Consider the following 72,089-nt stretch of genomic DNA (forward strand, 5'->3'; position numbering starts at 1 on the left):
GGCCTTAGCCTAAATCTATCCCAGTTATCCGAGGCCTCAAGGACACATCCCGTTAGGGGTCAGATTTTGTATGGTCCTAGAAAATTGCCTATTTTACCACATTTCCTCATATCCTGTATAAACTGAAGCCTATCATTGGCTATATGATTTATTAGATGTATAGAAAAAAGAGAAGTAGGGCGGGCACTCGCCAGTCAATGAAAATCTTCTTAAAATCAAACCTTTATTTAGGTATATTTAAAAACATCCTTGGGAGGGAGGAAAAACATTACAGGTGAAAAAGAGGCAACAGCTTTTTCTAGCCTTAAATGCATGATTTATTAGGTGGCTTTTACAACATTAAACATTATTATTATAACTTTATTATTATTGTGCATAGAGTACTAATTAAGAAGAGTAATAATATAAGATAGAATTTTTTAATAAAATCATCACACCTATCTGATAGCATTAATGTATGTAAGAGACTATGACTCCTCTCATCTAGAAGAAAGCAAATGACTTCCAGTTGTGATTAAACGTTCCTCAGTCACATAGTGAATCTTTAGACTGTGCAGGTTTTCTTAGCTCACTTGACAATTTTAACTGCTATGTCCATCTGATAGTAAGGTCAGTTGTCTCATCTCTACACCCTACTGTATGGAGCAGATGTCAGTGTGAGAATAACTGCATGTAGGACTTATTTTCCTAGAAACTTTTCCTAGATAGTAGGGGGGCTCGGGAAAGTGCCAGAGGGAGATATATATTATGCAAGTATATATATATATATATATATATATATATATATATATATATGTAACTGTGGGTCTGCTACGGTAATACTGAATAGCCCTCAGAAGGAGGGAGGGGGAGTAAAAGAAGCAGCAGCTTGTTATTGTCCTCCTGGTCTATAGCAATTGTATGTGTATACAGAAGTAGGATTGGCTGCCTGCACAGGCCATTGTTGTATAATTATCCCAGGCCGCCTGTGATTGGAGCTGACAAGGCCTGGGCTAGACTCCTTGTCACATAAGCTTTTGGTACTTGCTGTAACTTTTCAGGAATGAAGTAACTTCTGACTTGAGCTGTGGATCCCGGGATAAAGATAACAAGCCAAGATGACGTTGTGTGAAACTTTTCTAGGTCAGTCAATTCTTGACAAACGTTGTGTGTCTGCTTATAGGGGGGTCCATGACACTTGGGTTAAGTTTGGACTTTGTGACCAGGTCTTGTTCTGGGCCATCTGCTTTGGATGCAGTTCAATGATATTCTGTGTTTTTGATATATTGTTTTTTCTCATATAAATATGACTTATTCTTATTTATGGTAGTAATAATAATAAGCACCAACCCACTTCTCTAAGTAGTAGGCATAATAATTTATTTTTTATAGGTAAACATACATCTATGTGTGTGCATGTGTGTATATGTCTGTGGAAAATGTGCGTAAGTGTATATATTGTATATATTCATTTCTTTGTACAGTCAGATATTGTTTTTAATCATGTATGGATCCAATTGTTAATCTACATAAAACAATACAATATATAAATCTGATTATTTTGGCTTTGTACATATATATATATATATATATATATATATATATATATATATACACACTCATCATATATATTCATGATTTTTATTGCATGAAAGCTCGTGAATTGAATCTAAGGCCAGTTCCATAATAAAGCAGAAATAAACCAGAGTTTAACTTCAAAAGGAAACTTTTATTAACTTTTCTAAGTAGTTTTTTTTTATTGCTATATATATGCCTAGAACACAAAGAAGAGAGTATACAGGCTGAGTAGCAGAAGTGATACTAGTGATACTATACACTGCACTAACAGCTTCAGCATTTGCCTAAAGTAAAAAAAAAGTTGAATGCAAATCTGTCGTCCCATTGAGAAAGAAAACTTTAGACTTGTACTTTCTTTACAGACAAAGCAATTGTATGTCCTGAGGGGTGGGATATAGGGAGGGGGAGGGGTGTCATTATGACAATGTTAGCCTCAGGCCTTATTAAAACTTTTTTTTGTTTCCTCCATCTGCCAGGGGTCTCCCCTTGCCGGTATATCCAGCCCTTCAGCTGTTCTATATACAATATTAATGCAGGCCCATTTAAATTCATCAAATACAACAGCATTAATTGTAGTCTGTGGTATTAAGGACGTCCATCTGCATAGGAACATAGAATAAGGGGTAGGGAAATCTTCACCCAGCTGCTAACCGGGAAGACTGGTGCCAATTAGACAAAGTGTAGCCTGAAGTTGGCTGCATTATAGGGTCTTTTTTTTTTTTACATTTTTTCTGCAAGCTCAAGTCATTGAGTCTATTCAGAAAATGCTGTCTCAGCTTTACAATCAGTGAATCTCAATCATTTATATTGAATGCATCAACTCAAATAAGTTCTATCTAGATACATTATTATTATTATTATTATTATTATTATTATTTATTTTTTATATTTAGCTAAATAATATTATAATACTAACTTTTCATACATGCTCAACAACAGATATATACACACAAACAGAAAAGTATGCACACATAAAAACATACATATAAACAGTATACACACATTACACTAGCAAATATGTATACATGCAGATAAGTACACACATTCATATACAGAAATACCGATATGTACATACAAGCATATATATACAGGCACAGATATACAAACACTAACATACAGAAGCAAATATGTATAGAGTCGCACATAGGAACATACAAATAGATATGTGAGCACACAGTAGAATATACACACAGATATGTACACACACATGTATATACACAGATGGAAAAGCAACAGAAAGAGATATCTACACAGGTACACACAAATAATTATGCACACATAGATATAAATATATACACAGCCATGCTCACACACAGACATAGGACAGGATACTGAAGACTAGTGATGTTCATAACTTACCATCTCTGACCAGTCATTTCTGTATATACATATACATAGCTCAGAAGAGCAGGAGGCCACAGTGAGGAGGAGATAAGCGGGGCCTGGGGGAGCTGGCCAGATCAGGGGAGCTGTCCGGAGCCTGTAGTGCTGAAGCTGCCCAGATTCCAGGAGAGCTCAGGCTGCAGAGTTATACTATACTTATTGCAGAGTTATACTATACTTATTACAGGGTTATACTATACTTATTCATCATTTTATGGATCCTGCTTGTAGAATTCACTTCTTACCTGTGACCAAAGTGGCACTAGACCTAATAAAATCTCTATATTACTGCTTGTCCTACCATCATAACACTTGTCCCAGCTTCCTTGACTGTACTATAAGTGCCTTATATATATTAAGTCGTATTAGAATAAGCCCTGCAGGTCCATGCTTGTGGTAGTGGTCTCTATATGCTATATAGTAATATTCTGTTACTATTGTTAGATAGGCTTAGTATATGTCTGTGTAGTAAGCTGAATTTGTCATAAAACTTCAGTCAGGATGCTTATGGTAGTGGTATCTCTATGATATAGAGCTATTGTGAATAAATAGTATATAGTATCATATGTCTGTGTGTAGCAAGAGCTGAATTTGTGTTGAAACTCCAGTAAAGTTATCCTGCTTATGGTAGGGGTATCTCTATGATGTACAATAATATTCTTACTTAGCAGAGTTGAATTTGACATAAAACTTCGGTAAAGTTATTGTGCTTGTGGTAATGGGATATATATATATATATATATATATATATATATATATATATATATATTAATTATATAGTAGTATATACCTGTATGCCGTAGAGCTGAATTTGTCAACAAGCTGTTCCTAGCATGCATCATAATAAGTCATTGCTTTAAGATTGTGCAGTACCTGTAGTCTTACATGGCAGGGCCATACAATACACATGTATGTGAGGATGTGACCTTACTTGCAGCAGAAGGTGACACACAATGATTCCTTGCATATGTCTCTGGGTTGGGTGTATTATTGATTTTTATTGAGCAGCCTCTTCACCTTCTGTGCTTTCCCATGAATATGTTTTGGTTGATGTGTTTGTGATGCTTTTATTACTACCTCCCTGCCTGGTGTAATATTGAGGATTTCACTATATTAGGACAGGGTGGAATGATACTTGCTGATCTGGGCAGGAATCCTGCTGCATTTGCTTGTACATTACGCATAAATGACTATTAAAGTGCAGCCTGCAGGATTATAGCAGCATTTCTGCAGGGAAATAGTCGCTGTTAGACGATCCATTGATCCCAATGACTTTTTATCAGAGATGTCACCCTCTTATGTGCTGAAAGTGATGCACAAAGTCCTCAGCACGGTGCACTATCCCTGGAGAAAGGTTGGTTGCAGGGGTGTGGCCATGGAGGAGTTAAATACTCCATTTTCTTGCTGCTGGTGACATGTGTAGTTGTTTACTGTACTGCTAGGACTTTAAGGAGCCGATGAGGAGGCTGTGGGGGTCATTGAGGAGCAGAGCAGACTTGTCTATTGGTCTGATAGGGGAAGGTGACCTGCTTGTCAGATATGGACCCGGGCTACAACTTTCCCTCAGCCCTGGGTACACACAAGGCATATATCATCCGCTGAGTCTTTCTATTAGAAATTATTGGACTATACCAAAAGCTGTCATTGCATAGGGGTGGTGACAATGACAGTTGTAATGTGCACACCCCCATGTGTGCCCTCCCCACTGAAGATCTTGCATATTAATTATTAATCAGCTTGCTTGAGCCAGGCACCTTCTGTTGACTGGAGCTAGGGCAATAATAGGTGGATGTGAAGAGCAGGGCCTGCCCACTGCTTCCCGGAGGAAGTGAGCTGCTCCATCTTTTTTGATGCTGTACTGTAAATTTCCTTCACCTCGGAGAGTAAACAGATACATAGCAAGGCTGGAGTTCTGGAGACCCCCACCCCACCTGAGCCTGGTCTGCTCATGAGCCCGCTCAATAAAGGAATGAGCCCCCAGCCTCCAGAACTGCTGAGTGGAAGGGCTAGGAAGCTGTAAGTCTTCTATCAGAGTAAGGACTGGTCTCCATCGCAGCCCTTTAACCATGCACATGCCATGATGTCATTGTGAGAAGGTAAGTCACATTGTAGTGTGTGCACTACACAATGAGCTCCAGCATTCAGCACTATGGACAGCTCCGGGGGTGCCGACCTCCTCCATCACCTAGCCGTAGTCGGGCTTGATGGGAAGCAGTCCCTTATTTTGGTAGGGATCCCCTCCACACCCCTCAGTAAGGACTTTCACTGGAGTTCACTCTATTGAGGAGTTGCAGGTCAGGGCTTGCTATTGTCTTGGGGCCCTAAGTGGTTTCTGGGTCAGCCAAATCCTGATGGAACTAATGGAGATGTTTAGAGCAACAACACAAATGGAGAAACACTTCCAGGGAGACAAAGCCACCTCCCAAGCCTCTCACATCCCTGCTTTGCAGCTCCATGTATGTGCTATGGACTTTGTTACATGAATTCTGCCCATCTGCTGTTCCTCTCACCCAGCAGGACATAGCTGTACTTATCTTTCTAATATAAAGTTTATGGAACATGGAATGATTTTATCAGGGCAATGTTACTGAGGTTGTATTGGAGGTGCTGGGATAACAGTTGAAGAGTGAAAGTGATATACACTGTTATATTTGTTGTTGTAAATGTAGAAAGTTGGTGAAAATCTGGAATCTTGAGATGTAGGGGGAAGTTAGGTTGTATTTAGATTCTTGTGCGTATAGGTCTATTATGGAGTCTATTATAGGTAAATTTCATTTTGTAAGCAAAACTGTATCCGCCAGTAGTAGTATTTAACCAGCTAGGCTCCGGAGAGCTCCTGCGTGTTGTCATTTGTGTGATCTCTGCTAGTACAATATCTGACATCTATTGTCAAGCCCCCTCCCCCCCATGCTCATATTTAAATCTGCATAGAGCTCCAAAATCCTTTTCAGGCCAGTTTTACAGCTCCAAATTCATTTTTCCCCTCTCTTCTGGATCATCTGCTGCCATTATCAGCTTGCTCCATATGGTCACTTTAATTAATGGCAAACAAAGAACCTGGAATCTGAGAATCAGAGGTTTGCACTCTGAGCCTTCTATGCTGTCATAGAAACCAAAGCTGGGAGCAGCCTCCCTGCCCCATAATGCTTTGTATCCTGTGATTATTGTGGGATGAGAGGCAAGCACTACAAGCAACAACGCCACCATTTGCCTGTGTGTGTGGGTAAAGGATACAATGGCTTGTCCCCTGCAGTACTACATCCTATCAAGTTCAACAGACTTTACAACAATGCACTACATTATTATAGGTCACAACATCACATGACACAATTCTATATGATTTCCTACTGTATGCAACAAGGAGATCTGCATTTATGTCATTACAACATGTCTTGTAAGTGTAACAGATCATTTCAAGTAACCTCATTTTATATTGAGCCCAATTCCTTTGTGTTACACACATTTTATCACTTTTTTGTTGTATATTTTAGACAAAATGTTTACATGAACTTTTTGATTATATATATATATATATATATATATATATATATAATAAAGTTTGACGATACAGGGATTCAATGAGATAAAATACAGTTGGTCTTCTATAACAGAACTATAAGCTTCAGCAGCTGTGCCTACTTTTTAGCATTGCCATAGTGTCAAGGCTGTAACATTTCTTTAATAAAAGGTAACCTTTGTTATCTTTCATGTGGGGCATTCCATAAATGCTATGTATGTATTATCCACGCCACACCGCCCAGGGCAAAAGAAGGGTCCTGTCACCCTCCCACCTACATGTACAGAGCCCCAGGCTAAGCCTTTAACTTTGCCTGACCAATCAGAGCACCTCCCTTGGGACCACTGAATCGCAGCTTTATAGGGATTGCAAACCTCATTAAAATACTATAAACTGTTTAGCGATATTGTCAGTGGAATCCCATATCACATACAAGTAAATAATGAGCCCATAATAATGGAGGCATGGATATTGTAATGTATGTATATAATCCAATGGTGCCCTCTCTGTGTCAGTAAATTCTATTACTCATTCATGGGAACCTTTTACAAAATTAATATTGATGATTTGGTTGATTTTACTTTGTTTTTGAACACTATTTATGTTGTTGGAGAATGTTTAATAATCTAAGACTTGGAGGTGTGGCTTTTTGACAGGGTGAAAGTTTTGTACTGTAGTTTCACCTTGTGATACAGTATTATAGTCAGTGTGTCGGCTGTAGGGATGTGGGTCAGCTGTACCCACCAAGTTCAACAGGACTGGCAATCTTATGTGTAAGGGGGCTTCCTACCCTACCCTGGGGCATAAGTATCCATCAGCTGGAATTCAACTGCTAGAACCTTTTGTTCTCTGGAAGATAATTCATTGTGAGAAGTGTCAGCAGCAGCAATCACCCCTCTCTGTGTTCAGGACACATGCATTGCTTGGTCAAGCACAACAAGCAAGTGTATGGGGGAATCGGCCGAGATAGCTGTAGGCCAATAGTTATTTCATGTGTATGACTGTCTTTACTCATATAATGAATTTTAATTTTATGTTTTAAGCTCCACTTTTATTAGGTACACTATATGACTGATACGATCTGACAGTATTTTCTTAAGAAATCTCAACTTTTAAGACTTTATTAGAGACAACTCTTCTAGATAGATCAGGGCACTTTAAATGCGACACCTTATTAGCAGCTACTTATAGGCCAATACTTTATTGAATGTTTATTGCTGTGAAGTATAGTTCTCACAACTTGCAGTGAACTAATGTTGCACACATGGTGTTGACATAAAAAGTGTATTTCTAAGGATATAAGTAGAAAATATCCCTTTGACAAGATCCATTGTATGTAGCTTTTCCATGCAGAATTAGAATAATTCCATTCAGTTATGTTCTCATCTGCTTGTATCACACTTCATTCTTCAATGATGAAGATGTCACTAGTAACTGATGGGTAAAATATTAGTTGACACCACAAAATTGCTCTCATCATTTCATGTGGAGAATAGCACAACCCTAATATGTTATTTAGTGGTTTTCCATTATAGGCATGTTTTTCATTTCACTACGTTTTGCCTTTACTTGAAGGAGTTAGAAACCTCATCTGATGCTCTAAAAAAAATGAAGTAACTTTGATTTTGTGTTTAGTGTTTATGGACACTCCAGGATATCTTTATTGATGGGCAGTGAGTGAGAGGGTTCTTGTTAGCTCCTTCCATCCAGGTAGGAGATGCCCTTTGGCTTCACTTCTGACCCTGGAGAAGACTTATAGGGACACTCATTTGAAGTTTTCATGGTTCATGTATGGGAATATTCCTATGCCATAGAAAACGCATACATTTCATTTTCTATTCTTACTAATTGTGTGTTACATATGAAATTTGGAAGAATATGAGCTCAGTGTGAAGTAATCTTTCTTTCAGCTTGTTCATATCGCTAATATACAACAGAGTACATGAAAACTCTGAAGCACCGCTGTGGGTTAAGTGTCTTTCTTTGGAGCTCTACTTGTGTCTTCATTATGTTGGCGTAAAGGACAAATGCCTGACAATCTCAATCTCTCTTTGTTGCCTGATACATTCATAAGCTTTTTATAGTTGTTCCAGGCTCTGCTTTCCATTGTTTTACAAATGAACTCGCCAGGAGCTGATTTTCACAGCTCATCACTGGGAGCGAGGTTACAGGGGGCTGGGAGGTGGCTTGTAGGACCAGGTGACTTTTCACCAGACGTTTCAGGCTATCCATAATTACTGGGAATTAAACAGCTGAGACTTCATCAGAGACCAATAAACTGAAAGCGGCAAGGGAAGAGGAAGGCTGGAATTTCAGAGAAAGAACAATCTTTGATGGAACCATGAGGCTTGAGCCTCCATGGAAAGGAGAAACCATTGAGATCTGTTCAATGAAAACCCTGCAAGAAAAAGGCCCTTTCAGCATTAACCATTTATTTTATTGAATTGGAAACAAGTGAAAGTTTTAATGGCTCCTAAGTGAAATTAGAAGTTAGAAGTTTTGGGCACTTTCTGTCCTCTGGGTTGTAAAATGTTAAGTCATATTAAGTCATGATGACAAGTAAAAAATTACTGAAACTCATTGTTATCACTCTTATCAAAGAGAGTCCTGAGAGGTGATATTGCCTATCTGTACAGTCAGCAATGACCCTCAAAGTGCATCATGTTCTATTCCTGTAAAGTAGGATGCAGAATGTATCATCCATTATTCTGGCATTGGCACACTATTATAAACATTAAATTGAAATTGGCATTAAACTGTATAAGGAGATGACTGTAAACTGAATGTACTGGAAACAGTAATCTGAATGGTGTTTTCTATAATCTTCATATTCACATTATGGTAAACCTTATGATGTTCTGACTTATGCAGTCTTTGTATGAGTGCATAGCAATAAATAATTGTTGTGCCATCTCTTGTTAAACTACAACTCAATGCTCTGCCATCTGCAGGAATTAAATCTATGTGAACCTTCTTGTTATATATCATATTATTATCACTGGTGACAGACAAGGCCTTACAGAGCTAAGAGCTATATGCCGAAAACAGAGCTGAATCAGCTACAATGCTTTTTCTGGACTGAGCACCGGAGAACTTTCCTTCCTGCTTGAAATATCTGCCAAGCAATGGTTTGCTGAATATCTTCTGGATGGGAAAAAAAATCAATTTTCCTCTTTCGTCATTTCAATTCAGCCTTTTAATGCTTGAAAAGAAAAAAAAGCCAATGGCTGCTGTGTTACTAGATGGGGGTGAATTAGTCCAAGATGCTTCTGAATTATTGCTGGAAGTCACATGATCTTCAGAGGTAGCTGAGTCTGCACAATCCCGCCCCTTACTCTGTACACACACTCCTAGGCTTTACACATCTTCCATGCTTAACCCTTTTTTCTTTTGATCCCTTCACTGTAATTTATTTAAAAGCCCGCATTTACGGGATCAGCAGCCCCTCTCCTGCCTCAATTGCCATTACATTTCTAATCAGCTTGTCCACATTGCACAATGCACACAGCTGCTTCTCATTTCCTGCTTGCTTTTGCTCTTCCGGCCCAGTTGTCCAAAGGAAAACAAAATCTACTATGGATTCAAAGGGATGTTTCTTATTTGGTAGATGCATATTAGATTTAAGCAGATTATCAGAATGTTTACAGCAACACAGAGTATTTCAGGGAATGAGTACAGAGTGGGTAATGAAATAAGAGATCACAAGCTTTACGCTATGAAGGTTACCACTAGGCCAGTATATCAGGAGAAAATGGTGCTGATTTGGGGGATGGAAATAACCTGTCTGATCATGTGAGTACTTCAGCTCAAGCGATTGGATCCCATTGTATGGGAAGTTCAAGGTGGAATTCTTATAGACTCAATGGTAATTCAGTAATTGGACCTGCCCCGTTCACATATCTCCTCCCATGAAATATTTACATAACATTAATGTCTAGAGATTCTCCACATTCAATATCATTTCCATATCATTTCCTGAGTATATATGATATGACAAGCTATTGCTCTGCCTATGGCTGTACACTCATATGCATACATGTTAAGGCTGTGTGGAAGCAATGAAATGTTAATGATATCATTTTAATGTCAGAGAATGCAACCATACATTGTACTGTGTGAGTAAAGACCCAACCTTGGTTAAATTCTGTCTCTTAAAACCAAATGCACATCGAAAACCAAAGAACACAACTGGATAAGAAGACATAGTAATGATAGTAAGCAATCAGATCTTCAGCACAGGAATAATATTAATGTTTCCAAAAGAAGGAATAGCAATAAATGACTATTTGACCTAATCATACACATGACCAGACTGAAACTTCAGCTTATTTTGGGAACACCCTGTGCATTGGTCAAAGCAATTGCTTGTAAAAACAAATCAAAGGAATAACAAGGCAGAGACAAGATAGATAAAGACAATGCCAGAAATCATAAACCCTAGACCCCAAATTCCAAGGACCCAAAGTGGTGACACTTTGTGGTGACAGGGAGTAAAAATAGGCTTTAAGTTGTATAATATCAGCACACAATAACAATAAATCTTATTAGAAAAACCTTGCAGCTTTTGCGCACATTAATTCATTCTGAATATCTTCATAGGCTGTTTTCTTATAGTTAATAGTTACATAAGGTTAATGATGACTATAATAGGTTTCTATAAATGCTCAAAATATGCCTTCTACCATATAAACCTCTTCTATTGCAGATTTCTCTGTAGAAACACATTGAAATGCAGCGTTTTTCATTTAGTGTCTGCAGAATTTTCCTCTGCGGACTTTCTACTTCAAATATACCTATACGTAAAACGCAAGCGTTTTCGTAGTCATTATTGACAAGATAGGAATAGCCAGAATCCCATACACTTTGTGGGTACTGTAAAACGCTGTGTTTTTTGTGACATAATCGCAGTGTTTATGCTACGTGTGGCCCCCACGTATAGCTTCTCAGCACTGCAGACATGTAACATACAGTAGTCAGTATTGTAGGGGCAAGCTTTCTGTAATTCCTAGCACTTTGCGGTCACAACCTCTTCCCAGTATACTAAACTGTGTATCTGAAACTTCTGCTTTAGTGTCTAAACTTAAACAGCAAATATATAGAAGCAGTCTTTTGGAGAGAGAGATGAAGTTTTATCTAGAAAGTGACAGTAGGAAGGACAGACACATTATAATCTACTGTGGAAAGACCTGCCTTATACATCTGTCATTTGTGGGATTAGCAAAACTCCCAAATTGTATGACAGGTCAGTGTCCTGGTTTCTGGCCGCAGGGCACTGCACACAAATCATTTTCTATTTAATTTACCTTTTACTTGTTGTCACTCTGGAAACAGCTGACATTTGAAGGCTGCGGATTCTGACTGCACTTCCATTACAAAGTCCTGGGGAGCTGTCAGTCTCAGCAATTAGCTACGAGGGAGTTTCTCAGGCCAATAATCTTAAATGGACCTAGTCTGCAAACAAGAGCGAAGCATTAGGTTAAGACTGTCATATTCAGAAATGTGAAAACTCCAGGCTTCACCCAAACCAGCAGCTGCGACAATCTAATCCTTTATGTATACAATGACATGGCTACATAAAGTCATATCCATATTTCTAATTAAAGATCTGGTCCTGTTGTGGCTTGGTTCAATACTGACTCCAACCACTTCACTAAGAACTAGACCAGGAGGCAGCAACCTTCGGCTTGCCAGCTGCTGTGAAACTACATTTCCCAACATGCTCCATTCACTTCCATGGGAGTTCCAAGAACAGCAGAGCAAGTATGCATGCTGGGAGTTGTAGTTTTACAACAGCTGGAGTGCCAAAGGTTGCCTACCTTTGAACTAGACATACTGTTGATGAAAGTCCCTGGGTATGTATAAGTAGAGGTAAAAAAGATCTATACTTGTAGTACTCCAATTTATCAATATATCTTTATACATCAGGTTATGTTACAAATGTACAAACAAATGCAGAAAAAGGGTGAAACTACAATAACCAAATGGCTTCCCAATATGTCCACCAGAGAGCATAGCCTGCAACATGTCTCTTATATCCAGTATAGCCAAATTGGGTTAGAAATGCAATTCCCTCCAGCTTCAACTTCTAAAAAAAGAGGGCTCTACTTCTGCAGCAATGTGATAGTGGTTTCAGTGCTTACAACTGAATTGACTAATGCAGTTTTAGAATACAACTTAAGGGTCCATTCACACGGAGGAAAATGGTGAGGAATTTGGTGTGGAATTTCAGCTCTGAAAAAAAAGCCTCCCATTGACTGCAATGGGTTCCTTTTTCTGCTAGTAGAAAAGGGAACCCATTGAAGTCAATGGGAGGCTTTTATCTCCGCGCTGAAATTCCACACCAAATTCCATACCATTTTCCTCCGTGTGAATGGACCCTTATAGTCAACTAAGGCATTAACACAGCAAAAAAAAAAAAAAGACAAAAGCTGTGTTTACGGCGTTTTCCCTATAGATTTAATAGGGGAAGGAAAACAGCAGAGAAAAACACAGATGGGGCCTTAGCCTTAAACTTACAAGAAACTTATCTGTCTCTAGCAGTTTTCAGGTCAAGAATATAGAATACATATATATTAACTATATATAATAAATATACATATATAATATAATATTATGAATATATATATATATATATATATATATATATATATATATATATATATATAATGAATCTTTATATAGGGCGTACATGGCCCAGCTGTAAATTGAAGCCCCATTATTTATGTAATTTTTTAGATATATGAAATGTACTCTGAGCTATGTAAAATCTGCTTAGATAAACCACTGATGGCCACAATAAACCCCTTTCCATTACTTACATCTTTATGCGGCTCCACTACTGTTTATGAAGCTGCACCAATGGTTATTATTAAAACTAACACAAATATTAAAAGCAGCTGGTCTATTACCTAGAAATAAAACTGGACGTTACACTCTACCCTATAGAGCAGCCCCATAACTAACACACTGAAGGCAATACAGCAGAAAGCGTCTCTCTTTAGATGGTAGGATTCATAAAAATAATTATTGCTGCCATCTACGCTTAGCCCTTCGTACTCTCACTCAGAAGGAAAAAAAGGATAAAACATTGGAGGAGGGTAAAATGACTGCAAGCTTTTATTTGCATTTTTAGGAAAATTCTTCGTGTAGCCAGCTGGGGTGAAAGGTCAGCATTTGCATATAAATGGAAAAGGATGGGGGCACGCAATGCCAGGGAGCGGAGTGTGTATGATTTTCACAGCAGTGTGCCTGTGTTTGGAAGATTAAAGTACACAGCTTGCATTTGGTTATTACTAAATGTGAAAGGGTTCAGATGCTAAATCAGAGACAAAGTAATGAAGGAGAGTGCTAGGAGAGAAAAATAACTAAACAGTAGCAGTAAAGGGACTGATAATAACCTATGAAGTGGTGAGGGGGGGTTATCCTTGTATCTCAAGGGTGGGCAGGTACGCTGCGATATGACTGCAACCACATCACATCTGATAATCACATGATTATTTCACTTGTATCTGTGTGCATGTCATTACCAATCTGGCCACACATAACTTACTCCATGAAGAGCTGTTAGGCCTCGTGCCTCGTAAGTTATAACCGGAGACAGGACATTTATACACATGTGTAAAGATTCCACGCCCATTGTTTGGCACCAGGTTACTATTATTTGTCTCGTTTGTCCAGGCCATAGAGCCAAATCCTGTTATAAAGTATACAGTATGTCAGTCCTTGGACGGTGTTTATTGCAAGGTTTTTCCACCTTGCTTCGCACGTTTCTGAAAAAACAAAAAGTATATCTCTACTGCATAGCTAGATTGTCTGCCCGGTTAGAGTATGGGTCAATAAAATATATCTGGCCAACAGGTGCAGTTACCATCAGTATCAGTAGAGTCCTGTATCTTGTCTGATAATTGGTAATTGTATGTACATCTGCCCCTAACATGTTAGTATCTCCCCCTAATAGAAACTTCTACTGACTGTAAGTTACTAGTGGAGAAAAATAAGCATATGTATGCACAACTAGGGCAGAACATATTTATTTAGGACAGGTGCCCTTTAGGTTGCAGCCATCCAGCACATTTACAGGGGACATGACAGGTTCTCACTCATGTTTGCATTGCAGCAGCTCTCTGAAAAGTTGAGCGTTCCTAATGTTTGATCAGGCTGAATTCTACCTTGTTCTTTAAGCAGTTTCTTTTCTTTGCGCCCTGTATGGGACGACAGATGGACAGATGATTCTCTGGGGTAAGGCAGGTAGAGAAGGTGTGGCCGCAGATTGGGAGTTTCTTTGTTATCCCAGAAGTAAGTGCTTTCCCCTTGTCACCTTTACTTTGTCATCAGGGGACAGATGGATGGTTAATGTCTGTTGTCTGTTCCCTGGTAACAGAGGCATAAAGTGACAGGAGATAAAGACCACTTGACCCACCTGCCTGTTCCTCAATTCCCAACCTGCTGTCAGAGGCTGCTCTGCTCCTTCTGTCCCATCCTCCCTCCCCTCCGAGTGAATAACATATTTCTTGTGCTATGTATTCCCAGTGACAATAAAAAAGAGACATTTACAGGCGGAATATACACCCGAAGGTGACCTGTTATTTATTTTCATTACAACATAAACTTCATCTCCACAGCTTGTTTCACAAAAACAATGTTGAAAACCCCCATCCCCCCAAAAAAAACCCAAATATTTCTTAATCCAAAGCTTCGTCTTCAATGTATTCTGTCTGTTTGTTTCTACAGATTGTAAGTGGCCATAGATAACACTTGTACCAGTCTCTGAAATGTTTTTTTTTTCCCCTCTGTTTTATATTTTATTATTTTTGGGGTAAATAATAGTATTACCTACTGTTCTTCTTGTTAGTTTTTTTTTAAATATCTGACCTTACACATTGGTTCTATACTGTTTCAGCCCTTACACATTCTATTCTTAAGACATGTAGTCTTATGTTTTCGAATACAACAAAATAATCAGATACGAATAATTTTACTCACCAAAAAAACAAAATCTGCCAACCTTATTCACCCAACAGTAAAAAGCCGCCATGCCGTGGCCATTGTTAAAACAAAGGAGAGTGAAGGTAAGTTTTCACATGTCCATTTGTTTGGATGGATAGAAAAAAATGACAGTGAAATAAAATTGTACTTTCTCTATCTTTGTCCATTTTGACAGAGACATGGACTCAATAGAAATCAATGTATCTGTTTTTAATGGATGTATAACGGTTAGACGTCCGAGTTACTTCCTTTAGGAATGGATAAGTGCATTGGATCAAAAAGAAGGACCAATTAAATTTATCAATTTATTTAATGTTCCATTAAAAATTGATGCAAAACAGATGACATTCGGCTATCAAAAGCAGTGAATGGAAGGCATGGGAAAATGGATGAAAAACAATTGTTCACAATGATTTTAACAGACATTAGATCCGTCAAAAATGGCACTGCCAAGGTAGCATGGTGGCTCAGTGGTTAACACTGCAGCACTGGAGTCCTGGGTTTGAACCCTGCCAAGGACAACATCTGCGAAGTGTTTGTATGTGCTCCCCGTGTTTGCGTGGGCTTCCTCCCATACACCAAAGACATACTGATAGGGGAAAAAACACACACAAAAAATGGCACTGCCATGTGAATAAGGTCTTATACTGACCTGGCTAATCTGTAGTCTATACATTCACCAGAGACTTGGGCCTTCACCGAGGCCAAGGCACCTCATGCCTCAATGATATACGTAGTTCCTTTTAACTGATAGCCTTTATGTGTTTCAATTACCATTGCAGCCCCTTAAAATGAGCCATCAATAATATCCCCTTTTAATTTAAGCTACATTTATTTCTACAAGCCGACCACAACACACATCTGCTCACTGGCCCACAGTAACAGTAACATATATCAGGCCATCAGTAATTGCTATATAGATAAAAATATATTTTGCTGGTACAGGCTGGGACTGGCTAGCGTTTTATAGGGGAATAACTATATTTTCCAGATCAGATGTGAAGAGCAGCGTCTAGAAGGACATTTTTTCAATAACTGCTCACATAATATGGAGAAACCTCCTTTTTTCCCTTTCCCCATCTGCATGCTAACAATGCATTTTCTACCTAATTTGCCTGCAGGCCACAAATATCAGCGAAGAAGTGGGTAGAGGAATATGGAGTAATAATTTATTGTTACAATGCGCTAGATTGTAAGGTGCCCCCTCCTATTGGTTCTTTTACGCCTTCCTGCATCAATTTTTTTTTCCCCTTTTTTTACTGCATGCAGAATAATAATAGAACAAGCAAGTGTGGAAAATATATTCCGGGGAAGGATGGATGTGCGCACACGGAGAGTGACTGAGAAAATCTATTTCTGCACTTTGATGATTAATATTATGGCCTCTCGAGGTTTGATTCGCTCCTGCATAAAGCACACATTGATGCATGACTTCAGCATTTAGCTGAAAGGCTAAATTGATACACTGTTCTTTTAGTACTGATCTGGGCCTATTGTATCCTATGAATGTCAGGGCAGTAAAGAGCAATGCACAATGCTTTTACATTCAGGTGGTCCGGCCTACCCCATCTAGTGAAATGAAGGCTACTGAAATACGGCACTGGTCAAATCAAAGCATCATTGCTGTATAGCTATACATGAATATATGTATTTAGTGGCCTTTTAAGTTTATATTGATGTGCAGACACAATGGTTACATATCTTCAAGTACAAAATGCATAAAGTGGGGAACTTAACATAACTGGTTTAAGGGCTAGTTCACACGTGTTAGGATGGTCGAGGAATTTGGTCAGGAAAAAACCACTGCAGGAATTAGGAAGCGTTTTTTTTACGAGGCGATTTTTGAAGCGTTTTTTGTAGTTTTTTTTTGTTTCAGGTTCTTTCCTTCTGCACAGTGAATGGACCTTGAAAAAGTGCCTGACGTTTTTTGAGGCGTTTTTTTTTTTTTGGCTAAAAACCGCGCCAGAAAAACACCAGCCATTTTTCCGCCGCCCATTGACTTGTATTGATTTCCTGAGGCAGAATCCGCCTGAAGAAAGGTCATGTCGCCTCTTATTTCCGCTAGCGGAATAAAGAACGCTAGCGGTCTACATAGACCTCTGTTTTATTTACTCTATTGTGAGGGGGCGGATTTTAAGGTGGATTCCATGTCAAAATCCACCCCCTCTTGCCCCGTGTGAACGAGCCCTAAGAAAAGCTTAAATATTCACCCACAGCAACCATACAGATTTAATTTAAAAAAAAAATCCTTTGGAGTTAGAATGTGGCGGGTTGCTATGGGGAACTGCACAGCTTACCATTAGTTTTGGTAAATTTTCCCCTTCTTAGGGTGCATTCACACGATGTCTTTTGGCACGTAATATGCCACGTAGACGCCGCGGGATCTTTTGCGGGCCGTATACACTCCCATTGTTTTCAATGGGAGCCGGTACCGTATATGCAGCGCTATTTTGCAGCCGCCGCAAAATCACGGCCGCAAAATAGCGCCGTGTATACGGTACTGGCTCCCATTGAAAACAATGGGAGCGTATACGGCCCGCAAAAGATCCCGCGGCGTCTACGTGGCACATTATGTGCCAAAAGACATCGTGTGAATGCACCCTTAAGTACCCAGACAGCATTCTGGCTTCACACGTACTAATTCGGAGTCTCTATTGCAATGTTCACCAGAAATCACCAGTTGAAGAAAAAAACCCACATTATAATCATTAGGGTCCACATTATAATCATTAGGGTCCACATTATAATCATTAGGATTCACATTATAATCATTAGGGTTCACATTATAATCATTAGGGTTCACATTATAATCATTAGGGTCCACATTATAATCATTGTGGTCCACATTATAATCATTGTGGTCCACATTATAACCAATGGGGTTCCTTGGATTCCATTTGTGTCTGTCATTACTGCGATCTGTTTTTGTCCGTATGAACGTGAACGTCGTGCATCGGGTGAATTGGCTTCTTTTTCCAGTCTACTGTATCTGTTTATCTAACTAGCTAGCTATCTCTTATACTTTGTATATTATATTTTAGCTTCTTTATGAAATCCACAAAAGGTCTTTACAGGGTGTACAGAGACTATTGTTACACTTTCAGCTGAATGCAACATTCTCTACAGATAATTCCTGCAGGTCAAATGAAAGGAGATATCTTTTATGTAACTGAATATCTGCATCTTGCTTTACATTGACAGCTGATTTCCACTTGTCTTCATTTAACTCTATATATACTATACATATTGTATATAGTGCTCTATAACGCTGCAGAGCAATTACCCTTGATTTTCTGAAAGCCAACTTAGTGTAGCCCTTGCCCAATATTAGGGTATGTGCCACTAAATAAACCAAGATAGATGATGTTCTATAGATAGACAGACTAAAAAGTTCCTGTTATGGGATATTATTGTTCTGTGTCCAAATGTTATTGTTCCCATAGAAATGGAGATCTGGTTATTTATCTAGACTTTTAGATATTTGGATCTCGATTAGGTTTGGTTCCATTGATACGTGCCCAAAAAGACTGGTAATTGAACTATAGTGAATCCGTTCTGAATGGAAAGGATTTTGTATACATGTGGTAGCACAATCCATGTACTGTAATGGAGCCTTGAGGAATGATTCTTCAGTCCATATAAGGGTCCATTCACACATAGGAATTTGGCACTGATTATGGCGCAGAATCCATGTCAAAATCAGCGCTGAAAAAAAAGACTCCCATTGACTTCAATAGGTTACGTTTTCCGACTGGTACCCATTGAAATCAATGGGAGGCTTTTTTTTCAGTGCTGATTTTGATGAGGATTTCATGCCAGAATCAGCACCAAATTCCTCTGTGTGAATGGGTACTAACAAAGTGAGACAACTGTGGTGTGTAATATTTAATGTGAGTGTAGTTTATTAATATTCATGTGAAAGCAGGACAAGTTATGTGTACAAAATCCACGAATTGTGAATATTATTGTAAAAATACATATTTGGAATTGAGGTCCATCTTGGACCTTTCTCAAGCCATATCTGGAAGGGTAAGAACTGTGTATGGTGGAAGGATGCCAATGGAAAGGTCAGACTAGAGAAAGGTTTGACATGGAAGGAAATGTTGTATACAGTATATACCATTCTCTAATAGTATGAATATTGGATAAGGTTCCATGTGATTTTACCTGTTTCTACGTGACAGTTAATACGCTACAACAAGGTGTCTTGCTCTGAATGGGATGGATGATATGAAAAGATTCTAGCCCTTAAACAAAGCTTTATAGAGGCAGGTATGGAAGTTGAGTTTCTCTAGGAGTAGATATGTTTCTCAAGGTTCTCCATATAGTAATGACGTTGTATCACTATGTAGATGTAGGATACTAGCAGATTATATATGACATATCCTTGAATTTCAAATATATTTCTCGGGTTTGTAAATAATATATAATTCACAATTTATGGATTTCCTCTGATACATGTATCAGCGACTACAGCTATAGGAGACCGCTACAATAGAATATACTATATGAATAAGGCTTCACAGCAAATGAAGGAGGTAAACATTACTACTAATTTCTATGAGTAGGAAGTCATTGTAAATATTTCATTCACACATCCACCCGCCCACCCGCAGGCGGATGAACAATACTGTTATCTGCAAGATTCAGCTTTATGATCAATTCATCATCACGCTCCAAGTAGATGCATTGTAAGGAGGAACGTGGACGAGGGAAGAGTACAGCAGTGAAGAAGATAGGGCTACTCTATATCAGGACACTTGGGAAATGACTGATCATTATAGGGTTTTCTAAAACTTCATTTCTTGTAGGGCAACACTGAACTTACTATAGACAAAATACTGTCTACTTGTACACAATTTACAGTGGTATTTTTATTTGAACAACCACCCTGGGGCTGACAGATGGTGAAATGGATTGAGCAGGTGGATTTTTCTGTTATTTGTTACCCATTAGTTGTAGTTGAAGATGTCAGTCTAAACCAAATAATTGCTATTAAGAATCGTATTCCCTCTTCTTGGGTAAGCTTTAGGCCAATAGGTTTTATTGGAGAGACCTCAGTAGATCCCACAAGGCAAAAGCCAACAATTGAACCGTTTGACATGTTCTTAAGGATGTTGGGTCAACAATCAGTTATCCATGAAAACATATTTAAGGCTTCATGTACATGACCATGTGCAGTATATGGGTCAGTAAAAACTGAACAGATGGCACATGGGTTGGTAATGGTATCTACAGCCATCCATGAACTTCACTGACCAATACTCTTGAATGAATAGACTAAGCCACAAAGAAGGGACAGGGATGGATTTGCTCCATAGTCTGTGGCTCTTTTCTATGGCAGATATGTATTGGGCCATGGAAATAAATGGATCTGTATGTTATCCAATCCTCAAGTCCAGACTTGTAATTGTGGATAATACATTGCAACAAACTTGGTCCTGTGCATGTAGCTTTACAATGGTCAGAGTCAGGTCTGAGAGCGTTTTATTTGTCATTCGCAAACCTACAAATGCGTAGAGAATGGAGTATCATAACTGCAATATCAAGTTAGGCTATGGCACGATGTCCCGATTCCCAAAATGCGGAAAGTGGTTTTCAGGGTTTTTCAATGCAGATTTTTTTTCTGCAATGTGTAGATGAGATTAGTCAGAATCCCATCTACTTTGCAGGTAATATAAAATGCAGCATTTTTCCCATGCCATTTTTGCATTGTGGTGCCCCCGGCCTAAGGGTGTATTATACAGAGTGATCATGGGGTGAATGAGCTTATTAAAGGCACTTGTTCCCCAATCATTCCTGGGCACAATCAAGAAAAGAGCAAATGAATATTTGGTGGTTGATCACATCTTTACAAAGTCAAAAAATAATCACTAGGTGGCGCCCCAGCTCCCTGTATACTCAGGGGTCATTTCTAATCTGTAACCATAGAGCGACATAGCTCTGTATAGGAGCTGTATACATAAACAGTAGAATCCATTAGCCTTGAAACTACATTTCCAGCTTTTACTAATGGTGACTTGTATATATCATTGCAAGGTTGTCCCTGTCTATTTGACTTAGAAAACTGAATAACAATATAATCGTACTCCACAAGTCCAGACCTGTAACAGTATAACAAAACGTCTCCTATGATGGGGATAGAGAAAGTGAATGATGTATCAGGGTGTTTTATTCTAGTCATCTGGCTTCATGTAAAATTATAGTCACTGTAGCAAAATCCATGATAACAAGAGCAGGAGACAAGAGAACGTTTGATACTGGAATAGAGATTTGAGCATCGCATGCAGTTGCTGATACGTTTCCGACTGGCATTAGCTGAGACTTGCCAGCACCCGTCACGCAGAAGAGATGTCAATCACGGGCACTTTCTGTTTGTCAGCAGTGAAAATTCACAATTAGCATTTAAAACCTGCAACATTCCCTTTCCTGGGTGACTGGCGTGTTGTGATATCTCATCACCCAACAAAACACTTGATGTTGTGAGAACAGCGAGGGGAGGAGAGAGGCTGCCTGGTACTCAGGGACTAGAGAGAAGAAAATACCATTTTTACTGCAGGCAAGATTCATTACAGTGAATGCAGAAGAGGGAGTGAAGAGCAGAATAATAGCAGAGCCCCTACCCCACCCCCAGCTGCACTATGATCCATCAGGTCTTTTAAATGCAGCTGGGGAAAGATTTGTGTGCAAGAAAATCACTGTGCATAACTCAGTATTCAGTATAAGCAACCCCCAACCACAGCGCTGATGTCACTTTACAGCATTATTCTGTCCTTTTAGCCTTTATAAATAACTCCCAGCATATAAGAATGGCTGATGTTTACAGCTCTCTCTCACACCTCACTGTGTACCATTTTGTAATGGAATCATAGAAGATTGATGGGCTTTTGGAGCCCGCCATTACTTGTCCTAATATTCTTGGTGTATTAAGGGTATGGCACTGTTAAGATGCTGTGGCATTCCTACAGGTTACTATATGATGATTTGTATGCGCCATATGTGCGCTTTTGTAGCCCAGAACATACCTCGTTCCCTGTTGATTTTACAATAGCTATATGCGTTAGTTGATCGCATCTGCAGAGGTGGATATGGGCTGGATAAGCAGACAGACTGTATGGACAAATGTTTATGATACCTACATATTATAGCTAAAGGAGCTTTTATAATATGCCATTTCACATTTATTGGCATTAATATGGAGTTGGTTCTCCCTTTGCAGTCATTTTTACAGTGTTTCTTTGGGAATTTTTGCCCCTTCATCATTGATGCTGGATGAGAAGGCTTCCCATTCTAGTTCATGCAAAGGGTGGTCAATGGGGTTCAGATCATGGCTTTATGCAGGACAGTCAAGTTCTTCAAAACCGACTCTCCCAATCATGCCTTTATGGAGCTTGCTTTGTGCACTGGGGCACAGTCATACTGGAACAGAAAGGGCTTAACCCAAACTGTTCTGTCAAAGTCCGAATCATTGTTCAAAATGTTTTGTTCTGTCCAGGCATTAAGATCATTAAGATTTCCCTCCACTAAAACTAATGGGCCTAGGTCAGTTCCTGGAAAACAACCACATAGCAATATTCTTCCTCCACCAAACAGTGCAGTTGGTACAAAGCTGTTACATAGGTAATGTTTTCTTGGAAAACTCAGATATCGATCAGACTGCAAGATCGAGCAGATCGTCTTACTCTGCTCCATCCATCTCTTGCCATGAAGCTCCAACACAAAGTCTTTGTGGTGATGTTAATGGCAGAAGGAGGTTGGAACTCCTCAGTGATAGGGGCAGTTTTATTATCATGTCTATTATAGCATGTCTTTGTTGCCTACAGCAACCAATCACAAAGCAGCCTTCATTTTTTCAAAGGCATAATATGCAATGAAAGTTGCTCTGTGATTGGTTGCTATAGACAACAAAGACAGGTTTTTTTTAGACATTATTATAATAAATCTGACTCATTGAGTGAGAAGTGTTGGTAACTTTTCTGTCCAATGCTCCTCAGCACTTGATGAACCCACTGAAGTTTACATAGTCTGTCCCTTCATGTTTATGTTTTTGTGGTTCCTAAAGGCTCCCAATTTTTAATAATACTTCTGGAATGACCCTGGAATATCTGAGAAAATTCACAAACTGACTTGTTGCAATGGTGACATCCTCTTACAGTATCATACTTTAGAACAAGCCATTCTTTCATAAATGTTTGTAAGGCCCCACGTAGCATCACGCAGCAAAAAAGCACTACAGGAAAAACCGCGGCGGCAACGCATTGAGGTTTTTCCTGGCTTTTCACAGAAAGTTTGCAGAGGTTTCCTCTGTGGACTTTCTGCTTCAATTATACCTGTACAGAAACCACCAGAGTTTCTCTAGGTATAATTGACATGATGCGATTTCCAAAAGCACAACAATTTTGGAAATGGCAGCGTGTTCACTGTGCATATTTTACCGCAGTGTGTGGGTGGGATTCACTAGAATCCCATCCACTATACTGTAACTGTAAAATGGCATGTTTTTTTCCGCGGCATTGCCACAGCCGCCAATCCACAGCATTTACGCCGTGTGGGGACCCAGCTGTAGACAGACCTATGTGCTGTATTTTATATACTTGTGGCAATGGAGCAGAATGTCATACTTAAATTCAGTATTATGGCTGGGCTTATATGGTGTGTTTTTGCTGTAAAATAGCATGTGTTTAAAATACCAAATGTGGTTTTCAAAATTGTGTGTGTTTTTTATATAAAACCGCATGTGTTTTACGGCAAAAATGTAATGAGGTATACCAAGATGTGTGTCCCAATATTTTTATAGTCTCAGTAGATAGAAATATATGTAGAAAAAACATGGCGTACATTCTCGGCTTACATACTAACTTTCCATTTAATTATTTCCCAGAAAATGAGTTCCGAGGTGAGCTGCTGAACCAAAGGTGGACCCGTGGCGAGAAAATTAACAGCTGTCACACAAAGCAAAAACTAACCAGCAGAAACTCCAAGGTAAGAGCTATAAATGGTTCCAAGTTTAATTCTGGGGAGAAGATCAGACATGATAAAATTAAAGATACTCACTCCTTCCTTCCCCTCGTCATCTTTCAATGGAGAATTCAGAGGTTCTCAAACATGTATGATCAGCTGGCCATGCCCAAATTGTTAGGCTTAGGCCTGGGCCCCATGTAGAGGAAATGCCGTGGCAAAAACTGCTGCATTTTACAGTCACTGCAAAATGGATGGGATTCTAGTGAAAATACGCGCCGCTGAAACGTTGCAGTTTCCAAAACCAACACAGTTTTGGAAATCGTAGCATGTTAGTCATACCTACGGAAACGTTGGCGGTTTCCCTATATGTATAATGGAAACAGGAAAGTCCACAGAAGAAAGCTGTTGCGTTGCTGCAGTGGTTTTTCCCATAGCGCTTTTTTGCAGTGGCCCACTACATGGGGCTTTTGCTTCAGATAACGTTTCCCATTTATGTATGAGGGCCTTTAATATGGCCACAGCTGCAGAAATAGATCAGTCAACTGTGGCTATTTATCACCTGACCCTTTTTTGGACATATTTTTCTTCATGGTACACCTTTCTTTAAGACTAGTCTTACTGTGGTATCACAGAAGGCGAATCGAGGATCTTAAATAGATACAAACAGATCACAGAGAAAAAGAAAATAATAAAACATCATTTTTATTAGGATAATAAATAATGTGAACAATGTTCATAGAGATTTCTCATGGGCTCCACTTTAAGACCACCTATATTCAGACAGCGCACTTGGGACTGTGGGGTCTGTGTACGTCAGTAGATCTGCTGGACAATTTGGCGATCACTATATTTATTTTAACTATTAGTCCTGCTGCAATCTGCCAGTGGACAATACATGTTCAGTGATATTATTGAGGGGCACACCACTCTCACCTCTGTGATGCAAGGTGTATAATATTAGGGCACACACCCTAAGGGGTATGTTCACATGGCGGAAACCAAATTTCGCCGTGTGAACTCTCCGCACGGCTAGCCACGACAGGATGCCGATGCAATGCACCAGCAACCCGTCGTGACATTCTGCTCCTGATTAGGCCCCAATGAATGGCCCTAATCAGGAGGGAGTCTCGGGAAGAAGGGACATCTAGCTTCTTTTTCCCTCTAGCAGAAAAAAACGCTAGCGGGGAAAAAAAAGCTATTGGCTTCCATTCAATTGAATGGGAGCCTTTTTTACAGATGGATTTTGAGGCAGATTCCGTGTCAAATTTCACCTGCAAAAAACTATGTGTGAACATACATTAAGATTGACATGGTGTTTAATCCCCCACGAGCCTTCTGAATATGATGGAATTGTGTTCTCTCTTTATACATACTGCCACACAAGGGATATACATGTATTCATTTATCTACAATTTGGGTCCTCGCTAACACCAGTGGTGTGATAGGGTGAGACTATCACTGCGGCAACCGCTTTGTATTGGTGTTAGGAATCCCCTTTTAAGCAAAATGTTATACTTTTGTGAATTCACAACATTTTATTTCTTATCCTAATATATTATTTTCTGTAGTATCTAATTATGATGTTGCTGCTCCCTGATAAATGTTATGCATGTGTTAGTTTATAAGCTATGTGCACTTTGCCTCTTGTTTGTACAAAAACACATTTGCCCCTTTTTTGCTAAAAATTGCACAATTAATTTTTAATGCTTTCTGACCTGGCAGGCTCTTTTACACTGGAGTGCATTTGTGCTTTTTTAATAAGATACAAGTCATAAATATAGAAGGATCTCCATTTAGGCCATGCCCCTTTTCTCGACAAAAAGCAAATGTGGCGAGAGCAACATAACATCTAGTAAAAAAAAGGCGCAAGTGCTTCATAAATGACCAAAAAAAGATGCAAGTAGCTTAATAAATATGCCCCAAAGTGTCCAGTAATGGAGACCGGTAGCAATAGTTATGGCTGACAGAAATCTCCACTAGAAAATGCTTTGAATGTTCTATCAGAGCAGACCGGAAATTTCCCATGTGGAGAATACAGATATCCAAGGGTAATGATTTCTGCTATGATTTCATGATCTTGAGGAGCTGCCTAACTCTACCCTGAGGCTGATTATAAAGAAAGCTACATAGTATACTCGAAACGTCTTTGGATATTTCTGATTGAGTCAAACAAGTGCTGTGCGTATATTAGGCTTGCAGCTCTAGCGTGTTAATGAATGTGCACACCCACATACACACGCATACACACTTGAGTGTCACGTGAAGCGAGCAGCAATCCTTTATGCTGGCTGATCAGGATGTAACTCCTGTTTATTTGTCTACTGAAGTCAGAGCTAACAATGGCCTCGCTGTCAGGGGTATTTAAATCAAGCAGCAGGGAGGACACCCCCAGAGGGAATACAGTCACAACAAGCCACGGTTACAGCTGTCACATACTTGGTGCTACTAGATTTACAACATAAAAATCTGCAAAATAGTAAACTAGAAAAATATTGTACAGGTATATTTATCTATAATCCTATCTATTATCTATTTCATCTGATTTACAAAAATTTCCCACAGGTTTGTCAGTGTAGTCTATACATATGAGATCAGACAGATGGCAGAAAAAATCCAACATGACAGATTTTGGTTCTGAACAACTTTAGTTGATGGCTGTATGGAACAGGCTGTCGTAGATTTATGTACAACCAACCAACATTTCTGCAGCCTAAAATCTAATGTGTATGGCCAGTACCACTCCGGAATATTCACAAAGGAGACCAGAAAGCTGGGTGACTACCCATACTGTAGCGTTGATACTGGCCACACATGTAGTCACTTAGCTTTGTAAAAAACAGATATGACTAGGATATGGTTGAATAGAATTCTTAATAATGGGGACAATTCAAGGTCATTTATTTCCCATTCCTTTTATATGTAAATGCTCATTGGCTGTCATAGTTATTCACTAAAGGAATTACAAGGTTCCATGCATTAAAATGTATCATACACAGATAGGCCAGTTGCATCTAAAGCCGAAGTAGGCAATTTCCCAAGGCCGTAATCTCTGTAATAGCAGCGCAATACATCTTCCAAGGCTGGAATGGATGACCAATGAACTGAGCAGCTGAGAAATAATTAAATCAGAGCCATTGACTAATGCTTATTAATATTATTAAGGTTTAGACGGTCCCTGCACATGGACCACCAGCTTATCATGAATCACATACAAATTAAACGTGTGCAATGACCCAACATCTTATACTGTATATATCTTATATATGAGATGTAGGTGCTGTAAGCCTGATACATTCCCCCTCCCCTAGTAAATATAATACTGATACCAAGCGGCTGGGATGTGGAGCAGAGGATGCAGCTACATTACACAGCATATACACAATAATTAGAAAGCAGATCTCTCCAAAGGTTTTTTTCCCCAGGAAATGGAAGAGCCCAATGAGCATCCAAGTAGAATAAATTAAATGGAAAGTGTTCTGCTCTGCAAACACATACAAAGCCGAACTTCAGTGACTGAGCCCTAGAGAGAGCAATATGGAGACTAAACAGCACATGTTCTCTCTTTAAAAATGTTGATATGTAAAGTTGTCATATACAGTATTTGTAATATCTTAGCCAGGGAGATACATAGGGCTACAAAGAAATGTGGTGCTATTCACTGACCGGTTTGGCCAAAAGTCTTTTCAGTAACCAGTCAAGCTACATATGGATGACAGTCCCTAAGTACATATATATGCCAGGGCTGCACCAAAGAACATGGAGGGCTATAGCAAAATTCACAAAGAAGCTCACTCCCTAGAGCCGCCACTTCTCAGCACCAGAGGACAGAGGGCCAAGTAATTTTTTAGCACCGTTTTTCCCTTATAAACCAAATCTCAGTTATCAAATATGCCTGTCTTTCAGCAAGTAAATTGTTGCTTTATTCAGATGCAAATTGGAGGAAATGGGCTTTGCACTGGAATCTACAGCAAAGCTAAGATACGCCCCCAAAGCATGTTTACCCTCATTTGCATATGAACAAAATTACATGAAAATGGAGCTCCAAAGCTGAATAACAGAGGTATAAATGGAAACTGTAGAATTGCCTCTATGTGGTTTTGGTTTATAATCAATTTACTGCTGACAGACTCCCTTTAACGCTGGTTTCTTGCAACTATGGCTGCTCATGTAGGAATATATAGGAAAACAGAAAGACTTATAATCCGCAATACATTTAGGTAGGGGGGATAGTTGGCCTCTTTGTAGATTGGCCCCATAGCAGCTGCATGAGGATTTCCATCCCTTTATATATGTCACCTATGAAATCCTTTGTATGACATTAACAATCCCTAAAGTGAAGGTAAATGACTTCAGAACATTACAGATTCTGCACTTCATATCACAAGGGCTCTCTAACATTTCCTTCAAATTTCTTTTACTCCAGATGAATGTAGAAAATGACGACAAAAGGACCCGCACACGATCCAAAATCCGAGGTGAGATCTTATCCCTCCCCGCTCCTTTGTGTCCATGACATCACACAGCACAGGTTCATTCACAAAATGCATCAATGCTGATTTATAATTAACATTATCTATGTGAACTTTAGAAAGCTCTTAATTACTTACAAATGTAGTCAAGGCAGCTGAGAGAGCAATGTGGGGAAGGGGTCTCTGGGGGCCAGCGCTAATAGCGTATCTAGTATGAGATACAGGGACACACATGCTGCCGCTGTGAGAACAACACAGATCAGATCTGCAGTAATCTCAGCGAAACTTACATGAAGACCACTGCATTGTTGTCAGGGCATTGAAACATCAGATACAGTAGACTATATATCTCATCAAGATACAGGAATATGGTTGACATGATTTCCTTTGTGTTGGGATGTTTTAATGTCTACTTTGTAGTGAAGACCTTCTCTTCTAAAGGTTCGGAATTGATGTTCTCAATCTTTTTTGGGTATGAGGGTCACACTGTCAATACATTTGTATATCACAAGGTATACGAAACAGGTACAATCCGTATGTTAGAGCAGTATGTCATTTGGGTAACTCATACCTAATTTGGTATCTACAGGTATCCCAGTTGAGCTTATTGGACAGGAAGTGAGGTAAGTCCTAAGGACCTGATGAAATAAAATATATATTTTATTATCTTTTAAAGTGTAATTACATTTATTAAGGCAGTACAATAACAGTAACATGGTCATGGTACCTTCATAGCATCTTAACAATGTACAACACAGTTCAATGAAAAACTGGACAAATAAGCCAAGGAAACAGTATCAAGGGTTTTTTTATAGTATTTTGTTCTCACGTTTCTGCTCCATCCTATATTGGTATAAAACCACTTTTAGAATTCAGTGAATCCGTAGGCTCTGTCCTCATAAATATAAGATCAGCAAGAAATTGGCAGCTTCCACTGTGTTGCCAACATATGCACTTTAAGAAAAAATTATATATTAGCGCAGGTTTTTTTTTTATAGCTATAATGTCTCTGCTTCTAACACTTGTTTCCTATACCGCCATCACAAGCAATTATCTTGCTCCATTTACAATCTACAATAATGAACTGCCTAGTGTGACTGATGTCTACAGGCTTGCAAAACTGAAGGCTTCTGATTATAACAAAGCATCAGTTCCGATGTCACAACACCATGTTTTCACCATTGCAGATCAGAATCATGGATAACATAGGCCTTACACTGTATGTTTTTTTGCGCTCTTCACAGTTTGGTATTCTAGTAGCCATACACATAGTGTTATAAAGAAGGAAAATTACAATTTACATGTCTTGAACCTGCGGGCCCAAGTTGTAATCCTCTCTGACCACTGTCAAACAGAATTCTATAAATGTCTTCCTTCTTTTATGTCACAGAGTTAATGTAGAAAGTGAAGGAGTCTGACTCTGTAGCCGTGCACATACAAATCTTTAATTAAGCATACGCTATAAAACTATAATGAAGCACTCAATTAATTAAGGGAGGTGAAGTGTTTCATTAGTTTTCAAGCACTTGGAGGCCAGGTTATATGGTTCATCATTCGACTGAGATACAGAATAAGTAGAAACACAGGGAAGAGAGTGCAAAACTATTGCATATTGCTATATAGTTAAAGTGTTTTTGTATCTTGTTTGTACCATTTAAAGCTGTCCCACCCCAGGCTGTATTGGCTCAGGACACATCAGTGGAAAGTATGCAAGACATAGAAGGTAAATTGAAGATGTTCTTGCAAGATGCAAGTCTTCATCACTTGTTCTTATACTGGCATAGCAGGTGGACAGGTCAGTGAAAATAACATAATTGTTGTTGTCCGTCTGCAGTTTACAAAATTGTCCCTTGGCCCGTAAACGCAAGGTCCAAGATACAGAGGCTGAACACCCAGCATCAAAGAGGAAGTCACATCCTCTCAAGCTGGCCCTGGATGAGGGCTACAATATGGACAGTGATGGAAGTGAGGACACAGAGGTGAAGGATGAAGAGTCTGGTACTGAGGATTCCGAAGGAACATTGGTGGAGACTGAAGAGGAGTCTGAGAACCCTGGGCTTAAGGAATCTCTAAGTCCAGAGCCTAGAGAAGGTACTGCATTAGTATTAAAATATTAAAAATATTAAAAACCCTGCTCAATATTAGAAATATATATCTATAATTCCAATCAGTTGAGTGGAAATTGATATTTGTCATGGGCCTAAAGCAGAATTCAAGTCATTGGTTTCCACCTCACACACCCTTACAACACCTACTGATACCTTTCATCTTAACGGTTGTCTCTTAAACTGCTGAAGTTAAAGATGTCCAACAGTTATATAATATACAGTTTACCTCTTTCTCTTGTCACTTTAATAGTTATTTAGAAAAGTAATTAAAAAAATACCAAACAGGCTACCCCATAGTCACTAAATAATGCTTAGGTCTATTTCATGTTAATGGGCTTTTGAATAACAAGATATATATTTCACAGAATAGTAACTCCAGGCAGAAAGAACATAAAACTTCTTTCCCTCTTTTCCCCTTTGCCACAGCTGAAAGCTCTCCTGCTAATACAACGTATGAAGAACTTCCAACAAGTGACGAGACTCCCACAAAAGCCACTTACAGTAGTTACCAAGAAATCATTGCCAATTCTCTCTTAAACTTGGGCCAAATAGCAAAAGAAACATTGGTTTCAGAGGGACATTTGCCAGAAAGTGAACTGGAGACCCCTAAACCAAGCTCTGGCGTAGTGCAGATTGTCCAGCCGGAAGTTGAAGAAGCAGCAGAAGAAGAGGTGTGTGACAAAGAGATCATCATACAGACAGAAGATGCTGAAGAAGTCATTGAAGTCACCAGTGAGCCCAGCAGTGAGTCATGTCTTGAACCTCGAGATGACATACACTGTGAAGAGGTTTGCAAGAAGGACTTGGAAGATGAAGATGATGATGAAGAGGATGAAGATGATGTTGACGAGGATGATGAAGATGATGATGATCTGGATGATGATGAGGAAGCAGAGGAACACCCTTCTGAAATGATGAGCCAAGATGCCCCACATGCTTCTCAGGACTCCCCGAAAACCCACTGTGAAGGACAATTTAGCCCAAAACCTGAATATTCTGTCATTGTGGAGGTCAGATCAGATGACGATAAAGATGATGATAGCCATTCTCAAAAATCGGCTGTAACAGATGAGTCTGAAATGTATGACATGATGACGCGGGGCAACCTTGGGCTCCTAGAACAAGCGATAGCTCTGAAGGCTGAACAAGTTAAAGTTGTTCGGGAACACAGCAGATCAACAACAGACAACATTAAGAATTACCAAACTGAAGAAAAGCAAAATCGGTCGATTGACACAATGAGGAAAAGCTTTTATGGTAAATGTGTTTTCTTGTTATATTTCACCTCCTGGCTACAACATCATTATATTATGGAATGTTGTCTTATACCCTAAATACAAATTTCCCAGCCAACTGTTGTAAGTCCACCAATAAGGGGCCACTGTACATATATAAAGATCATATATTTCATCAAGGAGGACCACTTAGCTCTCTCATTGTGTCTGTTTTATTAACTACTTAGCAAAGTAACAATTTTGGAGCATCTTTTCTTAGAGTTTTACATTGTGTAGTTCCTATGTTATTCCTCCTGGAAATGTAGAAATAAATTGACATGGTGTTATTATTCCCCTTGTCAAACTGGCATGTTCCTGCACACCAATAACACTGTCTGATTAGTGCTGGCAATACCATTCTATGTAGGGACACAGTCTATTGATTCTTATGTTTCCTTAACAGAGGGGCAGAACAACACAAAATTCACAGAAAAGAGGCTTTGGCCTTGTTTCATGGGAATACAAATATTTGTACAGACATATAATAATTATAACAGACACATCAGGAGAGTTGAACAGTCCTCCCTATGCATCTTCACCAATATGTCCATTGTTCTGGTCCGTTGGAGGACCACAACAACTGACACACAAATTAAAATAGCAGAAACCAACGGTGTCCTATGGACCTCATCGACTATAAAGGAATTAATCAGGAGTCCATTCTTTTAAAGTGAAACCCCTAGACAAAATGTCAGACTTGCAACACTTTCTCATCTACCAATTCGACAAACACTGCAACAAAGTCTCCAAACAGAGACTCTGACGCAGATGTGAACATAGACTTAAATAGGTGTAAGATGTGTAAAACCTTATGTTCAGGTCTGCAGCTATCAGATAAGCTTCACATAGGCTGCTATATGAGTATGACAAGTCATCAGAGATCAATGTCACTGTATATATGTATGAATATGTACACATACTGGGTATAAAGTCTATTTGTTAGAGGAAGTCTACCACTTCCCACAAGCATATTCTGTTACTGTTACTACCACATTACCCAAAACATTACATTAAGAAACAACAAACCTCTGCTATGTATGTTACTTTTGTAGATTTGGAGAAATGAGTTGGTGTAGTGTGGACAGGCCTTCAGCTCCCTGGAGCACTGCTCTTACTACTCAAGTAGTATGGCTGATGTCATAGCAATGGGAGGATGATCTATCACTGCATTTAAGAGAAATAAATAATAATAATTTGGGGGAAATGGTAGACTCCCTTTAAAGGTTGTCGGGTTTAGACTAATAGAGTGAGGTCACTAGTCAGATATACACAAGGTGTTTCCCATTTAGAATAGAACTAAGTCAGGGAGGTTGGGCATGAGTTGCCACTCAAGAATATGAAGTATTAGTATGTGGTTGAACTCATGAATAGTTGAGTAAAATGCAAAACTGATGCTAGAATGAACAGAGACAGCTTAGATGATATTATTTATTTTGGGTGAAGTGAGATAAATCTGGCAATGAATATCTAGTGCACACTAAATATACAGAAAGTAAGATTATAGATGCCGTACTTCAACTGGAACCGCTTGGAACCAACATTGAAAAAATATGTCCTGAAAAAAATCAGCTTTCCTATCTGTAGATGTTAACACATTTGCAAAAAGGTAAAAAAAAAAAAAAAGTACATTGCGTATTTCTGCAGATTGAAGTTCATTATGCCGTTGCCAAGGGTGATAAGCAAAATTTTCTGCTTCATAAGCAATTTACAAGCTAGCTCTCCCTCTCCGCTTCCTCTCCTTTATCCATCTGAAAGCTTTAAGAATATGACTCTCCCAGCAGTGTTGCGACAGTGTAAAATAATCTCTTTGTGGCTGTCTGCTGGTTTACCGGAAACAGATTAGCCAAATGTGAAAGGGAAAACGATCTCACCCATTGATTCCCTGTGTCATTTTCAGCTTTGTCCTGAAATTTTTCTATATCTCAGTATAGCAAATTTAGTATTTGACTCTCCTTGTCTGAACGGTGGAAGGGGATAATTTTGCTGAAACAGAATGAACATAACTTTTATTAAAGATCTTAATGTACTTTGTCAGCAGGATCGCTGAAAGGAAACCTATACAGTCTTTTAACTTTGTCCATCACCTTAACAAAGTGAATATGGTTTTATATATCATATTGCATATTTGTGTTTCATCAAAGTAATGTAAAGTTATCAAAGTTTATAATTGAATCAATAAAATCAAAGAAGTAGACTATAAAACACCTAGGGTGCTGTGTGTGGCCTCTTACAACACTAGATTATTGAGATATTCTTCCTTATACTTCAAAATATGATATCCAATATAATAACTAGAGTCATAGAGAATCCAAAAGAAATAGTCCTCCTGTAGCTCTGTATGACATTGGAGATGTACAGAGATAAGTAGCTGCATGGATAAACCATGGATAAATTCCAACCACAGAGTACATTGAGACATTAGAGTAACACATGGTTAATTCATATACAATTGGATCAGTTACAGTTTTACTAACAGAAGCCATACAATGTTTTACGTTGTACACTGTCTGTTCCTGACCCAATAGTCACATGTAGGGCTTATATTGAGTGTAAGAACAGCACCCACGGGTCAGAATTAAGAACTATTCTAAAGATAAAAATATACAACAGTTGATGTTGGGGTAATAATTTCTTATTGTTGTTTCTATTGCAAGATGCAGCAAGACCTGAAAAAAGAGAAATCAAATGTCCAACTCCTGGCTGTGATGGTACTGGACATGTAACAGGACTTTATCCTCACCACAGGAGCCTCTCAGGATGCCCACACAAAGACAGGATCCCTCCAGAGAGTAAGACACATCATCATTAGCCTTGCCTTTATTGCCATATTCTCTTAGCCTTACAGTATAGCACATGTGCAGGTTTTGTGGCAGGTTGATGTACAGCAGAGGATACGAAAGAGAAGGAATGGGTCACTTCATACTTTTCATTCTTCTTGTATCCACCACGGGTTTGGCTCAAAAAATGCATCAAAAACTGGAAAAAAACATCTGCATGCCTTGTTTCAGCCTAAAGGAAATAAGAAGAATAAAAGTGTAGGCTAACTCCAACCCATAAACCATATTTAGGGAGTTAGTTCCATCATTCTTTCACAGAAATGGACTCTAGTTGGTGACGGCTCATACAGCTTTATTTAGTTGTGTAATAAAATTACATTATAGTATCTGTTTTTGTATAAATGATCTGTCCGTTGTATAAGTATGTCTACCTTTTGTCTCATCTCTTCTACATTATAGATTGTAAGCTCTTGCAAAGAGAGCCCTCAGTCCTATTGTGTAAACTGAATTCTTACTCTCTAATGCCTCATTTTGTCTGTCCATGAATCTTTTGATTTGTACAGTGCTGCAGAATATGTTGGTGGCATATAAAGATTTATTTATTGTTATTTATTATCATTTTTGTTTGGTTTTTACAGTTCTGGCCATGCACGAGAATGTACTCAAGTGTCCAACCCCTGGTTGCACAGGACAGGGCCATGTTAACAGCAATAGGAACACACACAGGAGGTACTGACCTCCATTATCAGACCAACAATTAATTCCCATTACATAAGACATGATCATTCCCATTATATAAGCCAAGATCTAAGTTTCATTTCTTTGCAGCTTATCTGGATGCCCCATTGCTGCAGCTGAAAAATTGGCCAGATCCCACGAGAAACAGCAACAGCCTGGAGATCTCACCAAAAATAATACAAACTCAGACAGGATACTCAGGTAAGATTAGCCTTGGGTGTAGTACAATCCCATAGTGCATGTCAAGCAGCCACATAGTACAAGTATAATAGGATATCAGTGAAACATATTTGATATTTTCCCTTTACCACTGAAAATAGTTGGAATAGATAAGGATGTCATGTCACAGTTCATTGAGATCTCACAAATGTAGGGAAAAATCTATTTTTGCCTGGAGTGTTGGATGCTCCTCCCTTTTGATAAGTAAGGCAGAAACCAAAGTCTTTGTTCTGTAGATATAAGAAGGTCATACACCGGTGATACGCCTGTCAGGGTACTTCCTTCCTAAATGTCAGTCCATACATATTCTCATTAGAAAGTTGCTATATGTTAGTATACATTTGTCTGCCTTTCTCCATAATTGGGAACCCACATACTGTAATATTTATGGGGGGAACTCAACTCCCTAGGCCAGGGATCAGCAACCATCGGCACTCCAGCTGCTGTGAAACTAGAGCTCCCAGCATGCTCCTTTGAGTTCTACAAGCGTTCCAAGAAGAGCAGAGTAAGGAGGCATGCTATGACCTATGCTATGAGCTGGAGTGCAGAAGGTTGCTGATCCCTACCCTAGATGAATCATTTTTACAAAATGTATCACTGTGAATAAAGGAAACCATTAATACATCTAGCACTGTACAGAATATATAGAATCCTTCAACCTTGTCTTTATACTTTGTACTTTATTTGTAGGCCCATGTGTTTTGTGAAGCAGCTGGAGATTCCCCAGTATGGCAGCTATAGGCCCAACATGGTTCCTGCAACGCCAAGAGCCAATTTAGCCAAGGAACTGGAGAAATACTCCAAGGTTACCTTTGATTATGCAAGTTTTGATGCTCAGGTTTTCGGCAAACGCTTGCTTGCCCCAAAGATTCAGACAAGCGAAACCTCACCCAAAGCCTTTAAATGTAAGTATGGTCCGCCATATGTGATAGAATGGTGTATCCCGTCAACTATTAGGCTGAGCCCTCACATTGCAGAAAAGCAGCTTTTTTTTGTTGCATTTTTTTGAGCCAAAGCAAAGAATGGCTACAAAAGGAATGGGAAATATATAGGAGGTTCTTAGACTTCTCCATTCTGCTCTACCCATTCTTGGCTTTGGCTCAAAAAGACGCAACAAAATCTGCAACAAAAAAAGCTGCGTTTCCGCAAAGTGGAGCCTCAGCCTTACATTCAGAGACCTAGAGACTGTCTACATAAGGTAGCAATGCATTGGAATACGTGCTAAATTATGCTGCGATAACTAGGTCAATAAGCTGTGTGAATAAAATGGATGACCTCTCCCTTTGAAGCTGGTGGTCATGTTGGTTGTCACCAGAAATATATATAAAGTAACTTTGAAACAACAGACTATTTTAAAACAACTAGACATAAAAGCCAGCTTTCTGTAAAAGTGCTGAATAATATATGAAAATATGAAAGAAAGAACAAATGAAAAGGTTTAAGTAAGGGAAGGAGGTATAACATTGTCATATGCGATCAGAATCTCTTTCTAGAGTACTGCAAAGAATATGAGGAGGTTTAGGAAAACGGCTTGTAGATCTCAGTAGACTCAAGAGGGCTTTCCCTTCTAACTAATCCTACTTTCCAAGATCCTTGTGTAATCCTGACACAGCTGCTCAGTAAAAAGCGTTCATGCTTCAGAGACGACTCAGCTATTGCAGCACAATGGGACTTACTTCTTTATTGCTGAACCCACACAGCACACAGAATGATGACGTTGGCTACGGGCCAAATTGGCGAAGTGGCGCTGACAGCCTGGGTTAGGACTGACGGAAAAGTCATTTGTTTCACAGCAAAAATAATTCTCCCACTGAATAAGATCGCCTCATTTGCAATATTTGCAGAGCATTTTTCTGGGTAATTGTACTGACAAAATAAATTCCTGCAAAGCAGCGAGGACGACGAACCGTCCCAGAACTGCTCTTCTCCTCTAATTCACTGACTGAAAATCCATCTGAGCTGGAAAGATTTATTAAATGTAAAACTTCATGGAGGAGGTAGAAGCAAATTGAAGATGAATCTTTCCACTGTTTAAATTTCCCAAAGGAGGAGCTTTAAATCAGATACGTAGCAGCCGAGGTAGCTCATAATGCAATTCATTAGGTATCTGCAGGACTTTCTTGCTGAGGATATATTGTATTAAGTCAACTATTTTGTGATAGAAAATTTTACGCAAAATAAAATTGCACTTTTCTTAGTGTGAACAACATAATATACAGACTGCTTGTGCCACATAATTGTTCTTTAAGGAGCATAGGATGCAATAAAACAAGCTAAATGCTAAAGGGGCTCAGCCAATCCCTTCTCTAAAGGAAGCAACCCCTTTAATTGACTCCTTTCCCCTTTAATTGAATCTTTAGGTCAGGGATAGGCAACCTTTGGCACTCCATCTGTTGTAAAACTACAACTCCCAGCATGCATACTTGCTCTGCTGTTCTTAGAACTCCCATGGAAGTGAATGGAGCATGTTGGGAGTTGTAGTTTCATAGCAGCTGGAGTGCCAAAGGTTCCCTACCCCTGATTTAGGTGTTAGCAGAAACTTCATGCTTCCTACATGGTAACCTGTTTATTCCTCTACAGCTAAACCATTTCCAAAGGCCTCTTCCCCAAGTCACAGTCCATCCAGCAGCTACGTGAAAAGCACTTCATCTTCCTCCTCCGGCTTTGACTACACCCATGATGCAGAGGCTGCACACATGGCAGCAACAGCCATCTTAAATCTTTCCACCCGATGCTGGGAGATGCCAGAGAATCTCAGTACTAAGCAGCAGGACCTGCCAAGTAAAGTGAGTATCTGCTTTATCAGGGGATGTACCTACTCTTTGTTATCATACATTGCATTCTTCTTATGAAAATTACATAGGGTACACAATAATGGTCTGTGAAGATCAATGTAACACTTTCATACATAGCATCTTTCCCCAGTTGTTCTTCCATCTTGGTTAATGTCCTCAATCACAACTGTTGAGTGTGTAACTCATGCCCCATAAACCTTACCCAGTTTCTTCTGTCCTTGTCTTTATAGTCTATGGACATTGAAGTAGATGAAAATGGAACTTTGGACTTGAGTATGAACAAGCATCGGAAACGCGAGAACACCTTCCCCAGCAGCAGCAGTTGCAGCAGTAGTCCCAGTATGAAATCTCCAGACCAGTCCCAACGCCAAAACTGCACCAGTGCCACAAGTAGCACTATGACCTCACCTCAGTCCAGCCAGACCTCTCGGCAAGATGACTGGGATGGGCCTATTGACTATACCAAGCCAAATCGCCAACGTGAGGAGGAGCCTGAAGAAGTATGTTACTAGTGCTGAACAAGCCGTATAAGCATTCGGGAAAAGGGTTAAAGTGTCACTAAACTTTCCAATAACTTTTGGCTTTTTGTCAACATTTGTATTTTTAATACTTTTTATACTATACTTTACTAACAAATTTCTAGGAAATCATGCATGTATTTTTTCCTTCCATTGCTGCTCTATTAAGAGCTGTACCCTGCTTCTTACTAAGTACAGTGTACGGGCCTGTCTGAAATCTGAGGGAAATAAGGGGGGAGGGTCAATTCATACTGTTATATCTCAGCCTTCATAAAACATAGAAACTTGCTTGTATGAAAGAGAAGATTCTACAGTTCTACCTGTTTTATTTACAGGGCTATAACCAGCTGATAATACAGCTTCAACTCATAAGCTCTCTTGAAATAATGCGGGTAGAATTTCCTTTCATACGACACCGGAAGCAAGTTTCTACATTTAATAACACCCATAATATAACTGTTTGAATTGAGCCCCCATTTATTTTCCCTACATAAAGCTGAAGCCCCATATTGCGAAAATGCAGCGTTTTTCAGTACCTGCAACGTGAATGGGATTCTGGCTCATCCCATCCACACAATGCAGAAAAAATCTGCGGTGAAAAAGCACAGCATGTCAATGCTATATTAAAAACACCAGCGCTTACGCAGGTATGTGTAATAAGGGCATGAAGTCCGTTTCGCTGTGGTGCCTTGGCCTTACACACAAGCCTGTCCACCATTCTCAGTGAGAAGCAGGGATCAGCTCTCAATAGAAAAGCAAGAAAAGCAAAGCACAGAAAAGCAAAGAATAAAAAAGCAAAGAATAAAAAAGGCAGGAATGCAGGTGGGATGAAGTATATAAAATAATTATTAATGACACAAATGAAAATCAGAAGTTATTTGAAAGTTTAGTTGCGCTTTAAATACTGAGATTGTGAAACCTCAGTCAATATACAGTATAATAGCAATTTGTTGGAAAGAGATAGCCAAACCCGGCTGTATCTCTGGTGCAGGCCTTGCTGCAGGTCTTATGAGTGTTGCGCTCTAGGGTCGCACTTGTGCAATCTTTTACATTATATTTTGTAACATTAATAGTCACGTTTTAGATGTGCGTTTGTTGGTTTGGGACTTTACTGGGTGGGAATAATCGGATTCTACACGAAGTATAGTTGTTAAACGCACTACTTCGGTCCACGGGACACTGCCACATAATCTACTCTAGCTGCCATATCTTTTGAGCACTAATATATGTTCTTTAAGAATTAAAATCTGAACTTCACTTCTCTTCAAAGTCTGAACCTGCGGGAGCTTCTTTTGCTTCATCAGAAGCAGACGACCAAGAGATGCAGGAGGAGAACTTTGAAGACCGTAAATACCCCGGAGATGTGACGCTCAGCAATTTCAAACTGAAGTTTCTCTCCAAGGACAGCAAGAAAGAGCTGCTGACGTAAGTAAAATGGAATATAATGTAAATTATTAACGTATGGCAGACACAATAGCATAGTTTGAGTGCCAGACACATTTTGGCAGGTAGGGAAATCTGTGAAAGTTTACTGAAGAACCCAGTTATCACATGACATACTCTTGTCGGGAGGGCAGGTAAGTGGGTGTACTGGCAATACTGGCGTTCCACTCAATGTCTAAGGTGCTCTTGTTAAGCAGTTGTGTCTATCAGAAGAGATCAGGTGACATCTAGAGGCAAACAAGATTCTGCAGTCTACCGCACAATCATCATACAGTCATTGGGCTACAGTATATGTTTTTTCTTTCTAAGAATGCCATGGAAAGATACGTAGGCTCCAGGCTGGAGAGCGAATCTGAGAAAACGTTCTATTTTCTTAGATCCTTTCTCCAGCCTAGAGCCCCATAGAGGTAAGTCAGTATCTTTGTTCCCCTGAGATGCATAAAGGGTCCCCATTTGACCAAATGTACACCCCTGCATTAAAGTGTTCTCATTGCCTACATATTGCGTAGGTAGCCATTTTGTGCACTGAATCAATATTCAATATTCTGGGAATTCCACGAATATTAGTTCAGTTTATAAAGTTGCTGCTTCCACTCTGTGCAGACAAAGGGTACATTTTAAATCTGGCAGAACAAGGCCCTCCCGTTGGACTTACTTGAAACCAATATTTTCCCAGATATTTTGCTGCACAACGGGATATTCGGCCAATACGTGATGGGGGGTGCGCAAGTCCAAAAGGGGGCGATGGAGGAAAAAAAGCAGGAACCCTCCTGAATGAGTAAGTTCTACATCAAGCCTTTGCTTAGCATAAAAAACGTAGCAACGGTGGAAATGTATTTTCAGACCAAGAGAATCACTGTTATTGGAAAGCTTCACGTGGTACAATATGGCTGCCATAGATTATACTGGCATAGTCTTAAAATTAGTCTTAAAGTAGGTGGAAACTTTTGGTTTGATGATACCTTCCCCAGAAATGTATGATTTACAGTGTTGCTTAAATACAGAGGTTTCACCGGAGCAGTGATTTGCTCCTTTTTAGTGCTCAACTTTTATAGATCTGATAGATTTAGTATTGGGGTAAAAAATATGAAAAGTTTATTGGTGCAGGGATATGAATACAGAAATAAATATCACATTCTCATCCTAACCACAATATAGCTAGGCACTTGACCGTACACTTACCCCATGTCCTTGGATAGATAGATATAGTATAAGCAGGCTGAAAATGCTGCCCGAATCCCCTTTTCTTTCTTGCTAAAATTGCAAAAATTGAATGCGGCCGAGCTGCTACTACTGGCCGGTGTATTGGTCTCTAAGTTCAGGATATAGAAACGCAATGTATGGAAATCACAATTCTTTATTTCATCTTCTTAGTCCTTATCGTCTTTCCTTTTATTTATATTGCCAAACTGGTACAAGTTTCATCAAAAGAACAAATGGATATAACCCCGAACGACTGGTTTTTGGTCACTCTTCTAAGCCCTGCAAAGATTCCTAGGTTGCTTTGTGGATTATTGGTGTTTCCTGCTCCATCTGTCATATCTTCAGAGATATAAACGTCTTGCAGAGAGTCTAGAACTTTAGTTTTATGAATGTGTATGTCTGACAGTAGACGCTTCACAGTTTGTGGCCTTTGGAAGCAGTTGTAGAAAGTAGAGGAATTGTTCCTTTTAACCCAAGAAATTTCCGAACAATCTACTTTTTGAAATGGTAATGTAAGATCTTATACCTTGAACGCCACCTGCCTTGCCCTCCCCCCACGAGTAGACTACAGACGTCTTTATGTGTTTGTCAGTGTCATATCGCCCTCATAAGCTGTTCACCAGCATCCATTGTCCTGATCTGTATGTGTTTTATATCTTGTAAATTGTCACATTTTGGTGTGTGTGGACATGAGCACCTAATGACTGAGTGGCTTAAAGCTTATAGCTAGGACTATGAATATATTGGGCAGCGTGGCAGCAAAGCAAACATGATAAAATGATAGAGCGCAGTCTAATGTTCCTAGTCTTTACCTGGAAAGTGATGAATCAACAGCCGTGGTCGGCAGTGTGACCTAGATACTGTAGGTGTGTAGGAGAGTTGTGGTTACAACCAAAGAATTCATGAGTTATTCCAAGTTGCTTATATTGCCCTTCTCCTCTTACTAATCGTCTTTTAAGATTCTGACTCATTTCTTGATGTTCTTTACCCACCCACTCCAAAGCAGGGTGCACAAGGAATCTATAAGACTTACAACCTTAGCAGGTATTATACACATAATATATATAGACAGCTGAGAAGATCTAATGCGAGTGTCTACAATGCACTGAACTCAGCTTTAGGACAACGTGTGACAATATCAGTTCTGCACAGGGATTATTAAATATATTGGAAAAATGTCATTCCCATGAACTGATAACAAACGTATTGCCACCAGTGGTGTTGGCGTAGCCAGCTTTCCATAGATTGTACTTCTTGTATATATAACATTGCATTTTCTCTGCACACAGCTGCCCTACACCAGGATGTGATGGAAGTGGACACATTACTGGGAATTATGCCTCTCACCGCAGGTTAGACCTCTCTACACTGCTCCTTAGTGCTTTGGCTTGCAGGCTGTTTAGTACTATCCCGCACACCTCTTTTTTTTTTTTATTTTGGCTTATCCAGTTATCTATCTGTTCTCTTTCAGTCTTTCTGGTTGCCCTCTTGCTGACAAGAGTCTCAGAAACCTCATGGCTGCACACTCTGCTGATCTCAAGTATGTTTGCGCTGAGCTGAACTGCTACTACTGCCTTTTCCACTTAACCCTCTCTTCTCCCTTCTGCTTGTCAAAATCTGCTGAGACTGACCAAATGCCGTTGTGGGTCATTTACACCAGAGCAGAAAAAATGCAACATGGAGACGTTACATATTGATTTGTACAAGTGTTTGGCATTTGAGCTCTAAGCAGATTTTGCTTCTTCAAAACTAATCTCTCTACCCTTTGCCAATCCCTGCTTTCCTTATTTGCTACAGAATGGATGGCGAGTATATATTAAACCATGTGCAAAATATAGCAAGCTAGTATAGAGCATGTCCATCTTCCTGCCTCCTGCTGGCTGCTTTTAGTATTGCAAACCTGACAATGTTATTAAAGTAAGGGGGCGTTCACACTACCGTTGGTGTCCGCTCAGCAGTGTCCGTGGCTATTGTCCATACAACATTTTAGCAATGGATACTAGCGGGTCCATTTGTAATTATCCATTCATTTCAATGGGATTTTATCTTGTGTCCTTTAGTGTCCGTTTGTGTACTTTAGTGTCTGTTTACAATCATGTCCGTTTTTTCAAGCGGACAAAAAAAAAGCCTACATGCAGGACTTTTCTGTCCGTTTGAAGAAAGTAAGTGTCCATTTTTTATTTTTTTTTTAAACATTGAGGTCTATGGGCAATGGACATATAACGGACAGTAACTCATAGCCATCTGTTACTGTCTGTTTTTTGTTCGTTATGATAGGTGTCCGTTTTTTGTTTTTTTGTATGAGCGTACACCAACGGTAGTGTGAACCGTACCTAAAGCTGTCACACAAAATGGATAAAAGTAGGTCACGTGTCAGTTTTTTATGGACATTTGCTGTCTGTGTTGATCATGAATAGCACATGATCTTCTTTTCTGTGTACTGTGAACTTTGTGTACTGTCCATGATTGATCTGTTTTTAACGTCAGTGGAAAATGGATCATGTGTTTTTTCTTTTGGTTTGTGAAATATGGACAGCACATGGATGGCATCAATAGACTTTAATGGGCATTCTGCAAAATGGACCAAAAAAAAAGAATGTCTCTTTATCTACTGACAAACAGTCCGTGGAAAAAAAAAAATCTGCTCATTAAGACAATATTGTCTAATAATAGTCAATGAGACCAGGTGCTGATCAATATGCCCAGCACAAGATTGGTGTTATGTATTAGTGTCCATAGATAGGCTAGTTCAATAGCATTTCCAGAGGCTGTGACAACTGTTCCCTGATCTCCTCCATTACTTCATGTAATATAAATGTGCATCTAAAAATATCCCTGTGATCCTGACTGCATTTACACCTTGAATCTGCTCATTATCACCCCGGATAAACAGCCGGATTGTTGTATGAAGCATCTCTGCAGTCTTATGTATACTGAGAACAGTCCACAATTCGGTCTGATCTGAAACACTGTAGCAAACTCTCTGCAGCGAATTTGTGCTGCTTACAGACAGTTGCCTATACTGGACACTATAGTCCAAGATTGAAACAAGAAGCATATGAGAAAGTGGCAGAACTTTTCATTCTACAATAATTAATGAAATACCTTTAAATTAATAAATTGATCTGACATGAATGAACGCTTTAAGTTTCATAGATCTGATCTGATGCCAGTGTCATTACATGTGCCTAACAATTTCCTTACTGTCATTAAAAATTTCATTTCCATCATCTTTTTGGAGAACCATCCAGGGTAGAAGTAATATCTATACCATGTCTTCCCCAATTTTCAAATTGTCTCCCTTTTATTCTCCAGGTGCCCTACCCCAGGATGTGATGGCTCCGGACACATTACAGGGAATTATGCGTCTCATCGGAGGTAAGGACCTCTGGGAATTAGCAGATTTGACAGCTTGTATTTGGTTTTTAGGGTCCATCCTGATTTAAGTAAGAAAATCACACAGGGCAAAGTTTTCCTACAAATTGCATCCAGGCTCTTGAGGCTAGGTTCACATCAGCCCTTTACATTACACCTAAAATCGGAAAAGAGAAAAGTCCTCCAATGAGGCACCATTATAGTTTATGGGGTCTGCAGGTGTCTCTGGATAACTGCTTTTTAAGGGACCAGGCGCTCCGTCTTTCAGCTCCCCATGTGGACCTGAACAACGGGTCCGCAAACGCTAGTTTGAACCTAGAGTAAGTATATTATATATGCAGTAAAAAGAATTGTGAAAACTATTCTAGGCTGAGGCCCCATGTTGCGGAAATGCAGTCAGGAGTGGATTGAGCAGACGGTAGAAGTATAAGGGTGCATTCACACGATGTAACGTGCCGCATGATCTGGCATGTATACGGCGTATGAGAGTTTGTAAATGCTCCCATTGATTTCAATGTGAGTTAGGATCGTATACGCCGCATTATTTTGTGGCCGCAAAATAACGCGGCATATACGATCCTAACTACCATTGAAATCAATGGGAGCGTTTACGGCGCGCAAACTCTCACACGCCGTATACGTGCCAGATCACGCGGAACGTTACATCATGTGAACGCACCCTAAGAGCTTCCTAGATATTTCCCATTGCTTAGGCTCAAAAAAGCAACAAAAAAAGCTGTGTTTCTGCAACTTGGGGCCTCAGCCTTAGGGTGCATTCACACTACGTTTACGGCAGCTTATTCTGAACGTAAAACACGTTCAGAATAAGCGGCGTATAAAGCAGCTCCATTCATTTCTATGGGAGCCGGCATGCGAGCGCTCTCCATAGAAATGAATGGGCTGCTTCTTTCACTGCAAGCAGTCCCATTGAAGTAAATGGGAAGTGCCGGCGTGTACGGCTCGGCATAAGCAGAGCTTGCCGTATATGCCAGCACTTCCCATTCACTTCAATGGGACTGCACGGAGTGAAAGAAGCAGCCCATTCATTTCTATGGAGAGCGCTCGCATGCCGGCTCCCATAGAAATGAATGGAGCTGCTTTATACGCCGCTTATTCTGAACGTGTTTTACGTTCAGAATAAGCTGCCGTAAACGTAGTGTGAATGCACCCTTAGGCTAAGGCTCCACGTAGCAAGGTGCAACAAAAAAAATGCTGTGGAAAGAAATGCACTGGAAACAATTCACTTTTTCTTGCAGTGTGTAGATGGGATTAGCTAGAATCCAATCCACTTTGTAGGAAGTGTAAAACGCTGCATTTACGCAACATCGGGCTCCAGTCTTAGGCCAGGGGGCTTCATGTGGTGTAAATGCTGCAGTTTGCTCGTTGTGGAAATACAGCGGAAAAAAAACACAGCATTTTACAGTCACTGCAAGAAGGATGCAATTCTAGGAAATCCCATCCACACCTTGCGGAAAAATACGTGCAATGGACATGCTGTGGTTTCCAAAACCGCTGCGGTTTTGGAAATCACAGCAAGTCAATTATACTTACGGAAATGCTGACAGTCTCCCCATAGGTATAATTGAAGCAGAAAGAGGAAACCTCTGCAGAATTTCTGTGAAAAACGCTGCAGGGAAAAACTGTGATGTGTTGCCTCTGCATTTTTTCTGCCAACTCTTTTTGCACCTCTGCGGCTCACTACATGGGGTTTTAGACTTAGGCTAAGGCCCTACATGGCATCCCACCGCAAAAAAGCGCTTCAAGAAGAACCGCAGCAGCAACACATTGAGGTTCTTCCTGCAATGGTTTGTACAGAAAGTTTGCAGAGGTCTCCTCTACGGACGTTCTGTTTCAAATATACCTATTGAGAAACTGCCGGCGTTTCCGTATGTCTAATTGACGTACTGCGATTTCCAAAACCGCAACCTTTTTGGAAATCGAAACGTGTCTACTGCATGTATTTTTCCGGAAGGTCTGGATGGGATTCACAATTTCCCCAGCACCTCAGAAGTCCTGCAGACAAAAGTCCATGGCGGACTGAAATGTTTGGGTACTATTATAGAAGCTGTATCTTGTCAACATGCTGTGTGAACAAGTGTCTTTATTATATATTGGAATAAAGTTTTCTTGATATTCAACCTGTTGGAGGGCTGAAGTACTACTCTAAATTCTGTAGGTATAATTGACATGCTGCAGTTTCCAAAATCGTGCCAGTTTTGGAATTCGCCACGCGTCCACAGCACTATTTTTATCACACTTTGCTCTGATTGTAAAATGCTGCAATTTTTTTTCCACAATGGGCAAATCCCAGCATTTACGTCATGTGGGGCCCCAGCCTTAGGGGGCATTCACACGATGTAACACCGCGCTGATCCTTGCACGATAACTCGCGTAAGAATCAGCACTGCAAAAAAGAATCCTATTGACTTCAATGGGAGGCTTTTTAACCCATGGATTTCAATGTGTGTCGCGCGTTAAACGGAACCCATTGAAGTTAATGGGATTCTGTTTTGCAGCGCCGATTCTTATGCGAGTTATCGTGCAATAATCAGTGCCGCGTTACATTGTGTGAATGCCTCCTTAGGCCGGGGCCCTACGGGACGCTGCTGGAAAAATTGTGGCGTTTTACAGTGCAAGCAAAGGGGATGGGATTCATGCAAATCCCATGCCCACTTTGTGAAAAGAAACGCAGTGCTGTAGATATAATCCGAAGAGAAAGTCCACAGAGGAAAACTCTGTGAACTTTCTCTTAAAAGCGCTGCAGAAAGAACCGCAATGCGTTCACACAGCGATTCTTTCCACTTTAGTGCTGTGATTACGGCCCGTGGGGCCTTAGTGTTGGAGAGTTTTTTGGGTGGATAAAACATGCTTACAAACAGCTGGGTTTAACAGGATGGGTTGAAATAATAAAAGGAGAAGTAATAATCTTACCAACCTCCTCCGTTCTGACAGTGCCGGTGTCACCCACTGCTTTCTGTTTCTTGAAACAGGAAATGAACAATCACTGGCAGCGGCAGTGACCAACTTTAGCAAGTGACTGACTAAGTGGCAATTCTTGTGTGTTGAGAGGGATCAGCAGGGGGCCTGAGTAACCTTGTAATGGAAGCAGAGAGCTTCTTTTTTTATAACCAATTCTGAGCCACTTGTAAAGTTTTTCCAGAAAACCCTTCAAATTGACTAAGGCCTTCACTGTAGAATCCCTCCAATTTAGTAAGTGGAGCTGATCCTAGGGCTCTCCAATGTACAAAACTGTCACTTTAGCCACTTATGGATTATCACTAGCATAGCGCTCTAATATTTATGCTTCAAAAATATGGACAATAAAATGTTTTTACCAAAAAATTTCCAGCTGCTCGTTGTAAAATTCTACAACCATACTGATAATAAATGTGTTTTTGATGTCATTCTAAGATGCCACATCTTCAGTGCATTGTGTAAAATCCTTCCAAGTAACATCTTTATGAATTGATGCTGTTCCTAATTGTTATCCATAGAGCGCGGTGTATAATTTCCCCAGGGGACTTGGCACTTCTATTGGTTTGTTTGCTATCACGCTCTCCATACAGCTTGACTGAGGCCAGTCAGGTGAACAGGCTGGGAATAGGTTGTACGGTGTATCTGAACTGAGCATATGGCAGTAATTACATCCTCTTCTATGAATTTATAGCTTGTCAGGTTGTCCTCGTGCCAAGAAAAGCGGAATGAAAGTTACACCCACTAAGGATGACAAGGACGACCCAGAGCTAATGAAGTGAGTACAACCCGAGCATGTGATGAGAAGAATATAGGAATCTATACGAGACAAAATCATGTAGAGTGATTGCAGTGGAAAAGTCTATGTGATTGTTTTCTGTACCTATTACTGAGAAGCCCTGCAGGCAGCCATTGGCAAACACATCAGAATTACATCACCGACGTATATGATAATAGAAGGAGGCAACCTTCTTATCAGACCAAGTACAAGTCAATTTTACTGTGCCTATCAACAAAACTCCCCCAACAGTGCCAAAATTCTCATGTATCTGTAGCGCCCCCTTACAGATTATCACAGCAGGACCGCCATATTTACAATTACTCTTCATTAGTGGACATTAGCCTGACAATAGCCAATTAGCCTAACAAAGTATCCTTCATGAGTATGAGGATACAGCATGGCCTTGGGGTTTATCACTGTAAGGCCATGAATTCCATTAGAAAAACACAAATTAGACATCAAATGACTGAAAATATATACAAGTGTTGTCAGTCACTGTAAGGGAGAAGGCGGGTACAGTAAAATGACTATTGAAACATTATAGAAAGAAATACAGAATTTAAATTAGTATATATTATTCCAATAACATGATTGTCATTTATCTAGCTTTCCATCTTTTATCTATTTGAAAGACAGGACATAGACAGAAAATCCAGCAAAAAGAGTAAATGTTTGTTTAGCCCATATCAGTGCAATACTAGGAGAAAGGACTAATAAAGCTTTACTTGTTTTTCATTGGATTTCGCAGATATTCTGCAATTCCTTATATTTATTTGGATTTTAAATAAATGGACAAAAAATAGGACATGATCTAAAAACCTCAGTTAAAAAACAGATTTATTCCAAAAAGTTTCAAGCCTTACACCATACAGTAAGTCTATCTCACCTGAGAATGTTATAAGGACCATCTTGAGAAAGACCTATGGCGTGAGGACCTAGATACAGTGATAAATATAATAAATAGTTAAATAATCATATTAGATAGATTAGACAGATAAATATATAGATAGAAGTATTAAATAAGTGGATGAATGGATAGATAGATAGATAGGAGATAGATAGATAGATAGATAGATAGATAGATAGATAGATAGATAGATAGTAATTGTATTGGTAAATAGATATTAGTTGTATAGCTAGTAGTAATAAAAATATTAAATATAGGTAGGTATATACACTCACCGGCCACTTTATTAGGTACACCATGCTAGTAACGGGTTGGACCCCCTTTTGCCTTCAGAACTGCCTCAATTCTTCGTGGCATAGATTCAACAAGGTGCTGGAAGCATTCCTCAGAGATTTTGGTCCATATTGACATGATGGCATCACACAGTTGCCGCAGATTTGTCGGCTGCGTATAATACATAAGTAGATATGACTTAACTGGATAAATAGATATGAGGGTGATAGATAGATAGATGGATAGATAGATAGATAGATAGATAGATAGATAGATAGACAATAGATAGATAGATAGACGATGGATAGATAGATAGATAGATAGATAGATAGATAGATAGATAGGAGATAGATAGATAGATAGATAGATAGATAGATAGATAGATAGATAGAGATAGGAGATAGATAGATAGATTAGATTAGATTACGTAGATAAATAGAGATATAAATATTAGATAATTGATATGAGATAGATAGATTGATAGATATTAGAAAGATATAGATAATTGATATGAAATAGAGAGATTTGACATAGATAAATAGAGATATAGATACAGTATTGTATAGATATAGTTGAGATAGATTTTATTCCTTTAAAATGACATCTAATAACATACTCAGATTTGTATGAGCCACCCATCGCTTTGTATAGAATATTCCGTTTATCTGTAAGTTATTCTCCAATCCTTTGTGGGGGTGTCACCTTGAAAAGCATTTTGAAAAGCATTTACATCTTTGGAGAACTGTGTACACCAAGGGTGATCAGAGACGGAAATGAAAAATGAAATGCATTTAAATCCCAGCTCCCATCGGCAGCGAGCAACAGTCACTATGGTAAAAGTGTTGCGCAACAGCGACATATTTATAATCTCCTGTGGCTGCAAAGTGCATATTGTCACTGGGTGGTAGGCAACTGGTCTTCTATCAATAGTTACCCCCAGCAGTTGGGCTAAGCATTCTGGAATGGAAGCTATTCTGTCGCTCTGTCAGGGTATTACAGGCTGCTTGGAAGAAGGCTGAGCTCTGCTGCCACCCACTGAGAGAAGAGCAATTCAGTATCCATCACTGTGTTAATCATTCTTCAAATACACGACACCAGATGTTAAACCAAGTCCTTCTCTTTACAATTATCCCAAATGGGAAGAACTGACGACAAACAGCCTTTCTGCTTTCATATCCACATTCATCCTGGAAGGGGTTAACTTGGAGCAGACAGATGTTTGACATTATTTAATACTATTGCAGAGATGTAATAAAAGTTGTATGAAGGCACATAAGGCAGGTAGCATAAGTGCCATAAAGGTGTGATAGAGGAGCGGGCTCTCTCCCCGGAGGATTTACTAATTTGTTCCTCGATGTAGCAACACACAGCTTTCTTATAAATTTTCGGAGGTTCCTGCTGGTGAGGATATTAGGAGAAAATTGCGCTGCATTTACAGACAATTAAAATCAAGATCAGCATTTTTTTTTTTTACATAAGAATTACACCAGGCCTGTTCTTCATCTTCAGAGAACAGTTTTTACAAATAAACCAATTACGTGCAGCAAGTAAAGCGAGATGTAAAGCTGAACCGTCGCTTAGACCGCACCAAACAATTGATATGCCAAAAGCCAGTGGTAACAATCTGTGAACTGGGACCTCATCTGATCACTATTTGGGTATATTCACATGGAACAGATTATGTTTGGGGGCGTCCCAATGAAAATTTTTAAGCCACACCCTCCTCACATGGTACATGGTCCTGTTTTATGGCCCCCACACAGTACATTGCCCTCTTTTATGGCCACCAAAACAGTATGATGCAGCCTTTTATGGCCCCCACATTACATTGCCCCTTTTATGGCCCCCACATGGAATATTACCCCCTTTTATGCCCCCAAACAGTATAACAGCAATGTTATGGCATTTACATAGTGAGGGTGATATAAACATGCAAAAAGAACCTCAAGTTTTTTGTGCCAATTGCAAAAATGCGTTTTTTATGACAGTTTTATGGCATGGACAGATAAACCTCGCTCAGTACATTTAAAAAAATATATCTTAATGCTTATTTTCCATTCTTCTCAGGTGCCCAGTTCCAGGCTGTGATGGACTTGGACATATTAGTGGCAAATACGCTTCTCACCGCAGTGCGTCCGGCTGTCCTCTAGCTGCTCGGAGACAGAAGGAAGGTACTCTAAATGGATCTGCATTCTCTTGGAAATCTCTGAAAAATGAAGGTCCTACTTGCCCAACTCCAGGCTGTGATGGATCAGGTCATGCCAACGGAAGCTTCTTAACTCATAGGAGGTAAAAAATTATTGCTGTTCTATAGGTGTGTAGTAAGGAGGGTGTGTTTGGCTGGTCTTACACCACCGTAATGTAAGTCCGCAAATGGTCCGCAATTGAGGGTTTTCAATTGAGGACCATTTGCAGACACATTATATTCAATGTGGCCTCTTACACCACCGGATATTTTATCTGTTGTGTGCCGGGCTGCAACCGTGGTCCACAATTTATAGGACATGTCCGTAATGGTCGTGAATTGCGGCACTGCACGGACTCGCCCATAGAACTCTATGGGCGAGTGCGGCAGGACACGGACATCTGCGGAGCCTGTGTTGCCGATCAGCAACTTGCGGACTGTACATTCAATATGGTCGTGTAAGACCAGCCTTTTATAATGGTCCTTCTGTATGTATACAGTCAGTCTATTCAATCTCATCTTTACACAGATTGGTACTGAACTAACTGACCATTTCTTTAGTTTGTCAGGTTGTCCGCGAGCCTCTTTTGCTGGGAAAAAGGGAAAACTCTCAGGGGATGAGCTTCTTGGAACAAAATTCAAGACCAGTGATGGTAAGTAAATACCAGTCTGTGGAAAGAATTTGTTGAGCAAATATGTAGTAAAACAAATACCCCACCACCACCCAGAAATGTTTTACCACATATGCAGACATAAGCCCTAGATTTCAATATTATATGATATTTTTTCCTGGAAATTGGACTGTTGAGAAAAAGGTAATGCGGTGACTGAGAAATAAGAAATGAAGAGTGGTGTAGCCCAGTAGACACATCACTGCAAAAAGTCAAGACCGGTTCCCCACGGGTCGGAAATAGAGACATTTTACAGTAACTGCAAAGTGGATGGATTTTTTCGAATCCCCAGCCCACATTGCGTTAAAATTGTGGCACGGGCACGCTGTGATTTCCAAAAACAGCGCGGTTTTGGAAATCACAGCATTTCAATTATATCTATGGAAATGCTGGCAATTTCCCCATAGATATAAGTTGGAAAATAAAATCAGCGGAGGAAAACTCAGTGAACTTTCTGTTTAAAGCGCTGTGGGAAGAACCGTGATGTGTTGCTGCCGCGGTATTTCCCTCAGTGCTTTATAGCTGCGGGTCGTCCCGTGGCGCCTTAGCCTAATGGAGTTTTTCAGATTATTATTTTTTTTCGATGACCCTTAGGACAGATCTTCAAGACCTGATCAGTGAGGGTGAGCGACACCCACCCTCTGTTCAGGACTTCTGCTGCTAGGCTCAGTACTACATAGTCTACAGAGCTCGAAACAGATAGCTCCCTACATTCACATTCACTAATGTCACATGGTTACTGTACAATTTATGAAGCTATCTGGTCTTTACACTGTATAGTACCGGGCATGGCAGCTTATCAGTGCAAGGGGAAATATTGATGGCATAAACTAATGATAGTCCAAAGAAAAAATCTAGAAAACCCTTTTAGGCTAAGGCCCCATGGGCCATATCCACAGCACTAAAGCACTGTGGGAAGAACCGCTGTGTGATCGCATTGCGTTCTTTCCGCAGCATTTTTCAAAGAAAGTGCACAAAGTTTTCCTCTTTCTCTTAACACTATATCTACGGGAAAGCCACTGGCGTTTCCGTAGATATAATTGACATGCTGCGATTTGCAAAACCGCAACGGCCTTGCAAATCGCAGTGTGTCTGCGATGCGATCTTTTCTGCAGAGTGGGGATGGGATTCACATGAATCCCATCCACTTTGCCTACACTGTACAACGCTGAGATTTTACCTGCAGCGTCTCCGCTGTCGGCAAATCGCGGCGTTTCCGGTCCGTGGGGCCCCGGCCTTACACTGGTGCCTACCCTGGAGTAAACGCTGCTGATTGCATGCGGGGGAAACACCGCAGAAAAAAAATGCAGTGTTTTTTTCTAACAAATCCCATCCACACATTGCAGGCAAAACGCGACATGCTGTGATTTCCAAAACCTTTGCACTTAAGGAAATCGTAGCATGTGAATTATAGCTACGGAAACGCCAGAAGTTTCCCTATAGGTATAACTGAAGCAGAAAGTCCGCAGAGCCCAGACTTCGCTGCGGGAAAAACAGTGAAGCAATGCCGCCGCAGTTTTGGAAATTGCAGTATGTCAATTATACATATGGAAACGCCAGCGCTTTCCCTATAGGTATAACTGAAGCAAAAAGTTCACAGAGGAAAACTGAAAACTTTCTGTGAAAATCGCTGCTTGAAAAACTACAATGCGTTGCTGCCACTGTTTTTCCCACAGTGATTTTTTTGCTACAGCCCGCAACATGGGGCCTTAGCCTTAAAGTCACTATTATGTATCAATATAAAATCTGTTTTGTTTTTTTTCAGTTTTAGAAAATGATGAGGAAATCAAACAGCTCAACAAGGAAATAAATGAGCTTACAGAATCCAATACAGAGATGGAAGCTGACATGGTGAACCTACAATCTCAGGTCAGTGCTTTGTCCTATTTGTTTTTGCCCATCAGCATACATTAATTCTCTGAACATTAACAAGCAGAGTAATCTAATGTAATCTAATCTGATGTTTTATGCTGACTGCAATTAAATTATCTTACTTTATTCAGTCTTCAACCCAAGCTTCAAATTTCTCAGAATTTAAGTTGAACCCACATATACTATTTTGCCAAATATACAGTTACAAATATGCTATAGCACGATACAAACATATTTCACTTAAAGGTGTATTCCAATAGTAACTAGAGATGTTCAAGGTTCGATATTCGTTTCGAGTAGCCCCTCAATATTCGACTACTCGTATCGAATATCGAACCCTATTATAGTCTATGGGGGGGAACATGCTCGTTTCAGGGGTAGGCAACGTTCGATCAAATTATACTTACCAAGTCCACGAGTAAGGGTCGGGCTGGATCCTCCGAGAAGTCTTCTTCGTGCAGCTTCCCCGCGACGTCTTCCGGCTCTTCATTCACTCTGCTAGGCATCGGGCCTGGGCAGAGCCGACTGCGCATGTCCGTACTACAAGCGGACATGCGCAGTCAGCTCTGCCCAGGCCCGATGCCTGGCAGAGTGAATGAAGAGCCGGAAGACGCCGCGGGAAAGCTGCACGAAGAAGACTTCTAAAGGTAGGAGAAGAACCAGCGTTGATTGGCCGACTGTATAGCATTCGGCCAATCAATGCTGGTTCTGCATCGAACTTTTACATTCGAACAGCGAGTGGTACTCGATCGAGTACGAGTATTTCGAATACCGTAGTATTCGATCGAATACCTACTCGATCGAGTACTACTCGCTCATCTCTAGTAGTAACAAGTTATCTTTACCCAATGTGCAGGTGATAACTGGTAGATCAGTGGGGGAATCTGTATGTTCGAATCCCCAACAATCTTGAGACATGTTCTGAGAGCTGTATTTGAGCAGAGAGGAAACTCGGAACCACCATTCTTGGGATCTGTGAGGGTCCCAACAGTCAGAGCCCCAACTAATCAGGCAGTGAATAGGGATAACATGTTGTTATTGGTATGGCCCTTTAACTATATCATCTTACTGAATATTACTTTTCTATACAATGCTATTTTTATATTACGTTGGACCAGGTATCAAACATATTATGCATACCTCCGAACTTTCAAATGAGTGAAAAAGGGACAGCATATTCAACAAATGTATCAAATAAAACTTCCACCTATCCCTACCCATATCCTTCTCGACCCCACCCATTCCCACAGTATAATGCCACCTTGTGGCCCAACAGAAAAATGCCCAAACAAATCATGTTCTCCAGTTTCTAGTGATATCACTACATTGCCACTGCCTGCTTCCAAGCTGCCAGGAGAAGACAGGGACTGAATGGTGAGGCAGAGAGCGGACAGCTTGTTGTTTCACCATTGTACTAAACTCCATCTGTGTCCTCTAGTGAGGCTGGGACATACCTCCCGCAACCTAGGACAGCAGAACAGATCCCAAAATAAAGGAGTGTTACGCTGAATCCAGGTGGGATCAGAGGTTGGATACCTATTCTGTGAGATCTCTCTAGGTCCATATCAGAGAAGAATTTTTAAGTGCTGCCAGCATTCAGCTCATTGCACCTTTTTTGTAGGATAAAAGATGCAATATAGTTGGCATCATATCATTGATGTGTTTATTGGTGGTCAGCACTCATTCTATACATTGTATCTGCAGGAGGAAATGAGCCTTGAAGGCCCTTTCAGACAGCCTGATATGCAGGACCTTTATCAGGAACAAAAGTTCCAAGGAAAGCTTCTTCATTGTAATTGCCCTGTCTATCTGACCAACAAGCAAATGCTGGCTGCTCAGCTGATCACATCTTTCATTCAGGATAAAGGGTGCAGATTATGAGAATCACATCGGCCTGTGTAAATAGAGCGGTGCTGGCAAAAACATGTGCAGCTATTGGTTATTGGCCGTACATTCACTTTGCATTGGCCTATGTAATAGATCGGTGTAAACAAGCAGTAATTGACAATTGCTGCAGATCGGGCTGTCTAAGAGGACCCTCGTACCTATCTAGATGTCATACCGTCTGACTATGTGTGTGTGTCTATATATATATATATATATATATATATATATATATATATATATATATATATATATTCTTGACAATACTGAATACACTTTCATTACAAACAGATAACAACAATGGAGAAGAACCTGAAGAACATTGAAGAGGAGAATAAGGTTATAGAGGAGCAGAATGAGGCCCTGTTTGTAGAACTTTCTGGGCTAAGTCAGGCACTCATACGAAGTCTTACCAATATCCGCCTTCCACACATGGTGAGCTTGTCCCATCTGTCTGCCTAGTTGCTGAATATTTATGCTCCATTTTATTGCCTCACATTTGTGGGGATGTTCAAAAATACTTATTTAACAATTTCGCTTTAGCGATTCCAGCAAAGCCACCTCCTTGCAGCTCTCTGTGTATTCTCGGGTAGTCGGAGGTTTATTGAATTCTCCAAGAACAGTATTACTCTTTCTCCTTTAGCTAGTCAGAGGCGTTGAGCTAATGGATAACAGTCATACTATTTTAGAAGAAAGCGACTAAGATTTTTGTTTGGCTTGTTTCCTTTCTTGAAGTAGGTTTTCTTCCATCGCCATTCAGCAATCCTAGCAGCTTGCCCCAACTTTATTGTTAGATTCGTGTGCCTGTTGATTCACGTAGTACTAGTAAGGGTGAGAAGGGACCAGAACTAAAGTAATAATGGCGTCATAGAAAACAGCATCTTCTTCAGCTTCATGAATATAGCATATGACAGCGAGTCTGTGAATGTCTACATGTTTAAGGTTCCAATATGGAATGTGCAACCTTCTGGACTGGGGAGGTGGATAGTAAAAGAAAAATGTGTGGAAAGGAAAGCAAGTTGTGGTCAGATAAAAATACAGGGGTGTTTGCGATTATATCCAGAACAAAGGTGGATGAAAATGAGGTCCAGCATGTGTTCCTCTTTGTGGGTGGCTGTGGAGGGCCACTGAGAGAGGCTAAGGGAGGAAGCAAGTGATGAGCTTTCAGCAGCTGAATGGGATACATCAATGGGGATGGAAGAATAGTTTACAAGAGATATAGAGCTTGTGAATGTCCGTAAGTTTTTGTCAAACATAACGTATTCCATAGTGCACCATGGAAGGAAAATGCAGGGGGTAGAGGTACAGAGATCAGGTATCTAGGCTGGAAATATAAGAGGTTGCAGAATTTGATGGCGATTGATCAGTGATAGGAGGGAGATGTGGTGATGGAGATTTGCTGAGGTGACCCAGGGTTAGTAGATATGTCCCCAGCAGCAAGGAGAGGCAGTGATAGAGATAATAGGTGGGTTGGATGTGAGGTCTTTTATGGTCAGGGATGCAGAGATGAATAAATCTTTGCTGGGTGTAGTGGTATGGGGGTACTAGAGGAATTTTAGGAATTGTGTGACAGTAACTGTGATTGTTTATTATTAAGTTAATATTAAAATGTTGAAAGGTCTCTTCTGTTCACTTCTGGTACAATTCAATTGTTCACTTAGGAGCATTTATATGCATTTTTTGATTGGAGGAATTTTATTGTATTACTCATTTATTCATTCTTTTTACAGGAACCAATCAGTGAACAGAACTTTGATGCCTATGTGACTACCCTGACTGATATGTACAGTAACCAAGAGTGTTACCAAAACCCAGAGAACAAAGCATTGCTTGAGAGTATCAAGCAGGCGGTCAAAGGTATCCAGGTGTAATGAGGGGATATGAGGACACTCCCATCTAGTATTCAGGTTCACAAGCCTTGTGCTCTGTGCATTGAATCACAAACTTAATGGACCAAAATGAATTAAGAAAATAAATCCAAAAAAAAAAAAAGCTGGACAAAGACTGAACTTACAAATGTATATGGAAGCCAGGTAGGAAGTTTAGGCACATCCAAAAAAAATAAATAAAAAGAGGTGTCGCTTACCTGCAATTGGCAGCAACAACTGACTGTGAATGGGCCCACTTGTCCAATTATAGTGTGTAAAGACACAAAGGAGTCAATTCTCTACAGCAAATCCCTGAGGTTTGAACATGGACCAAACTCAACCAGAAGACAAAATGGAAGCTTTATCTCTGCTGACTCTCTGTCTGGGCCATTTCACTCCTTGTGTCTATTGAGAAATCACCTGGCAGGAGAAGACAAAAGACAAGTATTACGAGAAGAGCCGTAACTATTTTTTCTTTTCTTTTTTTTGTTTTTCACAAGAAACATTTGAAGAGCAGTTCTTTAATTCCAACAGAAGCGCAAAGGATTAAAGGTTCTCAGGGAAAGCTTTTGGAGTTACCAACTGCATAGTCCAATTTTTTTTGTGTCTTAACCCTAGTGTAAGCAGTTGGAGGTCAGAAACTCGCTATAAAATGCATGAGAACTGTCTATGAAACGCGTTGGTTGTTGACCACTTTGGCAGTAAAGGATGGACAGCTTGTGTCATGTTACAGTATCTATAATTTTTTGGAATTGTGTTATGTCTTCGTCCCTAGTGTGCTGCAGTGCAAGATATGTATAGCAGGTGAGATTTATACACCCTTCATAATGGTGGTGTGCCTTTAGGGGTTGGTGTTTGGCTAATCCTTTCCAAAATTTGGCATAACCATGCATTGTGACCACTTTGAACATGGCTGTATAAATTTTTGCTGCACTTGACATGCTGAAGTCTCACGTGCTGAGGTGTAAATTTATTTTTGGGAACGTATTTATTGTGAACACAGGGAATATTTTATGTCTTTTTTAATTTATCGTCTGAAAAAAAAAAATGACAGATTATTTTTTAAAACCCCATAGTAGAGCTATAAGTCAACCACAAGAAGCCCTGGCAAAAAACAAAACAAAAAGAAAACTGTACTATCCAGGCAACCTGTTTCAAGTTATTATTTTATTAAGTTATTAGTTATTATGGAAAAAAGTTCTTCTTATACTCAACACATTTCTGAACTGGACCCAAGCATTTTCTTTATTTTTTTGATAAATGTGTGCATCAGAAAATGGTAATCTTAAGAACAGGAAAAAAAAAAAAAAGTAAACAGAGGAGTAAACATATTTATCCTTAGTTTTTAATAAATTATTATATGGAGATGCACTATCGCACACTGCTAAAGCATACTGGAATAATATAATCCATCTGACCACATCTTATATCCTTATCCACATTTTCCTGGAATTTTTTTTTATAGTAATAATCCACTGAATGACATGCAGCACAAAAAAGGTTCAGCGTGCTTTACACTTATCATTGTGCACTTTAAGACCATTGCGGATTCCAAGTAATAGCCAGTAAAAAAAAAAAATCAACTAGTGCACTGAGGCTTTCCGTGGAAATTCTGTACACAGTTGCTTTTTATACTGCAGAATATTAGCAGGGAATACTCAAACTGTAGTACCGGGCGCATAGAACTCTTAATTTCTTCAGAAAAAAATTCTAGATTTCAAGGCATTGAAAATTTGATGTATTTTGCAAATTCATATCATAGCCCTGCTTGTGTAAATAAGCCCCTCCCTGTTTGTGAATGCATACCAGTTTAGTATATTACCTATAGAACAGCTGCACTTCCACGGAAACACTATAGATGTAGATTTTAATTATTGTGTAAATTATTTAATTTTGGTAAGTTTTGTTGTAATTTATTCATTTAAACCATATGTTAACATTTGATATTTATTTAAAGCTTATGTTAATTTATTACAGTTTTTTTTTGTAACTGGACACCACTTGGTAATAAGGGGGAAAGAGCAAAAAAAAAAAAAAAAAAAAAAAGAAAAAAAAGAAAAATGTGAAAACAAATAAAAACTTTTGACAAATTATATTCCACGGGAAAATAAGAAGAATAAAAAAAAAACGCTATCTACAGCTAATAGTTTTGATGAAACTTAGTTATTTTTTATATATTTTGTTATTTATTCTTTTAAACAATGGGAATTTTTTTAAAAAATATTTTATAAAACAGGAGTTTTGATATTTTTGTTTATTTTCATTTTATTGGGCAACGGGGAAAAAAAATAGATTTTTTTGGTTTTGTTGTAATTGCTTTTGTTTAATTTATGTAACCCCTTTCATGCTGGGGAAGACTTCTTGGCCTGAAGTCTTCTCTAGCATGAAAGGGCAACAATATCGCAGGCACTGATGACAGTATATAATATGCTGTATTTATTTATTATTTAAGTAAAAAAAAAAAAAGAAACTGAACATGTGAACTTGTATATTTATTTTGTCATGTTTGTGAGTCTGTTATGTGATTGTTTATGTGAAGAAATTCCTGTTAATATTTAAAGTAAAATAACAAAAATAATATTAATAATAATAATGATAATAATAATAAAAGGTTGCATTGAAGGCTGATGCAGACTAGCTGTTGTTCTGTGATAATCTTTCAAATACTGTGAATCCGGCCTCAGGGAACTTTCAAAAACCAACCTGACTTCACTTCACAAATAAAACTTACATTCTACTTGTTGATATCTGTGTTTTTTTATTGTTCTTTTTCTATACAGTTTTATCGGTCACAGTAACGCCTGTATTAATGCTTTAATCTCACAGCATGCTGAATGGGAGTTTACAGAATTCCCATGATATGACCAGTTTCAGATGGCAATAATACAGCCACATTAGCATCCCTATTGCTACTACAATATTCAGGCTACACTTGACTCAATTCCATCAAAGGGTGAAAAAATGCAGCTCAGTGAAATACTTTGGTCTATATTTTCTGTGTTTTTTGTGTTTCTGCTAGCAGAAAAAGGAACCCATTGAAGTCAAGGAGAGGCTTTTTTTCCAGCGCTGAATCTGACGTGGATTCACGTCAAATTCAGAGCCATTTTCCTCCGTGTGAATGCACCCTTAGGCCGGTTTCACACGGAGTATTCTGGCTCGTGATTTGGTACATAGACGCCGCGGGAGCTTTTGCGGGCCGTATATGCTCCCATTGTTTTCAATGGGAGCTGGTACCGTACACGCGACGCTATTTTGCAGCCGCCGCAAAATCACAGCCACAAAATAGCGGCGCGTGTACGGTACCGGCTTCCATTGAAAACAATGGGAGCGTATACGGCCCGCAAAAGATCCCGCGGCGTGTACGTACCAAATGACGAGCCACAATACTCCGTGTGAACCCGGTCTTAGGCTTTTGAAGGGCACATTTTGCTGGCACTAAGGAACATTTGCAAAGGCCCTAAATAGCCAGTGCAGTGGAAAGTATCAATGGATACAGTGATCATTTTGACCCAAAGATGAACAGCAGATGATATGGTACAAAATGAAAAAGAAAAATTTTTGTTCAGATATTTGCCATTGAAGTGCTTAATATGTCAAGCACAGGTTGCACTATTGTGAAGAGTCATCTCTCCAGTTATGTTGCGTTTCCTGTTTTTAGAAACACCTTACATGTAGCCCTAATCTTCTGCCTGGAAATATATAAGGCTCAGAATTTATAGAAAACACCATGCACTTGAGCGGCCTTATTTGGTCACTTATTGCTAGTTCACACGGAGTTCCGCGTGTACACATTCCGTCATGGCTGCTGTGGTGGGATGCCGCTGCAGTGCACCGGCATCCTGTCACGGCATTCCGCTCCGGATTAGGCCCAAATGAATGGGCCGGAGCCTCGCGTTGCAGAATCCGCGGCAAGGTAGGGCGGGTCGCTTCTTTTTTCTGCTACTACCTAGCAGAAAACATAGAAGAAAGCGGCTCCCATTGAAGTCAACGGGAGCCATTTTTGGCAGCGGATGTTGAGGCGGATTTTGCGTCAAAATCTGCTGCCAAAAGACCTCGTGTGAACTAGCCCTTACACTGCATTGGCAGGCAATAACAAAGGCTCTGAGAAATTGCCCTATTTTAGAAACTACACCCTCAAGGAATCCTCCCCCCCCTCCCCCTCCCCCCAACATCAATAATTGCTATAGACTGTGCCCGAGGACATGAAAAGTCGTCTTTAAAGTACATTTAAGTAGGGATGTGAAGGGGAGTGCAGGATGACGATGTCTGGATGTCCTGGTTTCACCTTCCTTTTCTTGCCCAGGTTTCTTTATTACAACAGCTAGAGCTTATTAATAGCTGTTGTAACTTGATTCAACCAGAAGGAAAAACATATGAAGGAGTGCAGAGAGCAGTTTTGGCAGTTTAGGCTCTGTTCTTCTGAACTCAGCCCCTCTCAACTGCTCAGATGTGACAGGAGAGGCAAGTTTGAGTACTGTGAATGTATGTGTTTGTGTGTATAATATAAGTACTGCATGTATATGTATGCAGTATGTGTATGAAAATGTGTTACGTAATTTATGTATCAATGTGTTTAATGTGTATGTATCTGTATTTTGTGTAGAATTGTTTTTAATGCATATACAGTACATATGTTTGCAATGTGTGTATGTATCTATTTGCTATCATATAGTGATGCTACTACTTTGTATGAAGTAAATTGCAATATAGTGGTACTATCAAAGTGTGTGGTTTAGAGGAACCCTAAATGTCTGTGGTATAGCAATAGTATGTATGTTTGTAGCATAAAGTTATGTATTATATTTTTTATAAGAGAGACAAATTTACTTCTGGGTATGTGTGCAAGTGGGGGTGAATCATACTGAATCTTTGCCATGTGTGATGAAGTACCCAGCTACCGCTCTGGCTAAACAATGGCTTCTACATTACTAGTGTGCTGCAGATGTGCTGTACTTAACTGTAAATTCTAGAGCTGTTTTTTTGCAACTGATACAAAAAGCACTTAGCTCTTGCTACTTGTTTATGGCCCTATATATCTTTAGTCTTGCTCATGTTGAGTGATGAGTGAAATGAATGATTCTGCAACAATAGTTGCTTGCTCTGCCATAAATGCAAAGTAACTATGGAAACTAAGAAGGCTGATAGAGAGTTCTGTTGGCAGTAGATGTGTCATGGAGAATAGATATGTCCATTTGTTATTTATAGTGAATGTTCCTTGTGTGCTACTCACCTGGCTAGCAATATTTCAGATATACAATATTTGAGATATTTAAATTTTATATATATATATATATATATATATATATATATATATATATATATATATATATATGACATTTATTTTAAATCCATAGACATGAGAGGGGTTGTCCAGTATGAAAAATCAGGCATGCACGACTTTTTCTTCCATTAAAAAAGTAAACAAACATGACAGTAGATAAGGTCCGCCATGTTGTTTACATTAGTGTCAAAGAGAGCGGACAAAGAATCAGTCTATGTGCTTTTTCTGAAACAGTTTAAAGGGATTCTATCATTAGAATCAGTTTTTGAACTAAGCCCATGTCGGAATAGCATTAAGAAAGACTACTCTTCTCCTACCTTTATTCTTTTGATTCGCACCATCGTTTCGGTGTTTTGTTTTTTTTTCGCCGTATGCAAATGAGTCATCAGCAGTGTCATCAGTCCAGAGCCAACTGCGCATGTTCGTCGGCCATTTTCTGCCACAGGAAAATGGCCAACAGACATGCGGAGTCTGCTCTTTCAGCTGAAGATGCGGCCGATGATGCTGTGAAGAGGCTGTCGGGAGAAGAAAATCGAGGCATCGCTGGAGAGTCTTTGGACAGCACAGAAGAAGATGGAAGCGGCGCTGGAGAATTTTTAAGCAGCACAGGGGACTCCCCCAGTGTTGTTTGAGCACGCGGGAATGCCCCCCGTGCTGTCTGGAGACTCACTAGCATGACGATAAAAACTGGGATATCTACCAAATGGCAGCGCGGAGTAGAATTCTAAAAGAAGAATTCTAATTCTTAAGGCTATTCCAACGTGGAATAGCACACATACCCAGAAGTAATTAGAACCATTCTAATGATAGAATCCCTTTAAAATCTACACAGTACTGTGAGTCAAGACAAACCACCAGAGCACGCTTGATGGACGTTAGCTGTATCTGAGAGTCTGAATTGTCACCAATAGAATACATGGACTACAAGCTGAAAGCAAAACAAAACCCACTACTGAATATTAACAGAGCAGACTGGGAGCAGATCAGTAGTCATACAGGCATTGATTAGAACCAGGAGAGGACATTAGAGGGTTAATCAGTTGACAGAAGCAATATCCAAAAGGAGGTCATGGGTCAAAATCCAAGTGGGCACATCACAGGCAGAATCAGCAGGCAATAGAGTATCTAAAAATAAGGAAATGGTTACTATGAAGCAAGCATGAACAAGAAACAGGAAGCAGGCCCAAACTTTAAAGTAGAACAATAATTAGTCAGTGACTGTGTCAGAAGGGAGGGGTCTTATATATTCCACCCTTGCTGCTAATTGGCCAAGCCAGGAAACTCCTGAACTACAGAAACTTCCCCGGGTTGACGATGTAGAACCATTAGAAACACAGTTTTTTTCAGAGAAACATTGGAATAGAATCTAAAATATAACTTTTAATTATGTATACCATATTTTTCGGGACTATAAGACGTACTTTTTTCCCAAAGAAATTTGGGAGGAAAATGGGGGTGCATCTTATAGTCCAAATGTGGACTTATAAGAGGGGGCAGAGGAGCAGAATTGCGGCATCACCATGCTCCTGCCAGCGCTGGTTTCCTGCAGCGGCAGGAGAGTGGCGATGCTGCGGGCCCCGGCACTTGACCTAGCGGCTAAAATCCTCCCCGGCACCCACCGTTCTATTACAGCGGATGCAGGGTCTGTAAGGATAATGGCGGATGCTCTATTGCAGAGTGGTCACCATAGCAACTGGGTCTCCACTGTAACATACAGCGGAGATGCCGGAGCTAATGCCCGCGGTCTAGTTCTTCAAAGGCCCCCCCAAAGTTTAAAAATAGCCTCTGAGGCCGGTCCCCACCGGGCCCATATCTTTTAAAGTTGCAGGCCGGCTCAGACCTGTTCTTATGACAGGAGCTGGCCTGTTCTTATGACAGCCGGAAGCCTACTGAAGGCTCCCAGGTCTGTCATAGCAATATTACTATTGCAGCTGGTATATGACCAGCCACAATAGTAATGTACAGAATCTCTCATAGACGGCAATACAATTAGTATTGCTAATAAAATTGGCCTCTCTCCAGTGACGCCTCCATCTTCTTCAGCAATTGCCTCTTCACTTGGATTCTTCCGGCTGGGGGTCACACTTTGACACCTGCGCAGCCGGCTCTACCATCAGGCCGCAGGCAGAGCCAAGTGCATAGGCTGGCGGCCATTTTTTGGTGGCCACTTACACACGCATGCACAGCAAGCACCTGTAGATCTATGGAGTACAGAGTGTACTGCGCATAAGCAGCCTTCAAAAAATGGCCGCCGGCCTTTTCGCTTGGCTCTGCCTGTGGCCTGATGGCAGAGCCTACTGCGCAGGCGTCAAAGTGTGACCCCCAGCCGGAAGAAGACGAGTGAAGAAGCGGTTGCTGAAGAAGATGGAGGCATCGCTGGAAAGAGTTCTCTTGCAGCATTGGGGACGCCCCCAGTGCTATTTGAGCGCTGAGGCCCGCCCCCAGTGCTGCGAGAGAACTCATTTGCATACCGACAAAAAGCGGGTTTTTAACCGAACGGCGGGCCGGAGACGTCTTCTAAATGTAGGAGACGAACAGCCTTTCATAAGGCTATTCCGACGTGTGAACGAGAAAAAAATTAGTTTTAATGGTAGAATCCCTTTAACAAGTGCTGGCCAGAGGAGACATTGGGGTAAGATAGAGCATTGCCCAAATATAGCAATTAATTACATGTCGCATTGAAATGTTTAGCCACACCAACCTATTAGCAATATCATTTTTGAAGTATAGCTACACCAACAGTGAACATGCCTTGTAGCGCCAATACAAAGATGTGCATATAAGCGGCACATACATTGAGGCCTCAGTCTTTTAATATACTGTATATCATCAAAAGTTATGTTTAAATTTCTAATCCTTTATTTCTGTGGAGGCAACCTTAAAGATGTAGCAGCTGATACTCCTGACACTATATACCAGAATATGAGAACTTCACACCCTGGAGTACTTGCCCACTCTCGTGAAGGGACCAAAGTCAGAATGTATGGAAGCCCTAGGACACTTTCTGGGTGCTCTGTGACCTTTAAAGGGGTTGTCCCATCACAAGGATTCTATCTATACTGCCCCCCCCGTTTTAAAATAACAACTTAAAAAAGAATGTGCTCTACTTACGGAATGTGCACCCTGGGCGGGCATTCTGGGTGTGTCTTCATCTTCTTCCCCGCCTCTTCTTCCTCTGACGTCTTCGGGTGCCGTCCTCCTCCAGCGCTTGCTCGCGGACACTGATAAAAAAAAAATAGCCCGGGCGCATGCGCAGTAGCACGCGGCTTCTACTACGGCTACTGCGCATGTGCCCGGGCTATTTTTTTTTATCAGTGTCCGCGAGCAAGCGCCGGAGGAGGACGGGACCCGAAGACATCGGAGGAAGAAGAGGCGGGGAAGAAGATGAAGACACACCCTGAATGCCCACCCAGCGTGCACGATCCGTAAGTAGAGAACATTCTTTTTTAAGTTATTATTTTAAAACGGGGGGGGTAGTTTAATTTAACTTTTACAGTACCTGAATAGCCTTTTTAAAGGCTATGCACGCATATGTGGGGCTCTAGCAGCATGATTTTGCTGATAGAGCCCCTTTAATGTGGATGTAAGACTTTTCCTAAATACACTGCTTCAGCAAAACTGCTTTGTTTGTTCACTATCTTACTTTATTCATTTTTTTTTTTACACATCCCTTGACTTATCTGGTCATAAGTCAAGTGATGTATCTGCTGCTCTGAGGGGGGAGGGGGGAGGGGCTAAGTGCACGGGAGCGAGCCTGGAGGGGGGGTAGTTTACCCTTTGGGGGGAAGGGGCCGCCAATACAAACCTCTCTATTTACAGCGGATGCCGGGGAGTGTAGACGCCGGCACAGGTGAAGCCAGGAGCGGCAGGAGCGATGCTGCTATTCCGGAGGGGAGGGGGGGGCGGAGGAGCGTCTACACTCCCCGGCATCCGCCTCTCTATTACAGCGGATGCTGGGTCTGTATTACACTGTGAAGGCTGTACTTCCGATGCCTAGTGCATCGGCAGCGCACACGCAGGGCCAGCAGCATAGAAGCGACGACTTCTCGCCGCTGGCTTTGCATATGTAACCCCGCCCACCAATGACGCAACAAAGCCGAAAGACAGAAGAATTTACTGCAGCGAAGACTAGCGAGTATGCGACGTGGGAATACCCCTTTAATTCCTGCTGCAATGATTTCCCCTGAAGTTTTTTCTGAAAGAGAATCTTTTTCATCACTGTGGACTTTCTGCTTCAGTTTTATCTACAGTGAAACCGTCAGAGTTTCCATAGGTATAATTGACATGCTGTGATTTCCACAACCACGACAGTTTTGGAAATCGCAGCGTGTCCGCAGCATTTTTTTTTTTTTTTTGCTTTTTGTTCATGGGAATCTAGTGTTTTGGCCATGGTGAATGACTAATCGCATTCACACATTTCAGGAAAAAAAATCAGCAGAGGAAATGTTAATTATACCTATAGAAAACTCTCTGGACTTACTTTGAAAAACACTTCAGAAAAAAACGCAATGTGTTTCCACTACAGTCTTTTCTGCAGCGATTTGCTGTGTGAGGCCTTAGCCTAAGGTGATCATAGTAGTGTGGGGCCTCTAGGTTCACCCCTGCCTCTATACATGAAGGGACATACAGAGGAACAAAGAGGGAAATGCGTGATGGGAGCGTGGTATCTGACAGCTGTCAGGACGGATTTAATAGACGCTGTTGTAATCTTCTACTACATAGCAGTCATATAGGGAAGGCCCAGCTATTCTTCTAAAGTGGACAAGCTCTGGGATGGAGGTCAGGCTGGGGAGCACATAACCTAGGTGCCCATAATGAAAGGGTTCAACAGACAGGGATGTTAGGAAACTGGAAAGAATATTGCTGGTAAATTAGACTTTTACTGTATGTTCAGTATATACAGTTTTCTACATACCGTACTTTCATATTATATTTATGTATACTATATTTTTTTTTGCATTTGCTAGTAGAAGCCGCTATTAATTTTGCAGCCAAATTTAAAAAAAAAATACAGTTTTCTTTTCAATTATTTTTCAATAAAGAAATTATTCATCTTGTTTCTTGAAATGTTTTACATATTTTTTCCCACATTTTAAAAAAATCTGATGCCATCAGTCAAATGCTATTCAACAATAGTGTTTTGCTGCTTGGTGCTTTATGCTTTGATTTGATTTAAGCTTTTGTCGCTATTGTAGTTATTATGTAAATAAGGCCCTCAGGAATAAGGTGGCAGATGGAACCCAACGGTACAACTCTCTTATTTTGTTTTGTCAAAAGAAAAAAAAGTTTGGTGAATTGAGATCAACTGCAAATGTATTCACTCCGCTGTAAAGAAGCTGCTGAGCTGAGCTAAAATAACACACGCAAAACAGTGTGATAGAAATACAATATATAGATGTAGGAAATATTACCATTGTTAGAAACTATGCCATTACCATTGACAGCACATTAGGTTCAGGTTGTGTTTACAAGTTATAGTTGCATAGCTATTGATACCTATGTTGGGATGGACAGGATTATTATACCATTGCCGCTACTAATGATCTTTTTAATTGCTGTGTGGTTTTATGCAACCATTAAAAATGACATTAGGTTCACACCTGGTTTAGGTTCATTCGGGTTTCTGTTCTCTGGGTCCGATTGGAAACCCGTAAAATGGAAACCCAATCTGCTTAAAAAGCGGTTACACACAGAAACCCACGGATCTCATAGACCAGGCATGTCAAACATTCGGCCCGCGGGCCACATGCGGCCCTTTACAGGCATATCTGCGGCCCGCACAAAAGTCTCAAACTTTGTCCCTAAAGTTTAGAGACAAAGTTTGAGACTTTTGTGCAGGCCGCAGATGTACAAGGAAAGTGAGCGGTGGATTGGGGCGGCCCTGCTGGACGCAGCGCTGCTCCAGCGGCCACTCCTCACCCTTAGCAGAGAGCAGGTCTCCCTGCCTGCTCCGCTCCGCCCCCTCCTCCCTCCAGTCCGCCCCTTCCTCCCCACACGGCGGGTGACGTGGTCACATAATCAGGCCTGCACCCGACATGTGCCTGCGTCCTACGCGGTCTCACAAGACCGCTGCGCAGGCTGAAGAGCAGAAGAAGGTAAGCTTCTGCAGAAGAAATTGTGATTTTTCAAGTATTTAACCCCTATCCTACGGATAGGGGATAAATACTAGATTTATGATGATGGGGGGGTTGGAGTGCTGGGGAAGGGTTGGGGTGCTGGGGGAGGGAGTGCTGGGGGAGGGGGGCTTTTTGATGTCTGGCCCTTCCTTGGGTTTGAGGACTATTTTCTTTCCCACCCACCTTGTAATTCTTTCACTTGGGGGTTAATTGGAGCATTACAGTCTCAAGTGCTCCTATTAACCCCCAAGTGCAAGAATTGCAAGTGGGTGGGAAAAAAACAGTCCTCAGGCCCAAGGAATGGCCAGACATCCAGAAGCCCCCCTCCCCCAGCCCTCCCTTCCGCAGCCCCCCCCCCCCCAGCACTCCAACCCTTCCCCAGCACCCCAACACAATAATGGTGTCTGCCTGCTTTAACTGAGGTGCCATTTTACTGGCAATCGCAGGCACCCGGAGCAAGATTCGGGGCCTGCGTGCATTTTTATGGCAGCCGGAGCCTTGTGAGGCTCCAGCCTGTCATTCTATACTTTCTATTGTAGGCTACTCTATGTAGCCTGCAATAGAAATGCCGGATTTTTGCGATGCATGGTATTAGTGATCAGTCCCCTAGGCCCTAGCCATTAGCTGCTGTGTGCGGCCTTCGCAACAACCTCTTGTTACTCATGTGGCCCTTGGGGTACCCTGAGTTTGACATGCCTGCCATAGACTATAATGGGGTCTGCTGGGTTTCCACCCAAAAAATGTGGAGAGAATAGCCCTGCACTGGCCTACTGTGAATTTAAAGCATGGGCTGCACACAGGGGATACGGGAATGTTCCCCTGTGCCGCCCGTGCACTCACCGTGCTTCTCTGGCTCTTTTCATGAAATGAATAGGAGCCACAGAAGCACGGACCGCCAAATAGGATCTGTTCTTTTATATTTTGCGGCCAGGACTGACAGCCCGAACATAGGACCATGGAGTTCATGGTCGTGTATATGGGCCCATAGAAAAGAATGGGTCAGTATGCTATCCATGAAATTGTAATATTTTTAAGGCTGAAGGCCCCACGGGACGTACCACAGCAAAAAAGCGCTGTGGGAAAAACCGCAGCGCTTTAGAAAGAAAGTTTGTGGAATTTTCCTCTGCAGACTTTCTGTTACAATTAGGTTAAATTCACACTGAGTTTTTTTAGTCAGGGTTTTGAGGCCATATTCGCCTCAAAATCCTGACCAAAAAGACGGCTCTCATTGAAGACAATGGGAGCTGCTCAGGTCTTTTTTTCCGGCTTTCTAAAGCGCTGCGGTTTTTCCCACAGCGCTTTTTTGCTGTGGTACGTCCCGTGGGGCCTTCAGCCTTAAAAATATTACAATTTCATGGATAGCATACTGACCCATTCTTTTCTATGGGCCCATATACACGACCATGAACTCCATGGTCCTAGGACGGAGCTTTGGGGGACACCTACAGAGAGAGGGTGTGGTGAGGAGGTGGTGTGCGAGTGTGAGACGCTGAATGTGCGGTCGGTGAGGTATGAGGAGATCCAGGAAAGGGCCAGGTCTGAGATACCAAGGGATGAGAGAATTTCTAACAAGAGGGAGTGGTCAACTGTGTCGAAGGCAGAGGAGAGGTCAAGGAGGAGGAGGACAGAGTAATGGCGCTTGGCTTTGGCGATTAGAAGGTCATTGGTGACTTTTGTTAGGGCAGTTTCAGTGGAGTGCCGGGGTCTGAAGCCTGACTGAAGTCTGTCAAAGAGCAGGTTGGACGAGAGATAGGAGGAGAGTTCTGAGTGGACGTGTTGCTCAAGTAGTTTTGAGGCGAATGGGAGCAGTGAGATGGGACAATAGTTGGCTGGAGAGGACAGGTTGAGGGACGGTTTCTTAAGTATAGGAGTGACAGTGGCATGTTTGAAGGCAGAGGGGAAGGATCCATTGGCTAGGGATAGGTTGAAGAGATGAGTTAGGGCCGGAGTAATGAC

At 40.4% G+C, this 72,089-nt stretch overlaps 1 protein-coding gene across 5 annotated transcripts; it reads left to right on the forward strand.

Annotated features, from left to right (window-relative positions):
- Positions 1-997: 997 nt before the first annotated feature.
- MYT1 (myelin transcription factor 1) lies at positions 998-59,820 on the forward strand. 5 transcript variants are annotated; one of them, XM_075276965.1, is made up of 24 exons: positions 998-1,122; positions 24,324-24,424; positions 28,827-28,878; positions 29,462-29,495; positions 30,533-30,595; positions 30,707-30,963; positions 31,407-32,237; positions 34,909-35,043; positions 35,670-35,760; positions 35,860-35,970; positions 36,679-36,893; positions 38,569-38,774; positions 39,014-39,283; positions 40,572-40,726; positions 41,421-41,522; positions 43,237-43,299; positions 43,419-43,487; positions 45,263-45,325; positions 48,990-49,073; positions 52,324-52,545; positions 53,003-53,094; positions 54,878-54,981; positions 57,160-57,303; positions 58,599-59,819. In XM_075276965.1, the coding sequence occupies exons 1-24, from the start codon at positions 1,098-1,100 to the stop codon at positions 58,737-58,739; spliced, it is 3,630 nt and encodes a 1,209-aa protein (XP_075133066.1). In that variant the 5' UTR covers positions 998-1,097; the 3' UTR covers positions 58,740-59,819. The 5 variants fall into 5 exon arrangements, with proteins under 5 accessions (XP_075133066.1, XP_075133068.1, XP_075133067.1 ...); XM_075276969.1 differs by lacking the exon at positions 998-1,122 and adding an exon at positions 4,705-5,036; XM_075276967.1 differs by lacking the exon at positions 41,421-41,522 and having other exon boundaries at positions 58,599-59,820.
- The last annotated feature ends 12,269 nt before the right edge of the window (positions 59,821-72,089 follow it).

This window comes from Leptodactylus fuscus, chromosome 6, assembly GCF_031893055.1.
Source record: "Leptodactylus fuscus isolate aLepFus1 chromosome 6, aLepFus1.hap2, whole genome shotgun sequence".
Taxonomy (NCBI): Eukaryota; Metazoa; Chordata; class Amphibia; order Anura; family Leptodactylidae; genus Leptodactylus; species Leptodactylus fuscus.

What these genes read in the sequence shown, in the direction of transcription:
- MYT1 (XM_075276965.1), top strand. Translation starts at nt 1,098, where the DNA reads ATGACGTTGTGTGAAACTTTTCTAG. An exon ending in AAGTATGCAAGACATAGAAG is followed by an intron (nt 30,596 to 30,706) that starts GTAAATTGAAGA and finishes GTCCGTCTGCAG; the next exon opens with TTTACAAAATTGTCCCTTGG. An exon ending in AATAGGAACACACACAGGAG is followed by an intron (nt 35,761 to 35,859) that starts GTACTGACCTCC and finishes ATTTCTTTGCAG; the next exon opens with CTTATCTGGATGCCCCATTG.